At 41.5% G+C, this 52,085-nt stretch overlaps 3 protein-coding genes across 5 annotated transcripts; 2 read left to right on the top strand and 1 right to left on the bottom strand.

The window, feature by feature from the left end:
- The first annotated feature begins 15,291 nt into the window (after nucleotides 1-15,291).
- LOC139418806 (uncharacterized) lies at nucleotides 15,292-42,176 on the top strand. 2 transcript variants are annotated; one of them, XM_071168521.1, is made up of 6 exons: nucleotides 15,292-15,756; nucleotides 37,274-37,588; nucleotides 37,822-38,103; nucleotides 38,224-38,340; nucleotides 38,799-38,869; nucleotides 39,864-42,176. In XM_071168521.1, exons 1-6 carry the CDS (start codon nucleotides 15,687-15,689, stop codon nucleotides 39,891-39,893), a joined length of 885 nt encoding a protein of 294 aa, XP_071024622.1. In that variant the 5' UTR covers nucleotides 15,292-15,686; the 3' UTR covers nucleotides 39,894-42,176. The 2 variants fall into 2 exon arrangements, with proteins under 2 accessions (XP_071024622.1, XP_071024623.1); XM_071168522.1 differs by having other exon boundaries at nucleotides 15,355-15,756; nucleotides 38,224-38,344; nucleotides 39,864-42,126.
- On the top strand, nucleotides 42,170-47,309 carry LOC139418805 (protein NLRC3-like). The gene is made up of 3 exons (XM_071168520.1): nucleotides 42,170-42,290; nucleotides 44,852-45,081; nucleotides 45,345-47,309. Exons 2-3 carry the CDS (start codon nucleotides 45,003-45,005, stop codon nucleotides 47,201-47,203), a joined length of 1,938 nt encoding a protein of 645 aa, XP_071024621.1. The 5' UTR covers nucleotides 42,170-42,290; nucleotides 44,852-45,002; the 3' UTR covers nucleotides 47,204-47,309.
- A 161-nt stretch (nucleotides 47,310-47,470) lies between these two features.
- On the bottom strand, nucleotides 47,471-49,241 carry LOC139418807 (ecto-ADP-ribosyltransferase 4-like). Of its 2 annotated transcripts, none has more exons than XM_071168524.1 (3): nucleotides 48,990-49,241; nucleotides 48,635-48,727; nucleotides 47,471-48,282 (listed from the first exon to the last, which is right to left on the bottom strand). In XM_071168524.1, the coding sequence occupies exons 2-3, from the start codon at nucleotides 48,698-48,700 to the stop codon at nucleotides 47,524-47,526; spliced, it is 825 nt and encodes a 274-aa protein (XP_071024625.1). In that variant the 5' UTR covers nucleotides 48,701-48,727; nucleotides 48,990-49,241; the 3' UTR covers nucleotides 47,471-47,523. The 2 variants fall into 2 exon arrangements, with proteins under 2 accessions (XP_071024625.1, XP_071024624.1); XM_071168523.1 differs by having other exon boundaries at nucleotides 47,471-48,285; nucleotides 48,990-49,240.
- Nucleotides 49,242-52,085: the final 2,844 nt, after the last annotated feature.

Here is a 52,085-nt window from a genome sequence, read left to right as displayed (position 1 = left end):
CTGGGAACTCTGGGAAAAAAAGTTTTGAACGGTCATCCAAGTTGGGAACTTGGGCCTCTTTCTAGAGCTCCGACCTGAAGATCACTGACATCATGATTCAACCTTGTTTTTCCCCCCAGAGTTCCCAGTTGTCTTGAAAGCACCATAAATCCAGAGAACCCCAGACTTTGATGACAAAGTTTGGTGACAAAATTTGCCCATAGAAAAGGATCACTGCGCCAGTGTCCTGTTGAAGTAAGTACTGCACAAGGTGAGTCCAAATATGTATTGTATGCTGCTGCATCAAGTATGTAATATGCCAGGGAGATATGTATAGTGTAACTAATAAAGTAATACTAAGTGTATGTTGTGTAGTAAGGTGTTAGTAGCCCATGTGCCACACCCCTCATAATTTAGCCTACTGTTCTGACTTGATGGTGCACATGTAGCTTATAGCCTGTTTTAGAGAACTGTCATCATCTAATATTGTAAGAGCATTCATCGTCTGCTTATATGCCCCCTTCATTGATCCTACGGTTCTAGCTTGGTGTACCAGGAGAATACAGTAAGAGCAGCCCATGATCTGAATTCTGTCCCTGTACATTTCAAAAGTACTGAACAAATAGTTATATTGACTACGTCCGTTTTAGCTTTCTCATTAATGTCTCAATCAAAATTATGGATTACCTCTTATCTGCTCATCGTTCCCTTATGCAATAGTTTGCACAACTCAATCAGTAGAAACCATATTTGTTTAAGCAAGTCAGCCATATCAGCTATGATTTAAAAAAATTAAAAAAGTATTAAATTAGTCTGAATGAACCATTTTGCTGCCAGACAGCTTTATGTAGGCCCTAACCACTTGTGGGCACAGTTTGTAACCATTATAGTGCAATTAATGTATTGCTTAGTGTTGTGTTGTGTTGTACAGTGGCTTTGCTGGCATGCATCTGAAAAAAATGTGGGTTAGTTTGCCCCACCAAGACGTACATGCTAAAATCACTACTGTTCCTGTCACTTAAACTAAAATTCTACATCCTGTAGAGGGTGTAGGGGTGTGGTGAATGTCAACTCATGAGTTGAATGGAAGTCAATTCCAAACATCTGAATTGAGCCCAACCCTGATTCACAGCTAATAGTACAAACCTGAGATACAACAGAGGATCAGATAAACGCCATGACCTTGTTTGCACCCTTTTCATTGTAAACCTGACTCTAGGACTTGAGGGGGAGGGGGGGGGTACAGTTTAGCTCAAACCATTCGGAGTAGACAGACCATTTTGTGAAAAGTAACTTGTTGGTATCCTCGCAGGTCTGACAAACTCAGGTGCTGATAAGCACCTATCTGCCACGTGTGCGAATGGCCGATACAGGCGGAGTCAGTGCAACGCGAAGCAGCCCAAGCAAAAAAAAAAATTGAAATCTCTAGCATAAACACAAGGGGGCTTGTTCTCAATTGCATTTGTTCAACTCCTGCGTGGCGTCGGGACAGTGGGCAAAAATGTTCTTGGATTAAATGAGACGCCGTCGCACGTCATCAGGCAAATGGAATCCCAAAATAAATGTATAGAGTGAGAGAAACTAATTTAACTAGCTGTGCAAGACATTTTATACATAAAACGATGAGTAGCATAATCGTTTTAAAATGTTTGCATGATTTCTCCTTCGAGAAAACAAGCTGATTTAAATGTGGTGTGGCAGATTTCAAAACTCTTCCATAAGGACTCAGGTTGGATACACTTGTACTTCATCGCCAAAAGGCTATCAAGGTGGGGAGGACCGCCTCCTGTTTGCCTAGTAACCACTACCCAACCACTTTCCGGGTTATGGAGGAGAGAGGGCAGACCTTTGCCCAAATGAGAAAAGGCAGGTCTTTTATTTAACAAAACGTGATGACGTCACCCATGTGAGGCGAGGACATCAACAGCTAATAGTTCCTCACAGAATAACGTTTCACATCAGCCACATCTCTCTAATGTCGTCGTACCCAGTCAATTGGCCCCAAGTTTGCCTCGTTAATTCTCTTAAATTAAATACATGACTGTTTTCTAATTAGCTATGATTGTTGTTTGAAATGTCCGATACAACATAGTTTGTTGATATCGATATCAACCTACTGCTACTCTTCCTGGGGTCCAATCACGATTATGCATTTACATATAAAATAAAACAGTACATAACATATTATGACACTCTACCACAACATATCTACAATACAAAAATCAACAATACAGTAATTTAACAATATTAAAATGAACATAAATAACATACACAGGCTGATAAATGAGGCTCTCATTTTGCAACCAAATGTGATTTAAACAATTTTAGAAAAGCATCGACATGGCAAATTATACAAATGTTTTAATTTTAACTCACAATAATGTTGTAACGGTATTCGTCGTCTGAAGATGAGGAAGAGGAATCAGACCAAAGCGCAGCTTGGTAAGTGTTCATGCTTTATTTAAAACTGAACACTATAACAAAATTAACAACGAGCATAACCGAAACAGTCCTGTAAGGTACTAAACAGTAATTAACTACCCACAAAAACCATGTGGGGAAAAAGCTACCTAAGTATGGTTCCCAATCAGTGACAAAGATAGACAGCTGTCCCTGATTGAGAACCCTACCCGGCCAAAACAAAGAAATACAAAAACATAGAAAAAATAACATAGAATGCCCACCCAAATCACACCCTGACCAAACCAAAAGAGACATAAAAAGCTCTACGGTCAGGGCGTGACAAATGTTATAATAATAGTACATTGGCACAAAAATGCGTGACCACAGTCTAAGGCATAGAAAGGTTAGAGAACATTTTGGTTGCACATTATTTAAGATACACTTACACAATTCACAGTACACTGTCTCAGAGCGAAACACAGTGCATTATGTACAGTATACAAGTATACTGAAGTATAAAAACATTCAACCACTAGATGGAGGAAAAGGATTTGAAGAGAAGGCCAACATTCTTTCTAAACAACGCTTGAAATTGAACAGGATTTTTAAATAAAAAGTTAGTAATTCACTGTTTACAGTCATAATTGTTTTCAAATTTGAAATGTATAGCTGCTTGGCATGCAAAGTGACAGGACAAAAGGTCACGCACACTTAAACTCACTAAATAGAGAATCCACCAACCAATTACAGTTGTCTCTCCTATTTGACCCTAGAAGTGGGCTACATTAAAACCACAACATAGAGTTGTGTTTCTGGAGAAATGTCTCTGGAGAAATGTTACCACTCTCAAACTCATAGAGGCAGCTATGGATTCAAGGAATGAGAGTTTACTCCTTCAGTTTTGCTCCTTCATTCTGCTTCAACATCCCTGCTGGCAGCCATGCAATGTAACTGGAGTGAATCATTAACTGATGTCAGGTTAGGGTTGTCTCTACGCGACTCCAATTCTGGTATGTCTGTTCGCTCCTCTTCGGCACGGAGTGTGAGGGAGGTAGGGGAGGAAAGGACAGAGCAAGAAGGGACAGAGAGAGGGGAGATTAAAGGGGTAGGAAAGCAAAAAAAATAAAAAGTATTTTATGCTTCTTTATTAGAAACTTTGTGCCAGAAGAAGAGAACAGGACCACGGCGGATGCTCTCCTGTCTATTCTCATTGTTCTGCAGTAGGGAACTCAACAGTCAACACAAGACATCTGGAACCATTCCTAAAGGTGTTGGGAGGAACCACGAAGCCAAGCTTTAAAAGTCCACAGACTTTGCAAATACTGTAAAAGACACAGGTGATCAAAGGCATTACTATATACTATATGAGCTGTGTGGCTTCTCATTGTGAAACCAAACCATATCATATGAGCAAAACTGGTTGCAATGACATCAGGCCTGGTATCAAACTCAGGGGGTCTGTGCAACTCAATACCACATTAACCCACTGACACAGAGCTAAAGCCAACAGTTGTAGACATGAGGGCTGCTAAAGCTGCTGTATTGTCAATCAGCCAAATATTTTTACTAACCTGGTTATCTGTTTGTTTTTTAGGAGTTAGATGCATAATCAATGTCAACTTGCACTCTTTCAAATGAATCTATGAAGTCACATAGAGGAAAGTAAATATGGGCCGAATGTGAGGTGCGACTAACTGGCAGAAGCATACAAACCCTCACCCCCCTGGACAGGTTCTGTAAACACTCAGGACTCATTTGTTACTATGGGTACCTGTCTCTGTACTTGCAGACTTTTTGTCACTAGTGTCTCTGTACTTGGCATCAGATAAGCCAAGCTGTGTGTGTGTGTGTGTGTGTGTGTGTGTGTGTGTGTGTGTGTGTGTGTGTGTGTGTGTGTGTGTGTGTGTGTGTGTGTGTGTGTGTGTGTGTGTGTGTGTGTGTGTGTGTGTGTGTGTGTGTGTGTGTGTGTGTGTGTGTGTGTGTGTGCGAGTGAGAGAGAGACTGGGTAATGACACTGCCTGGAAGATAAGCCACTTTATTTGACCTGCATCCTGTGTTCAAGCAAACATTTCCTACCTTTTCCAAAACACTACATTGGTTGTAAAAAAAAAATCTAATCATGTTTTGACTTTGGGGGAGTGATCTCACACCTCTAAAACATAAATACCTGCCTTGTGAGTGTCCATTTCTACTCTTCTTTAGATAGATCAGAACATCAGAGCTTTATTCAAAGAACTTTGCAGAGTGATGTACAGAAGAGGTGTCTGTACAGTATGTTCTATACAACACATTTCTATCAGGACCACACCATGCTTACAGAAAGAGACATGCTACTCTGATCTGATAGTGGCAACAAGCGTAATACTCTTTACTCCCCCACAGTATTGAACAGATGTAGCAGCTGCCCTTTTTAGAGCATTTCCTTTTAACTGCATTTGTCTTGAAACATGAACTACCATTTACCGTTCTCTCTAATGGACATTAACACTCAGTAACCTTCACTGTAATCTACATAATACCCCTTCAGTAACCTTCACTATACTCTATATAATACCCCTTCAGTAACCTTCATGGTAATCTACATAATATCCTGGCCTGATACCCTGACCTGATACCCTGGCCTTCAGGCAGTTTTTCTTTCTGTCTAACGCATCATATTTCATAGGCTGATTGAAAATATGATGCAATAGATAAGCAGCAGGTGATGGCTTTATCAATGTGTCATAAAGAGCAGTGTTTCCCAAACTCGGTCCTGGGCCCCCTCCCCCTGGCTGCAAGTTTTGTTTTTTGCCATAGCACTACACAGCTGATTCAAATCACCAACTCATCACCAAGCTTTGACTATTTGAATCAGCTGTGTAGTGCTCGGGGAAAAACAAACCTGCCCCCAGGGGGGGCCCCAGGACTGAGCTTGGAAAACCCTGATCTAGAGATACACCAGAATAACCTGTTCAAGTGTCAAAACACCTTGATATCATATTCAATGTAAACACATCAGATCAACCACAACAACCTTCTGAATAACACTTTGAAAATAAATATTTTTTCATAGAGTCTTTCTGAAAGCAAAAACCTTTACATATTATTACACATTTTGGGATTTACCTTTCTTTACAAAAGTTCATTATACTGTATGTCAAGTCATGCTACAATGCTACTTTTATTGTATTGCAACACACACCAGGTTAACTTATGAAGGGAATGAGAGAGTCAGGTACCGATAAAGTTATATGCGAATATGATATTAATGATACATTCAGCACTGTATGTCTGATTGTGGACAGGGTCAATTATTAATTTAAACGTTAAAGCAGTTGATGAGCTCTTTGCCAAGGCAAATTTCAGCCCCCTACACAGCTTGTTTATCCCCCCCACTCATACCAAGTACAATCTTCTAGGTTTCACCAGGCTGAGTTAGCCGACACAACACACCCACACAGATATCTGGTTACCACATACGAGCCCCCAACCTTCCCACAATCTGTCTGCTCCTCCCAAACGTATTCCTGAGGCAGATGTTTTCTTTGATCAGCCACCTGCAGCCCAGCCTCAAATCAGGGAGTTTCCAAAGACTCTTCCAAGCAGCATTGTGTTACAAGTCCATTGGTTCTCAATTTCAACCTACCTACTTTCTCTCTGTAACTTTGCTCTCTGCTTTTCAAAGGATAACAGGATAGTATATTTCTCCATGCCTCTCATCTTTGTTCTGTGGTTTTGTGTTGTGTGGGGGGAAAACAAATACAATACATGAAATACAGTGCCTTCAGAACCCAAGCTTGAATGAAACCCTTGTGCATTCAGAAAGCATTCAGACCCCTTGACCTTTTCCACATTTTGTTATGTTACAGCCATATTCTAAAATTGATTCAATAGTTTTATTCCCCTCATCAATCTACACTGAATACCCCATAAAGACAAAGCAAAAACAGTTTTGTAGGCATTTTTGCAAATGTATGAGAAAAAAAAAGGAAATATCACATTTACATAAGTATTCAGACCCTTTACTCAGTACTTCGTTGGAGTGCTTTTGGTAGCGATTATAGGCTTGAGTCATCTTGGGTATGACACTTTGTCATACCCAAAGTTTGTCATGTTTGATAACATGACAATTCCCACTCTCTCTTCACCTGACTATGCTTTCAGGATACTTTTATGCTTAGTTTGGCAAAAATGAAAGCCCTAAAAAGCCTCCTCATGCTTTTGCCCAGTCTTCCCCATCAGACCACAGGATGCAAGAGGTGTTCCCAAGCCATGTCATTTGCCATTTTTTCCTCCTTCTTCCTCCATTGCCACCTGATAGGCACGTCACCTGATAGGCAAGTGCAAATCCCTAATCAGCGCTATATCCTCTTGAGGTAACTCAGCACTGTATATGCTTTCACATCAATGCATCTAACATTTTGTTTAGAGTACAATTAACCCAACATCTATAATTGTATATGATGCATTGACCAATAAAGCAGCTAACCCAAACCAACTATGGTGTTTAAAGTGGCTCCCAGACCCAACCCATCTACATGTCTACAGTGGAATCTATCTCTCTCTCTTTAGCTCCAAATCCTCTGTCATGGCGTCTTCAAGCTCACCCATTATGCAGCTGGATCTCACTTCACGTGAGAAGTGTGAACCCACTGAGGAGAGACATAATGATCTTTACAGCTGCAGGTGCTGCAAGGAATACTGTGTGTGGACCAGACCAACGCTGTCCCAACACTTTATCTTTATGTACACTCAATCTCCAGAATTCAGCCTGTGCTCTCGGGTATATCTCCTCCTCCTAATGTGCCGCTTTCCCCTTGGAATATACACACTGCTACACATGGGTCACTTCCTGACAACAGGACAACATAGACTCTCTCATTATGGCCAGATCACTAATTTGTGACATGTGAAGAACAGGCTTACTCCCATCATTCTCCCAGTTACCAGCTACCAAGCCATGTGACATGAATCCTCATAATGATATCCCAACAATGCTACTAAAGTAACCCCTGCTACTACTGACACTGCCCATGACGCATACCTCAAAATCCCTAATTTGCGCCATAGTCCAGTTACATGCTATTACTATATCCTCCTTCAATTATTGTCCCTAGAGCAGCTGCCGTGAGAATAACTACTGCATGGAATCTGTTAAGTGTTCGCTGGCTGTTATAAATGGGGCAGAGATTAATGACGTTGAAAGAATATCCAACCTAGCAAAACTCTGAGTCACAGGTTCCCTGAAAGTTGACAATAGTGTCTGAAATGCGATACCTTATCTCTGCTACTTTCACCATGATCTGGGTATGTGTAATAGTCCCGATACTGTGCACAGTTAGCTCGTAAGAGAGGGAGGACAGCTATCTCCTGTAACAATATACAGAGTGGTATCGTAGTCCCAGAGACTATCATCCCGACCTCAATTTTACGAGCCCCCACAGATCTCCACCCCAGTCACATTCCATCCCAGTTAACAGCCTTATGTAAACATTCTGACTCAAACACAGGCCTCATGTGCACCTTGCCTCCTGCTACAGATACATTTGACCACTCTTACATTCCACAACACCTAAAAACATATTGACTTGAGAGGGAAAGAGAAAAAGTACATGTTTAATAATTTCATCACCATCCATGATGCGACTAAAACTGGGGACAGAACCATCCATCCGTTCCGTTCTATGCCCATGTCATGCTGGTCTCTATGCCAGACTCCTTCATTTTCATTCTTGGGTGTTAATGCAAGACACAGACCACGAGCCTTGTATGCAATTACTTGTACCGTATCATCCAGAAATCAATATGTATTGATGCGATTTAACATAAAAATTCTGATGACATGGTAAAACAACAACAAAAATGTCATGGTTGAACCAAGCTATCATCCAGTAAGTTCTCTAATAACCTCCCTCTCGGAGGACACTTAAAGATAATGTTTCTAGAGAAAAACCCTCCCAAGGCCCAATGAAAACCCTCTCCTTTGTTTTGTTGACGTTGAGTGTGAGGTTATTTTCCTGACACCACACTCCGAGTGCCCTCACCTCCTTGTAGGCCGTCTCGTCGTTGTTGGTGATCAAGCCTACCACTGTAGTGTCATCTGCAAACTTGATGATTGAGTTGGAGGCGTGCATGGCCACACAGTCATGTGTGAACAGGGAGTACAGGAGAGGGCTGAGAACACAGCCTTGTGGGGCCCCAGTGTTGAGGATCAGTGGGGTGGAGATGTTGTTTACTACCCTCACCACCAAATGCTGAGCTGTAATTGATGAACAGCATTCTTACATAGGTATTCCTCTTGTCCAAATGGGTTAGGGCAGTGTGCAGTGTGATTGCGTCATCTGTGAACCTATTGGGGCAGTAAGCAAATTGGAGTGGGTCTAGGGTGTCAGGTAGGGTGGAGGTGATATGATTCTTGACTGGTCTCTCAAAGCACTTCATGATGACGGAAGTGAGTGCTACAAAGCGATAGTCATTTAGCTCAGATCCCTTAGCTTTCTTGGGAACAGGAACAATGGTGGCCCTCTTAAAGCATGTGGGAACAGTAGACTGGGATAGGGATTGATTGAATCTGTCCGTAAACACACCAGCCAGCTGGTCTGCACATGCTCTGAGGATGCGGCTAGGGATGCCGTCTGGGCCGGCAGCCTCGCGAGGGTTAACACTTTTAAATGTTTTACTCACATTGGCCTTGGAGAAGGATATCCCGTAGGTTTTGGTAGCGGGCCATGTCAGTGGCACTGTATTGTCCTCAAAGCGAGCAAAGAAGTTGTTTATTTTGTCTGGGAGCAAGACGTCGGTGTCCGCGACGGAGATGGTTTTCTTTTTGTAATCCGTGATTGACTGTAGACCCTGCCACATACGTCTCGTGTCTGAGCCGTTGAATTGTGACTCTACTTTGTCTCTATACTGACACTTAGCTTGTTTGATTGCCTTGCGGAGGGAATAGCTACACTGCTTGTATACTGTCATGTTTCCGGTCGCCTTGCTATGATTAAAAGCAGTGGTTATAGGCTTTCAGTTTTGCACGAATGCTGCCATCAATCCACAGTTTCTGGTTGGGGAAGATTGTAAAAGTCACTGTGGTTACAACATCACCGATACACTTGCTAATAAACTCGCTCACTGAATGAGCGTATACATCAATGTTGTTGTCTGAGGCTATCCTTAACATATCCCAGTCCACGTGATCGAAGCAATCTTGAAGCGTGGAATCAGATTGGTCGGACCAGCGTTGAACAGGCCTGAAAACTGGCGTTTCCTGTTAAGTTTATTTCTATAGAATGGAAGCAACAAAATGGAGTCGTGGTCAGATTTGCTGAAAAGAGGGTGAGGGAGGGCTTTGTATGCGTCGCGGAAGTTAGAGTAGCAATGATCCAGAATTTTGCCAGCCCGGGTCGCGCAGATTAGCCTTGTTAAAATCCCCAGCTACAATAAATGCAGCCTCAGGATGTGTGTTTTCCAGTTTAAATAGAGTCCAATGAAGTTCTTTCAGAGCTGTCGGGGTGTCTGCTTGGGGGAGGGGTATACAAGGCTGTGATTATAATCAAAGAGAATTATTTTGATAGATAATGAGGTTGGCATTTGATTGTAAGGAATTCTAGGTCAGGTGAACGAAAGGACTTAAGTTCCTGTATGTTGTTATGATCACACCACAACTCGTTAATCATAAGGCATACACCCCCGCCCTTCTTCTTACCAGAGAGATGTTTGTTTCTGTCCGCGTGATGCGTGAAGAAACCAGGTGGCTGTACCGACTCTGATAAGGTATCCCGAGTGAGCCATGTTTCCGTGAAACAGAGAATGTTACAATATCTGATGTCTCTCTGGAAGGCAACCCTTGCTCGAATTTAGTATTAGTAGTATTCCTGGTTGTAATGTTGCTAAGTTGACGTTGCTCTTACAGTGGGGCAAAAAAGTATTTAGTCAGCCACCAAATGTGCAAGTTCTCCCACTTAAAAAGATGAGAGAGGCCTGTACTTTTCATCATAGGTACACTTCAACTATGACAGACAAAATGAGGAAAACAAATCCAGAAAATCACATTGTAGGATTATGGTGGAAAATAAGTATTTGGTCAATAACAAAAGTTTATCTCAATACTTTGTTATATACCCTTTGTTGGCAATGACAGAGGTCAAACATTTTCTGTAAGTCTTCACAAGGTTTTCACACACTGTTGCTGGTATTTTGGCCCATTCCTCCATGCAGATCTCGTCTAGAGCAGTGATGTTTTGGGGCTGTTGCTGGGCAACACGGACTTTCAACTCCCTCCAAAGATTTTTTATGGGGTTGAGATCTGGAGACTGGCTAGGCCACTCCAGGACCTTAAAATGCTTCTTATGAAGCCACTCCTTCGTTTCTCGGGCGGTGTGTTTGGGATCATTGTCATGCTGAAAGACCCAGCCACGTTTCATCTTCAATGCCCTTGCTGATGGAAGGAGGTTTTCACTCAAAATCTCACAATACATGGCCCCATTCATTCTTTCCTTTACACGAATCAGTCGTCCTGGTCCCTTTGCAGAAAAACAGCCCCAAAGAATGATCTTTCCACCCCCATGCTTCACAGTAGGTATGGTGTTCTTTGGATGCAACTCAGCATTCTTTGTCCTCCAAACACGACGAGTTAAATTTTTACCAAAAAGTTATATTTTGGTTTCATCTGACCATATGACATTCTCCCAATCTTCTTCTGGATCATCCAAATGCTCTCTAGCAAACTTCAGATGGGCCTGGACATGTACTGGCTTAAGCAGGGGGACACGTCTGGCACTGCAGGATTTGAGTCCCTGGCGGCGTAGTGTGTTACTGATCATAGGCTTTGTTACTTTGGTCCCAGCTCTCTGCAGGTCATTCACTAGGTCCCCCCGTGTGGTTCTGGGATTTTTGCTCACCGTTCTTGTGATCATTTTGACCCCACGGGGTGAGATCTTACGTGGAGCCCCAGATTGAGGGAGATTATCAGTGGTCTTGTATGTCTTCCATTTCCTAATAATTGCTCCCACAGTTGATTTCTTCAAACCAAGCTGCTTACCTATTGCAGATTCAGTCTTCCCAGCCTGGTGCAGGTCTACAATTTTGTTTCTGGTGTCCTTTGACAGCTCTTTGGTCTTGGCCATAGTGGAGTTTGGAGTGTGACTGTTTGAGGTTGTGGACAGCTGTCTTTTATACTGATAACAAGTTCAAACAGGTGCCATCAATACAGGTAACGAGTGGAGGACAGAGGAGCCTCTTAAAGTAGAAGTTACAGGTCTGTGAGAGCCAGAAATCTTGCTTGTTTGTAGGTGACCAAATACTTCAATTCCACCATAATTTGCAAGTTAATTAATAAAAAATCCTACAATGTGATTTTCTGATTTTTTTTCCTCATTTTGTCTGTCATAGTTGAAGTGTACTTATGATGAATATTACAGGCTTCTCTCATCTTTTTAAGTGGGAGAACTTGCACAATTGGTGGCTGACTAAATACTTTTTTTGCCCCACTGTATATCCAATAGTTCTTCCCAGCTGTATGTAATAAGACTTCAGATTTCCTGGGGTAACAGTGTAAGAAATAATACATAAAAAAACAAAATACTGCATAGTTTCCTAAGAACGCGAAGCGAGGCGACCATCTCTGTTGGCGCCATAGTCCAAAGTTCACTATCACTGTTGTTGATAACACACATTACCAAAATAATTCACACTTGTCTTCCTATTTCCACATAATCTGTCACGGTTCACCGCACCAATAGGGCACAACCATCTCCTTATTGCTACTGCTCATATACTCTAATCATGCTATATTTTTCCTTTTCTAGCCATGGATGAGGCTCTCCACCAGACACTTTATCCATCCACTGGCACTATGCTGCCTCACAGCCACTGCAGCTGAGACTTTCACCCTCTCACTACAGGTTTAGCAGGGAACCAACTCCCGGAAGGACTTTGCAGGTATAGACTGCTCGGGTTTATCTTCCGGGACTCACCCTATTCTTATAGTACTCACAGGAACCAACCAATTCGAAAGTTACCCCCTAGGACTTACCCTCTGCAGGTACCAGCCTGCTCGGGCTTACCTTCCGGGACTTACCCTATACTTTATAGTAGTCACATTAACTAACCCACTCTGGATGTACCCCCTAGGACTTACCCTATACAGGTACCAACCTGTTTGGGATTACCTTCCGGGACCATATACCTCACCGCTGAATAAGCTCAGGCTTTATAGGTCCGTATCCAATAATTGGTTCAGACTCTATAATTGGTTCAGATCTCCCCAAGATGTCAGAATTAGTGATAACAGGTGTCAGAACTGTGCCTACCTTGTCTCTGGTGCCGGCTCCTGTTTCACTGATCCGAAATCTCTAGTTCAACTGCAAATCGTGGTGAACCCTGCTCTCAGCCCCAACTGTGAGGTTCTAAATATTAGAGCAAGAGCTTGACAGAGACTATGAAAGCTATGAAAACAAGTCACGTAATAAGTTGTATGGACTTGTTAGGTTCTAAATATTTGTGTAAGAACTCAATGGACACTATGAAAGCTTAAACCAAGTTTATTCATCCCAAAGGAACGAACAGCTGAACCGACCAAAACACATTTCCAATAGCGGTGGTATATGTACCCCAATTTGGGGTGGAATCTCCTCCTTCTCTCCAAACACTACATCTCTGTTGCCAGGCAGGAAATTAAGTGGCGCAGGCAATAAACTGATCCTTCTCCCTTAACGTGACCTGACCTCGACCCCCTTCATCACTAATCCACGGCTCTCTCCCCTTATCAGTGCTGCCACATGTGATCATTTTCCCTGCAATCAGCACATTCCAAGCTCAATTGCACCCACCATATACATTCCTCCTACAGATAAGCATTAACTTCTGGTGTAGACCCTCTAGACAATAGCACTCAATATTTCAATAGGATACCTGATAATTAACCCTATTCCAAGTTTAGAAGTTAGAACCCAGTATCCATCAGACTCTACAGTATGTGCAATAATGATGTTTAACATGATTTTTGAATCACTACCTCATCTCTCATCATACAGTCATCTGTAAGGTCCCTCAGTCGAGCAGTGAATTTCAAACACCGATTCAACCACAAAGTCCAGGGAGGTTTTCTAATAACTCACAAAGGCCACATATTGGTAGATGGGTAAAAACAACATTGCATGTATCCCTTTGAGCATGGTGAAGTTATTCATTACACTTTGGATGGTGTATCAATGCACCCAGTCACTACAAAGATACAGACGTCCGTCCTGACTCAGTTGCCAGAGAGGAAGGAAACCCCTCAGGGATTTCACCATAGGGTGAATGATGACTTTAAACAGTTACAGAATTTAATGGATCAACAACATTGTAGTTAATCCACAATATTAACCTAAATGACAAAGGAAGTCAGTACAGAATAAAAATATTCCAAAACATGAATCCTGTTTGCAATAAGGCACTAAAGTAAAATTGCAAAAAATGTGGCAAAGAAATTAACTTTATGACCTGAATGCCAAGCGTTGTGTTTGGGGCAAATCCAACACAATAAATCACTATATACCACTCTTCATATTTTCAAGCATGGTGGTGGCTACATCATGTTATGGGTATGCTTGTCATCGGCAAGGTTTTAGAAGTTTTTTTAGAATCAAATAAACGGAATAGAGCTAAGCAAAACCAAAATCCTAGAGGACAACCTTGTTTCCATCAGAATGGGAGACAAAGTCACCTTTCAACAGGAAAATAACCTAAAACAAAAGGCCAAATATACACTGGAGTTGCTTACCAAGACAACATTGAATGTTCCTGAGTGGCCTAATAACAGTTTTGACTTAAATCGGCTTGGAAATATATGGCAGGACTTGAAAAAGTCTGTCTACCAATGATCAACAACTAACTTGAAGGAGCTTGATAAATAAGAATAATGTGCAAATATTGTACAATCCAGGTCTGCAAAGCTCTTAGAGACTTACCCAGAAAGACACAGCTGTAATTGCTGCCAAATATGATTCTACAAAGTATTGACTCAGGGGTGTGAATATGTCAATAAGATATTTCTGTATTTAATTTTCAATAAATGTGTAAACATTTCTAAAAACATATTTTCACTTTGTCATTATGGGGTATTGTGTGTAGATAGATGGGTGAGAGAAAAATATATTTAATCCTTTTGTAATTTAGGCTGTAACACAACAAAATGTAGAATAAGTCAATGGATATGAATAGTTTCTGAAGGTACTGAGTGTATGAAACATTAGGGATAGCTTCCTAATATTGAGTTGCACCCGCCCTCAGAACAGCCTTAATTCGCCAGGGCATGGACTCTACAAGGTGTCGAAAGCGTTCCACAGGGATGCTGGCCCATGTCAACTCCAATGCTTTCCACAATTGTGTCAAGTTGGCTGTATGTCCTTTGCGTGTCGGACCATTCTTGAGTGATGAGTGTAAAAAAACCTAGCAACATTGCAGTTCTTGACACACTCAAAGCAGTGCACCTGGCACCCAGTGCTATACCCTGTTCAAAGGCACTTAAAATCTTTAGTCTTACCCATTCACTCTCTAAATGGAACACATACACAATCCATATCTCAATAGTCTCAAGGCTTAAAAATCCTTCTTTAACCTGTCTCCTCCCCTTCATCTACACTGATTGAAGTGGATTTAACAGGAGACCATGACATCAATAAGGGATTATAGCTTTCACCTGGATTTACCTGTTCAGTGTATGTCATGGAAAGAATAGGTTTTCCTAATGTTTTGTACACTCAGTGTATATACCTCACATAATAGAACATATAAGGTACCATACCATACAAAATTGTGCTAACAGTTCACTGTGAAATTCTAAATTTTCTCCACTAGAAGGTGCTCTTTAACAACCTATAGTACACTGGTTCATCACTACACAACAAATCTACTAACCGCTCCCCGTCTCAAGAGGAATGGGTATTATAGTCCAATGAGCTGATGGCAATAATGAATTATATGATTTCTCACACATACGTCTTCTCCAAGTCCTCCATCTTCACAGGGTGTTGTGATGTTGACTGTGATGATGTGATTACTGACAGGGTTGGCAGCTACAGCACTGCTGGTGATGAGATCAGGGGTGTAATCATTAGTCCAAACAGCTGCAACTAAAACAGCAGTTTCTATTGGATAAATTCAGGTAGGTCCCTCCCCTTTCTGTTTGCTTCTGTTTAAGAAACATTTTGCAACAGAATCGTCTTAATGAATACACCACAGAGGGCTGCTGGTCTGGTTAAGTCTATTCTCTCCTCTGTACAACGACAAGATCACATCTTTCAGGTTCTTCACAGTGCGCACCACTGAACAGCTCGAGATTAATAGCAATGAACCATTTGTTCAGATGGAGAAGGCTTGCCAGACTGATGTTCATGCTGCTATATTTTCTCATTAATGGTATGTTTCTTTTGTTGTTACTGATTTGCTGCACTAACTAAAAGTGTAAGTGGGAGATGATAGATAAGTAGCCTAAACATTATATTTTTTTAAATGTTCAATGTATTAATTAGTAACTTTGGAAAGAAAAAACATTTAGGTCTATCTTTGTATGTTTGTTGTGTATCCTGATAAGAGAGGCTAGCAGCCATAGTGCGTTGAGCACAGACAAAATGGAAATTTTCCTAATCCCCCTCCCCCTCCCCCTTATTAAATATGGTCAAATTTGTAAATGCTAAATCATTTAAACTGTGCCACATTTAAACAGTGGCATTTAGCCTATCGCTAAGACTCATTCCAAAATAACATTCCTCTCTCTATCCTCCTGTATCCTGTCCGAGCATTAGACAAATATTTACAGTACGGGATAGATACAGACAGAGACTAGTTTCTAAAAACAGAGCTCTTTCGTGGGAAGAAAGAGTTGTAGGATATAAAAGTTTGTGGTCTATACACCAACTACAGAGTATGCCAATAATTTGATTCATAGAATCATTTAGATGAGAGATTAATAATCTTTTAGAAACAACAGGCTGACAACCTTTTATAGTTCTCTGAGACTGTAGCTTGTCATTTGAAACTAATTTGCAATCTATTCAAATTTTGGCCAACTGACAGAGCTCACAGTGCCTGCCGATTGATGTCTGAAAAGTAAAACATGCAACTTCATGGTGTTGTGACTTGGGAATTCCCTCAACAATGATGAATCATTGAAGGACAATGGGCATGGCTTTATCCCCAAAATGAAGAAATCAGAAGTCAGACGAAGAAGAGAAACTGTGTTTCCAACGACGCAGTTTATTAAACAAAAACCACTGGGAAACATAACAATAATAACATGGGTAAAAAATAACCCTACGAACGCCAGAACAAATGTGCACAAACACTTACGAAAAACAATCACCGACAACATGTAATTGATGGGATTGGAACCAGGTGCGATACAAGACAAGACAAAACCAATGGAAAATGAAAAAAGGATCAGTGATGGGGTTGTTTGGTACTATAGTCCACACTCAAGGTTTCCAAACGGCCAAACATTCAATGACATCCAGGGATATGGTGCAACAAAAATGTTTATTCTTCTTACGCTCAAAACGCATAGCGCCCTGTCTGTATGGTCAACAACCGGAGAGGGACCAACTTTAACCACAATACAATGAATAGGCAAGAGAGGGGGCCAAAAACTGGAAGAATCGTGACATTATTTTACATGGAGATCAATATCTAAAGGTCATCATGGATATCAATATCTAAAGGTCAATAGGTAAAAATAATATTCAGACTCAGTGGTATTTAAGCTACATTTGAGTGGGAAATTAAACAGGAAATGTTTGTGGTTTCCTGTGATTATGTGGTCAGAGGCTGTCTGACACATGGAAGAGCGAAAGGCAGGTCATTGGAACAGGCGATGTACTTTTTTTTTAAAAGGTCATGGTCTGATCACTGGTCAGCCCACCACAAATGTGATGTTCCTCTGGTCATAGTGTGGGACAAAAAAGCTGTGTTTTTTAGGGTGTAAGTGTCTCACATGAATGTCTTAACTGAGAATGAAGACGTTCAAGAGCCACACTACATGACCAAAAGTATGTGGTTAGCTGCTCGTCAAACATCTCATTCCAAAATCATGGGCATTAATATGGAGTTGGTCCTCCCTTTGCTGCTATAACAGCCTCCCCTCCTCTGGGAAGGCTTTCCATTACATTGCTGCTGGGACTTACTCCCAGCATTAGTGAGGTTGGGCACTGATGTTGGGCGATTAGGCCTGGCTCGCAGTCGGCGCTTCTATTCATCCTCAAGGTGTTTGATGGGGTTGAGGTCAGGGCTCTGTGCAGGCTCTGTGCTTCCACACCGATCTCGACAAGCCATTTCTGTATGGGCCTCACTTTGTGCACGGGGGCATTGTCATGCTGAAACAGGAAAAGTCCTTCCCCAAACTCTTGCCACAAAGTTGGAAGCACAGAATCATCTAGAAAGTCATTGTATGCTGTAGTTTAAGATTTCTCTTCACTGGAACTAAGGGGTCTAGCTCTAACCATGAAAAACATCCCCAAACCATTATTCCTCCTCCACCAAACCTACAGTTGGCACTATGAATTCGGGAATGTAGCGTTCTCCTGGCATCTGCCAAACTCAGAATCATCCGTAGAGCTGACAGATTGTGAAGCGTGATTCATCACTCCAGAGAACGCATTTTCCACTGCTCCAATGAGTCCAATGATGGCGAAATGTACATTAATCCAGCCTACGCTTCGCATTGCGCATGGTGATCTTAGGCTTTTGTGTGGCTGCTCGGCCATGGAAACCCATTTCATGAAGCTCCCAATGAACAGTTCTTGCGTTGGCGTTGCTTCCAGAGGCAGGAACTCGGAAGTGAGTGTTGCAACCGAGGACAGACAATATTTACATGCTATAGGCCTACTATAGGCTAACATAAACTAGCTGGTCTGACACATCATTGCCAATGAAAGGAAGTTTGAACAGCTAGCAAGCATTTTAGCCAGGCAGCCTAGAACAACAAAACCTGAAAGCGTTTAGCCTACTGTATGGCCTACTGTATGACCTACTGTATGACCTACTGTATGACCGTTTCCAACATGAAAGAGGAGGATGTCATTGGCGTTTCTCTACAAGTAGTGTGAGTCAATATGTTTTGTTCAACTTGCATGCCAGCACGCAAATCCGTACCACTGACAACCACATCATATTTATTTTATTTAACCTTTATTTAACTAGGCAAGTCATGTTTTTTTATATATATATTTTAGTTGTCACTGTTTTAGACTAAGCATAGTTGATTAGATGATTCTGATGTTGAAATGGTGCTTGAATAGTGGAGGCAGCACCTGTTTTCTTTGTGACTTGTGATAACTCTGTGATTCTAAATCAACAGTTGTTTAGTAGTCCGAAAATGTCAGAAACATTAACTTGCTTGACCATGCTGTAGGTCATGTAACTGTTTGTCATAAGCATTATGTTTTGTGGACTTCACCTGACAGATATTGCTCTACGGTTTTTGATAAAATTAAGGTGTGGTTAAATGTATTCTATCATTGTGTCTTCTTAATGTCTCAGCCTTATAGGCCTGGCCTATAGAACTGGATTCAGTCTGATATGGCAACATTTTAAATGTTCATTTTTTTCTACATTGGATAAAAGTACAGACTCAGAGCTGGAAAATGGTATATCATGCAATGCAGGTGAGGAACAATGTGAAAGTAATTCTGTTTTGAATGTTGATAAACTTGTAACCCCACTTTTGAGAAAATGTACCTTGAATGTTTTGGTACACCTACTGGAGAGCTCTTCTTTGTCGAGACTTATTCAGCATTGTTCACACCCTCTTAAGCCTTAGCCCCACCTGTTGTTAGCATTGTCCTGCTGGAGGGTCATGAGGGAGGAGGATGACTTCCCTGTAACGCAAAACGTTGAGATTGCCTGCAATGACAACAAGCTCAGTCCGATGATGCTGTGACACACCGCCCCAGGCAACCTCCAAATCGATCCCGCTCCAGAATAAAGGCCTTGGTGTAACGCTCATTCCTTTGACGATAAACGCGAATCCGATCATCACCCCTGGTGAGACAAAACCGTAACTCATCAGTGAAGAGCACTTTTTGCCAGTCCTGGCTGGTCCAGCGATGGTGGGTTTGTGCCCCTAGGCGACGTTGTTGCCGGTGATGTCTGGTGAGGACCTGCCTTACAACAGGCCTACAAGCCCTCAGTCCAGCCTCTCTCAACCTATTGTGGACAGTCTGAGCACTGACGGTTGATTTGTGTATTCCTGGTGTAAATCGGCAGTTGTTGTTGCCATCCTGTACCTGTCCCGCAGGTGTGATGTCATAGTGTGGGACAAAAAAGCTGTGTTTTTTAGGGTGTAAGTGTCTCACATGAATGTCTTAACTGAGAATGAAGACGTTCAAGAGCCACACTGTATGTGGTTAGCTGCTCGTCAAACATCTCATTCCAAAATCATGGGCATTAATATGGAGTTGGTCCTCCCTTTGCTGCTATAACAGCCTCCCCTCCTCTGGGAAGGCTTTCCATTACATTGCTGCTGGGACTTACTCCCAGCATTAGTGAGGTCGGGCACTGATGTTGGGCGATTAGGCCTGGCTCGCAGTCGGCGCTTCTATTCATCCTCAAGGTGTTTGATGGGGTTGAGGTCAGGGCTCTGTGCAGGCTCTGTGCTTCCACTGTGTATTCCTGGTGTAAATCGGCAGTTGTTGTTGCCATCCTGTACCTGTCCCGCAGGTGTGATGTTCGGATGTACCGATCCTGTGCAGGTGTTGTTATAGGTGGTCTGCCACTGCGAGGACGATCAGCTTTTCGTCCTGTCTCACTGTAGCGCTGTCTTCGGCGTCTCGCAGTATGGACATTGCGATTTATTGCTCTGGCCACATCTGCAGTCCTCATACCTCCTTGCAGCATGCCTAAGGCATGTTCACGCAGATAAGCAGAGACCCTGGGCATCTTTCTTTTGGTGTTTTTCAGTCAGTAGAAAGGCCTCTTTAGTGTCCTAAGTTTTCATAACTGTGATGTTAATTTTCTATCGTCTGTAAGCTGTTAGTGTTTTAACGGCTGTTCCACAGGTGCATGGTCATTAATTGTTTATGGTTCATTGAACAAGCATGGGAAAAAGTGTTTAAACCCTTTACAATGAAGATTTGGATTTTTACGAATTATCTTTAAAAGACAGGGTCCTGAAAAAGGGACGTTCATTTTTTTCTAATTTTATGCATATGTGTGTGTGTGGATATATACACACACACACACACACACACACACACACACACACACACACAGTTGAAGTTGGAAGTTTACATACATCATTGCCAAATACATTTAAACTCAGTTTTTCACAATTCCTGACATTTAATCTGAGTAAGAATTCCCTGTTTTAGGTCAGTTAGGATCACCACTTCATTTTAAGAATGTGAAATGTCAGAATAATATTAGAGAATTATTTATTTCAGCTTTTGTTTCTTTCATCACATTCCCAGTGGGTCAGAAGTTTACATACGCTCAATTAGTATTTGGTAACATTGCCTTTAAATTGTTTAACTTGGGTGAATTGTGGCCCATTCCTCCTGACAGAGCTGGTGTAATTGATTCAGGTTTGTAGGCCTCCTTGTTCACACGTGCTTTTTCAGTTCTGCCCACAAATTTTCTATGGGATTGAGGTCAGGGCTTTGTGATGGCTTTGTAACTCCAATATCTTGACTTTGTCGTCCTTAAGCCATTTTGCCAGGGTCATTGTCCATCGGGAAGACCCATTTGCGACCAAGCTTAAACTTCTTGACTGATGTCTTGAGATGTTGCATCAATATATCCACATAATTTTCCTTCCTCATGATGTGAAGTACACCAGTCCCTCCTGCAGCAAAGCACCCCCACAACATGATGCTGCAACCCAGTGCTTCACGGTTGGGATGGTGTTTTTCAGCTTGCAAGCATCCTCCTTTTTCCTCCAAACATAACGATGGTCATTATGGCCAAACAGTTCTATTTTTGTTTCATCAGACCAGAGGACATTTCTCCAAAAAGTACGATCCTTGTCGCAATGTGCAGTTGCAAACTGTAGTCTGGCTTTTTTTTATTGCGGTTTTGGAGCAGTGGCTTCTTCCTTGCTGAGCGGCCTTTCAGGTTATGTAGATACCGGACTCATTTTAATGTGGATATAGATACCTTTGTACCTGTTTCATCCAGCATCTTCACAAGGTCCTTTGCTGTTGTTCTGGGATTGATTTGCACTTTTCGCACCAAAGTACGTTCATCTCTTGAAGACCGAATGCGTCTCCTTCCTGAGCGGTGTGATGGCTTCGTTTATACTTACTTATACATGGTGTTTATACTTGCATATTGTTGTTTGTACCTTGCATATTGTTGTTTGTACAGATGAACGTGGTACCTTTAGGTGTTTGGAAATTGCTCCCAAGGATGAACCAGACTTGTGGAGGTCTACAATTTTGAGACCTGAGATCTTGCCTGATTTATTTTATTTTCCCATGATGTCAAGCAAAGAGGCACTCAGTTTGAAGATAGGCCTTGAAATACATCCACAGGTACACCTCCAACTGACTCAAATGATGTCAGTTAGCCTATCAGAAGCTTCTAAAGCCATGACATAATTTTCTGGAATTTTCCAAGCTGTTTAAGGGCACAGTCAATTTAGTGTGTGTAAACTTCTGACCCACTGGAATTGTGATACAGTGAATTATAAGTTAAATAATCTGGCTTGTAAACAATTGTTTGAAAAATGACTTGTCTCATGCACAAAGTAGATGTCCTAACCGACTTGCCAAAACTATAGTTTGTTAACAAGATATAAGATATTGTGGAGTGGTTGAAAAATTGTATGTAAACTTCCGACTTCAACTGTATGTGTGTGTGTGTGTGTGTGTGTGTGTATGTGTGTATGTGTATAAATATTTATTTATCCCAAAAATATATGGGGGATTTGAAATGATGCAGACAATTACATTGATGGAGGCGACAATCTATCCACATTATTAAAGCTGATCCACTCCTAGAAAAATAAAATAAAAGAGAAGTAGTGAAGTGCGAAATACACCTAGCTTCTTGAAAAGGGTCACATGTCACGGTGTCAAGACATATGAACTAACAGGTTATAGAGCAAACAATGCAATTATCACAACACATAGGTTGTAATATGTCTTTTTTTCCTGGCTTGGCTTCCCCATGATTTTACCCAAGCACCCCTACTGCTGTCCTGTATGGGCTACCTGAACCTGTATGACATGAGCCGTCCTCATGATCTCTCCCAGCTTGGATAGAAAGTTGAGCGTAAAACCAGTCTATTAATGCTATATAATACAGTCAGTCCACCCTCAAAACACTAGCTTACTAGGGATTGTGTCATAGTACACTGCACAATCTAAAGCTATATACCGTATTTAGCTGCTAACTTTAATAAACATTAAACATCAAATTGGAAAAAAGTTATCGGCTTGAGGATAAATTCACCCGCTATTTAATGTTGAACTCAACAAGTTTCATCTGGATAGCACCTTACACAAATGGGCTGCAATATTCAAGGTAAATTAGATCTAATTAAATACAACTTGGTGTCGTGAAGTCCTCTATTTTTGTGTGCAAATGTTTTCACCATGGCCTGTAGAACCAGTTTGCGAGCCAGACTGTTTTCTATACTGAGTATTGCCACGCCAGACAGTCTTTCCTGAGAAATTGTGCATTATATGTCCACTGCGCAGCACACAATTTAAACTTAGTCTTACCAAGATATACCAGAGATAACGGCTGTTGATATTGCAACCACATAACTCAAATGCCGGTTCACGAGGAAATCACAAACAGCTTTTTTTGTTCAAACTCTCAAGAACTGTTTGTATCGGCTAATTTATTGGCTGTCCAGTATCTAGACGACCTGTCCCCAGGCTGGCAGTTAACTACTTAGAAAACGTTAGCTAACTTAGCTGGCTAGCTAACAATTTATTTTATGTGCTGTGTGTGGTATCAAAAATGTAATTTTTTCAATTTTTTAGCAATGTCAGTGCCTGTAGAAAGCTTGTCTTCTGTAAGCCTAACGTTAACTCTACTTTGTGGTGCATTGTTTCATGTCAGGTAGTCAAGTTTAGAGGTTGACCGATTAATTAGGGCCGATTTCATGTTTTCATAACAATCAGTAATCGGCATTTTTGGACACCGATTTTTGGCCGATTTTTTTTTTACCTTTTATTTAACTAGGCAAGTCAGTTAAGAACACATTCTTATTTTCAATGACCGCCTAGGAACGGTGGGTTAACTGCCTTGTTCAGGGGCATAACGACAGATTTTTACCTTGTCAGCTCGGGGATTCGATCTTGCAACCTTCCGGTTACTAGTCCAACACTCTAACCACCTGCCTTACATTGCACTCCATGAGGAGCCTACGTGGCAGGCTGACTACCTGTTACGCGAGTGCAGCAAGAAGCCAAGGTAAGTTGCTAGCTAGCATTAAACTTATCTTATAAAAAAACAATCAATCTTAACATACGCAATAGTTAACCACACATGGTTGATGATATTACTAGTTTATCTAGCATGTCCTGCTTGTTAATTTCTCATCTAATCACAGCCTACTTCGCCAAACGGGTGATTATTTAACAAGCGCATTCGTGAAAAGCACTGTCGTTGCACCAATGTGTACCTAACCATAAACATCAATGCCTTTCTTTAAAATCAATACACAAGTATATATTTTTAAACCTGCATATTTAGTTCATATTGCCTGCTAACATGATTTTTTTTTAACTAGGGAAATTGTCACTTCTCTTGCGTTCCGTGCAAGCAGCCAGGGTATATGCATCAGTTTGGGTCGCCTGGGTCATTGCGAACTGTGTGAAGACCATTTATTCCTAACAAAGACCGTAATTCATATCCCAGAATTGTACATAATTATGACATAACATTGAAAGTTGTACAATGTAACAGCAATATTTTGACTTAGGGATGCCACCCGTTAGATAAAATACGGAACAGTTCCGTATTTCACTGAAAGAATAAACTTTTTGTTTTCTAAATTATAATTTCCGGATTTGACCATATTAATGACCTAAGGCTCGTATTTCTGTGTGTTATTATGTTATAATTAAGTCTAGAATTTTATATTGCTGACTGAGCGGTGGTAGGCAGCAGCAGGCTCGTAAGCATTCATTCAAACAGCACTTTCGTGCGTTTGCCAGCAGCTCTTTGCTGTGCTCCAAGCCTTGAGCTGTTTATGACTTCAAGCCTATCAACTCCCGAGATTAGGCTGGTGTAACCGATGTAAAATGGCTAGCTAGTTAGCGGGGTGCTCCCTAATAGCGTTTCAATCGGTGACGTCACTCGCTCTGAGACCTTGAAGTAGTTGTTCCCCTTGCTCTGCAAGGGCCGCAGCTTTTGTGGAGTGATGGGTAACGATGCTTCGAGGGTGGCTGTTGTCGATGTGTTCCTGGTTCGATCCCAGGTAGGGGCAAGGAGAGGGAAGAAAGCTATACTGTTACATTGGAAATACTAAAGTGCCTATAAGAACATCCAATAGTCAAAAGATATATGAAATACAAATGGTATAGAGAGAGATGGTCCTATAATTCCTATAATAACTACAACCTAAAACTTCTTACCTGAGGATATTGAAGACTCCTGTTAAAAGGAACCTCCAGCTTTCATATGTTCTCATGTTCTGAGCAAAGGAACTTAAACGTTAGCTTTTTTACATGGCACATATTGCACTTTTACTTTATTCTCCAACACTTTGTTTTTGCATTATTTAAACCAAATTGAACATGTTTCATTATTTATTTGAGGCTACATTTATTTTATTGATGTATTATATTAAGTTAAAATAAGTGTTCATTCAGATTGTTGTAATTGTCATTATTACAAATAAATAAATAAAATTGTCTGATTAATCGGTATCTGCTTTTATTGGTCCTCCAATAATCGGTATCGATATCGACGTTGAATCGGTCGACCTCTAGTTAAGTTAGCTCAAACATTAGGTTTCCCACCCAGTTTGACTCTCTAGACCAGCTAGCTAGCTATATATTTTACTAAGCTAGGCCTATTTCCTGTCTCTGAGTTCATGTAACATGGTTGTAGCTAGTTGGCAAGCATATAACTCGTGCTTTTAGTGACTGATTTTTCGCCTAATCGTTTATATTAGTTAGCTGGCTAGGTAGTCTCAATCTGGATGCAGACACAGTTACTTTAGGTAGCTATAGCTAGCTACATATTAAAATGAAAGGAGTGTCTCAATTGTTCACACATTTTTAGGCTATCCATTTTGACTCTCCACTTAATGGGTTAGCTAACATTGTCTTTGTCTCCCAGATACTTAAGACGGCATGGCCCTGAGAGTGCTTCTCCAACCACCAGTGTACTGAGTGCACATATTGAAATGAAAGTAGTGTCTCAAATGTTTATCCATTTTGACTGTCCCCTAAAACCTTGTGATGTATTTGTCCCCCAGATACTAAATATGACATGATCCTAAGAGTGTTCATCCAACCACCAGTGTAACGAGTTGGAAATAATACTGCCCGTCCAAGCATTGGTGAGGCCCAAAAATCTTATTGTAGCGTAAGTTTACATGTGTAATGTTGAATACTATGTAATACTGTAAACCAGAGGTGGGAAGTAACTAATTACAAATTATCTCGTCACTGTAATTGAGTAGCTTTTCAAAGTACTTGTGCTTTTGAGTATTTTTCAGTCAGTAATTTGAATGTAATTAAAGTAACAGTACTTCTACTTGATTAAGATATTTCAGTAGCCTTTCCACCACTGATATTCATTTCTTGAAATGTTAATTGTATATTTTACATACAGATGTTCCTTTTTGCAGATCATTAAATAAATGAACCTAGTTCCTACTGTACATTCATTTCCTCTATTACCTTTTTCATTTTAATGCATGGACATATCTGTAACAAGATGTGTAACAACATTTAGATAACCTTAGCAACATTAGCTAATTGTCAAGGTCAATGTTTATGCTTTAAATGTAACTCAATTACTTTTACTCTGAGTACATTTTAAATGAGATACTTTTGACTAGTACTTGAGTATTTTTTTACACAAGTAGTTTTACTTTTACGTGACTCAAATTTAATTGAAGTAACAGTACTTCTACTTGAGTAGGATATTTCAGTACTCTTCCCACCCCTGCTGTAAACCATGCACAAAGTGGATGGACTCAACTCAGTGAAGATTAGCATCCATCACACAGGCTTGTGCAAGAGTGTGGTGAGTTCAATGTTTTATAATCCTATCCTATTCTAGGCTGGAACCAATATGGCTGAATATCTCTGTCAAGTGACCAAAAAAACAAGATGCCAAACCCTTTGTTCTGACTCTGGGGACAATCGCCTGGCTTTCATCATCATTGTTTATCTTTTGCATGACTTCATTTTATAGCTAAAATGTATATCTTAAAATTAAAATAAATTATTTATCACGTTCTGACCTTTATTCCTTTGTTTTGTCTTTATTTAGTATGGTCAGGGTGTGAGTTGGGGTGGGCAGTCTGTTAGTTTTTCTATATTTTCTATTTCTGTGTTTGGCCTGATATGGTTCTCAATCAGAGGCAGCTGTCTATCGTTGTCCCTGATTGAGAACCATATTTAGGTAGCCTGTTTTCCTTTGTGTTTTGTGGGTGGTTATTTTCAGTCTTTGTGTGTAGATAGAAATGAAAGTAGAACTGCTTCGGTTGTCACTTTGTTGTTTTGTATTTTTGAAGTGTTCAGTTGTTTATTAAAAAGATGAACACTAACCACGCTGCGCTTTGGTCCTCTCCTTCTTCCACCCAAGACAGCCGTTACATTATTTTATCTAGAATTTGTCATGATTGGCCATATGTCATTTTGAGAATGTCAGACTGCGTACAGTAGTAACGTTGTAAAATGGATTGTTATTGTTAGAAATATTTGTACATTTACAAATGAACAGATTTTGTAATAGAGAGAAGGTTAAACAAAATAACCTAGCAATAAAGTAATTAACCCACTGCTGGGTCAAAAATACATGAATAAGAATAATCCAGCAAAACAGTAAAAAGCTACCCACTGCTAGGTCAAAATAACCACATTTTTGGCGGTAAATCAAGTAAACCAACATGTTGGGTCATTCACGTAACCCAGCAGTGCTGGATTAAAATAACCCAGTGCTGGTTATGTGCTATAGTGCTCCAGCGCAGCATTTTTTAGAGTGTAGGAAGCATTAGGCGTTCGGTCTGATATGCACTTTGAACACCTGAGTAAGTAGAGGCTTAAAGTAATTAAGTAAAAATACTTTAAAGTACTACTTTCGTGTTATCCAATTGTTAGTAGTTACTGTCTCATCTCTACAACTCCTGTATGGACTTGGGAGAGGCGAAGGTCGAGAGCCATGCGTCCTCCGAAACACAACCCAACCAAGCTGCACTGCTTCTTAACACAGCGCACATCCAACCTGAAAGCCAGCCGCACCAATGTGTCGGAGGAAACAACGGTACACCTAGCGACCTGGTCAGTGTGCACTGCGCCCAGTCCGCCACAGGAGTGGCTAGTGCACGATGAGACAAGGATATCCCTGCCGGCCAAATGCTTACCGGCCAAACCCCGCAGGGAGCCCAATTGTGGGCTCGAACCCATGGTGTCTGGTGGCACAGGTAGCACTGCGATGCAGTGCCTTGGACCACTGCTGGGTCAAAAACCCGGGAGGCCCCCCCATTTTTGACTACTTTTACTTCACTACATTCCTAAATATATATTTGTTTTACTTTTTACTCCATACATTTTCAATGACACTCAAAAGTACTCATTACATTTTGAATGATTAGCAGGACAGGGAAATTGTCAAATTCACGCACTTATCAAAAGAACATCCCTGGTCATCCCTACTGCCTCTGATCTTGCAGACTCAAGATCAACTAAACACACATTCTTAGTTTGTGAAGATGTTGGAGTGTGCCCCTGGCTATCTGTAAATAAAGTATGACAATTGGGTAATTTTACCACCACTGCAATTGAGTGCAGGAAATGCAGAAATTATAAAAGTGCTGAAATTAGTTTTGGTTGAATTGAACATTATAAAACAATCAGAATGGAGAAAAACTCATTGAAATTATTTAGGATATACAGTGCCTTGCGAAAGTATTCGGCCCCCTTGAACTTTGCGACCTTTTGCCACATTTCAGGCTTCAAACATAAAGATATAAAACTGTATTTTTTTGTGAAGAATCAACAACAAGTGGGACACAATCATGAAGTGGAATGACATTTATTGGATATTTCAAACTTTTTTAACAAATCAAAAACTGAAAAATTGGGCGTGCAAAATTATTCAGCCCCCTTAAGTTAATACTTTGTAGCGCCACCTTTTGCTGCGATTACAGCTGTAAGTCGCTTGGGGTATGTCTCTATCAGTTTTGCACATTGAGAGACTGAATTTTTTTCCCATTCCTCCTTGCAAAACAGCTCGAGCTCAGTGAGGTTGGATGGACAGCATTTGTGAACAGCAGTTTTCAGTTCTTTCCACAGATTCGATTGGATTCAGGTCTGGACTTTGACTTGGCCATTCTAACACCTGGATATGTTTATTTTTGAACCATTCCATTGTAGATTTTGCTTTATGTTTTGGATCATTGTCTTGTTGGAAGACAAATCTCCGTCCCAGTCTCAGGTCTTTTGCAGACTCCATCAGGTTTTCTTCCAGAATGGTCCTGTATTTGGCTCCATCCATCTTCCCATCAATTTTAACCATCTTCCCTGTCCCTGCTGAAGAAAAGCAGGCCCAAACCATGATGCTGCCACCACCATGTTTGACAGTGGGGATGGTGTGTTCAGCTGTGTTGCTTTTACGCCAAACATAACGTTTTGCATTGTTGCCAAAAAGTTCAATTTTGGTTTCATCTGACCAGAGCACCTTCTTCCACATGTTTGGTGTGTCTCCCAGGTGGCTTGTGGCAAACTTTAAACAACACTTTTTATGGATATCTTTAAGAAATGGCTTTCTTCTTGCCACTCTTCCATAAAGGCCATATTTGTGCAAAATACGACTGATTGTTGTCCTATGGACAGAGTCTCCCACCTCAGCTGTAGATCTCTGCAGTTCATCCAGAGTGATCATGGGCCTTTTGGCTGCATCTCTGATCAGTCTTCTCCTTGTATGAGCTGAAAGTTTAGAGGGACGGCCAGGTCTTGGTAGATTTGCAGTGGTCTGATACTCCTTCCATTTCAATATTATCGCTTGCACAGTGCTCCTTGGGATGTTTAAAGCTTGGGAAATATTTTTGTATCCAAATCCGGCTTTAAACTTCTTCACAACAGTATCTCGGACCTGCCTGGTGTGTTCCTTGTTCTTCATGATGCTCTCTGCGCTTTTAACGGACCTCTGAGACTATCACAGTGCAGGTGCATTTATACGGAGACTTGATTACCCACAGGTGGATTGTATTTATCATCATTAGTCATTTAGGTCAACATTGGATCATTCAGAGATCCTCACTGAACTTCTGGAGAGAGTTTGCTGCACTGAAAGTAAAGGGGCTGAATAATTTTGCACGCCCAATTTGTCAGTTTTTGATTTGTTAAAAACGTTTGAAATATCCAATAAATGTCGTTCCACTTCATGATTGTGTCCCACTTGTTGTTGATTCTTCACAAAAAAATACAGTTTTATATCTTTATGTTTGAAGCCTGAAATGTGGCAAAAGGTCGCAAAGTTCAAGAGGGCCGAATACTTTCGCAAGGCACTGTATGTGTTGCCACCATAGGATCAATCAATACTCTTAAAGCAAATATATAACTTTTTTTTATTCAAAAACAAAAAATACCGTCGAACCGTCCAATTAAAAAAAAAATACAGTGATATTATATTTGGGCCAAATTGCCCAGCCCTAAGTCCACTACAAAGTCAGTTTTCCTTGCTTTGGCCCAGGCCTGCTTTCTCATCGGAATGAGCTTGGTTTTCTTCTGAGCTATCTTTCTTTAAAAGGGGCGTGTTTATCTGCCAGAAAAATACATCTGGAGAATACATTTTGGAGAGCCAACTCGGGGTCAGGAATGCAGGAGACAGTGGCTAAATCAGAATAGAACCCTTGAAGATAACTTTTTAAAATCTTCCTTCTCAATTAAACGATGAATTGTGTTTTGCTGTTCTGTATCTCTAATACATACTACGGGACAATGATCACTGAGACCATATGCAAATACTCCACTAGACAAATATTTATCGGGGTTATTAGTAAGAATTAAGTCAATCAATGAGGAGTTAAAAGGGTTTTTCACATTTAGCCATGTGAGTTTTGAGATCAATTGAGTCAGATTAAAATCAATGCATATACTATTGTTTATGGACACATCTACAACCAGGAACTCAAATATCTTGGGAACAGAAATACAGTATTTAAAGATTGGGATGCAATGAAATTACATAGTACATATATGGCCACCCTCCTTCCTCTTTCTGTAATCTGTCACATCTAAATACATGATAATAATTTACTTCAATGTCTTTATCAGAGACAGAACCATTTAATCATGTTTCCAAGAGAACCAGAATGTCAGGACATGAGTACTGTACCCAAATGGCAATTCTATCATCATACTTTGCACATTTAGGTGGATTAACCCAAACCCCCTATGAGAGATAAAGTCAAAGGGGTTATACAGCTCATTTCCCACCAGAGCTAACAGGCATAGGGTCATCTGCAGCTATTTGTTGAGTGACCTGAGACTTTTCCAAGGTCCCTGGCCAACCACGTGAAAGCAGAGCAGACTGAGCATTTGACAGACCTCTCTCAAGTTGTTGGATGCAAGGGCTGGGGCGGGAACTGGGAGAGCAGTGTTGGCAGAGCTCAGTCCACCTGGATAAAGCTCCTGCCGAAGAAGTGGAGCTGCTGCAGGGGACTGGAGTGGCTGCCTTAATCGACATCCACGTCTTCAGCGCCCGGGGAACAGTGGGTTAACTGCCTTGCTCAGGGGCAGAACAACATATTTTTACCTTGTCAGCTCGGGGATTCGATCCAGCAACCTTTCAGTTACTGGCCCAATGCTCTAACCACCAGAGGCCTTGGCTTGGCTCCTGTTGCAGAGTTGGGGCTGCTATTGGGGGCAGAATTGTCCTAGGCTTGTCCTGGGGATGGGAATAGGGAGGGTAACCAAAACTTGCCTGGGAGGGAGGTAGTGGGGGTAATTGAGGAGGGTGGTGTGAAGGGCAGCGTGGCTGGTGAAGCTCAACTCAGCATCTGAGGGCTGATGATGAGAATAATACATGGTGTGGACTGCATCTTGTGGTGCACTACCCTCAATAGAGTTTTTCCAGAGCCTAGGGTAGTGGTTGGTGATGTGTAGAGCTGGGCTGAGTTGAGGTGTGCCGGGTCTGGTTGTGCTCTGCTGTGATGGGCCGGGCCTGGTTGAGCTGTGCTGAGGCTGGCCCGGGTCTGATAGAACAGTGCTGAGGTGGGCCAGGTCTGGATGAGCAGTGCTGTTATGGTCCGGGTCTGCTTGAGCTGTGCTGAGGCGGGCCAGGGTCTGGTTGTCTCTCCGATTGCTGAATGGTCTATAAGTCTCTTACCAGAGCCTGCCTCTGCATATGTGGACTGGCAATGAGGCTGATGTATGGTCTGGTGTACCCTCCTGTTGGTCACTATTTGTCCTACCCCTAGAGTACAGTCCAGTGCTGTGGGCTGAGCTGAGCTGTGTCCGTCACTGTTGAGTTGAGCTGGGCTGGTTCTGGCACCGCTGGGCTGAGCTGTGTTGGTTCTGGCGCCGCTTGGCTCGGACATGTTGGTAGGTGCTGGTGATGTCTGTGTCTGGCTCAATTGAGATGAGATTGGCCTTCTCTTTCTACTTGGATTGTGGGGAGGTGGGGGGGGGGGACTCGGTTGCTGGGCTGGTATAATTGTGGAACTTTGCCTAACATGGCCTTCAGGTCCTTGGCAAAGATTCTGACTCCCTCATGGTCCAGGTGTACATGGTCGTACAGGTGCTCACATATCAGGGTGTGGTGGTGAGAGATGCTGACAAATCGTAGTGAGGAGCAGTCTATGGTGATTGTTTTGTTGACATTTTGAATCATTTGCCATGGGAGAACTTTCCTTGGTAGAAGGATGGATATAATAATGTTTGTCCGTGGGAACAGGGTGTGTGATTTCTCTGCCACCTTTCTCACTTCCTCAGCCACTCTTTCTCCTTTTGTGCTCAGGTCCTTTGTCCGAGTATGTATGACAAGGATGTCAGGTTTTTCCCGCTTGACTTGATAGAGCAGTTGAAGTGCACTTTCAGTAGTGGGCCAACATCTTTTAGATGTATGGCGTCTCGGAAATAGTCTCCTATCTTATCAGATACTTTCCATTAGAGTCTATCAGAACTGCAGTTTTGGGAGGTATCCTGGGTTGAACTGGATCCTGTCCTCTGGAGGTGTGTCCGGCTGAATATGGTCAGACTGCTGGGAGGTTGGCAAGGCAGTGTAGGATGTGGCAGGCTGGGAGGTTGGCAGGTCAGGGTGGACCCTAAGAGACTGTCAGGATGTGATGCAGATGTGTTGAAGGATGCACTGGGCTCAGGCATATGGGGCTGCTCTGTTGGTGGCGTAGTCATTTGCTGCTGACGGAGGTAATCGATGTCTCTCTCTCTCTCTCTGCTGCAGCTCCACCTTTACCACACACAGCTCCTCTTGGAGGGCATCACTGTGTCGTGTTAAGTGTTCTGTCTCAACTTCTGTCTTAACTGTTCTATTGAAACACGGCTCTCCTCCTGGAAATGCCTCAACTCTTCCATCAGCGTCTGGACAGTGTCACATTCTTGTTGTTTGCTCTCCCTGAATTAAGTAATCTCTACTTCAAGTAGGGGAGGCAGTTCTGGATTTGTTTCATGAATAATATATATTTGTTTTGTGCACACAGCTGCTACAGGTGAGGGAGGGAGTGATGTACTGTGGGCCTCCTATTTTGAAGCCCAGGTTTTGGGATTTGTAGGCGCTGTTAGTGGAGACATGTCAGTTTTTACTTCATCGTCCACTAGAGGTTTTTTGTCGAACTCTTCTTCAAACAGCTCTAGACTGGCCTCAGAGCCTTGGATCGTTACTGTTCTGTTATTATCGATATTGCATTTCGGGGATTGTGTCCACATACAATTGTCTCGGGGTCTTGTTTCCAGACATTTTAAGATGTTTGATTGCCATGCGCATATCTGCATGCCAAGCATTTGGACGTTCAGTGAAAAAGAGACGATCCACCTTGATTTCTTTGTATTTTTTGTTGTATAAATTCTGCTTTTTGGGTCTCTGCATGCTCTTTGTTTCTATTTTTTCCTCCCTGCTTCACTGGCAATAGGTTCTGCATATTGGATTGCAAGGTTTCTGAGTTTGGGGTTTGTAAATGTATACATCTTAGTTTATTACAGCTGGATGCAGTATGTGTTACAGCTGGTTTGCACTTGGCTAGATGTAGCTAGATGTTTTTTTATGAAAACAAAGCCTACCTCACTTGTTATCTGTCTGAATTGTTTTCTCTTGCTTGTGTAAGTTTAGGTACTAGTTTTCCTGTGTATTATCCTGTCCTTTGTCCTTTTTGTTAGCCAGTAGGCAGGTAGCGTAGTGGTTAGAGCGTTAGGCCAGTAACCGAAAGGTTGCTGGATTGAATCCCTGAGCTGACAATGTAAAAATCTGTCATTTTGCCCCTGAGCAAGGCATTGTTCCCTGGGCACTGATTATGGCAGCCCCCCGCACCTCTCTCTAATTCAGAGGGGTTGGGTTAAATGCGGAAGACATATTTCAGTTGAATGCATTCAGTTGTACAGCTGACTAGGTATCTCCCTTTCCAAGTAGCTAGAAACTCTTAGCAACTCCATAGAAACATGTAAACAACTGTTAGCTTGTTAGCCAATGCTTTGTTATTACAGTTTTACTGTTACAGTAGCCAGCTGCAGAAATTGCCCCTCAACTGTTGCCAACATGTTTTACAATTGTTTTTCTTATCACAAGTCGCTGTCTGTGTGTTGTCGATCCTCTGTTACAATATGTATGTTTATTCTAAATGAGCAGGACTTTGGTATGGGTGGGTGAGACATAAACACAGAAAGATATTAGGCTTATACCGTCTGCATACTTTATTATCATGTGTCTGGAGTATGTAAGCTGGAGGCTAGCTTCCTTGTGCTGAAGAACATGCAACATTAGGGAGGCTATCACCACAATGTTCATCGTCTCATCACCAATTTGCATAGTTAATTTGCTTAGAGAATGTGAAAACAATGTTGTACAAAAGTACTGTAGTTACACTCCTAGGCCTTACCCACCCATGTAAAATAGCCTTCCTTTTCCCAGTGCAATTTCACTTTCATTTTTAGAAATCCAAACACCCCTATCAGGTATACATTGATCTGACAACTGAAATAATTATAGGAGTCACAGGTTGACCTTTAGCATTACTGAGAACTATTCTGTTCGCTGCGGTGAAAAGTATTAATTGCAGCGGAAACGTATTTCCCCACGTAGGCCTGTGTGTGAGATGGGACTCCTGTACACAGGGAAGACTGCGTGGGGCTGCTTCTCAGTGTGGTCAAACCACTAACGTGACAGAAAAAGGCGGACCACACGATGTGACAGACTGATGGGAATGGAAACAAAACACAGTCACATATTCAGATAGACTATGTATACAGCTCGCTTTTGGAAGACAAATACATTATGTTCGTAGGGTGTGCATGAGTTTTCACTCTATCCACCTGTAGAACTAATACTGAAAAGTTGTTAGGCCTATGAGCCAAGAACCAGATTATTAAGCTAATGGCCTAATTGAGCCCACCTGCTGCCTACATTAAGACTATGTCTCCACAGAGGATGTGACACTGAAACATTTGTTCTACCTTACTCAACACCTAAAACCATAGTTGTGGGAAGTAGAGGTGCTGAGTATGCTGCAGCACACTCTGAAAAATCTGAAATATATTTTTTTCCTTCACAATAGCAGTGGAGTAAAACTGGGCCTGTATTAGCGGACCGATATAGCCATCTCTAGCGCGGGCAAAAAAAAGCATCTCACCCCCCCATCTACAAAAAGATTCGCAGCTCGCCCACCCCCAAACTACTTCCTGTGGCTATGCCTAAAACTTTCAAATATTTTGCAGTTATACATTTTTTTATTTTCCTAATTTAAAAAGTGCTATCATTGACAGTGTTGTGAAGTACTTAAGTAAATAATATTTTAAAGTACTACTTAAGGAGTTTTTGGGGTATCTGTACTTTACTTTACTAATTATATTTTTGACAGCTTTTACTTTTACTCCACTACATTCCTAAAGAAAATAAAATACTTTTTTCTCCATACATTTTCCCTGACACCCAAAAGTGCTCATTACATTTTGAATGCTTAGCAGGACAAAATAATAAAATAATTCACACACTTATCAAGAGAACATGACTGGTCATCCGTACTGCCTCTGATCTGGCAGACTCACTAAATATAAATGCTTCGTTTGTAAATGATGTCTGAGTGTTGGAGTGTGCCACAGGCTATCCGTAAATGTTTAAAAAACAACAAGAAAATCGTGTGGTCTGGTTTGTTTAATATAAAGAATTTGAAATGATTTATACTTTTACTTTTGATACTTAAGTATAATTTAGCAGTTACATTTACTTTTGATACTAAAGTAGATTTTAAACCAAATACTTTTACACTTTTACTCAAGTAGTATTTTACTGGGTGACTTTCACTTTCACTTTTAATTTTTATTATAGTAACTTTACTTTTATTCAAGTATGACAATTGGATACTTTTTCCACTGCTGATTTTTTGATATACATTACTTCTAGCTAGATAATTACATTTGAGTAATTTAGCAGAAACATTTCTACAGGCTACAGCTGTAGACATTTTCTACAGGCTACAGTGTCCATTTGTGCAGAATTCCTGCCTCTTTCCTACTGCTAGTAGGACAACCATCATGCCCCTGATCCCTGTTTCTGTATTGTCAACACAAAGCCTTGTTTCAACAAATAACACATACTGTAGGCTAACGCCTATAACAGTCATCTATCATGCTGCAATGTTCCTCTGACCCTGAAATTCAAAGGATGCAATCTAGGCTGTTTAAGCTGTAGTGGAAAATTATGTTAGGTGGTAATGAAATATCTCTGTAAAGTCATGTGCTTTTACAGTAATATCCTTGACTTTTATTTTGGCGAAAAAACAACAGTCAATTGGGGAAGAACTTTCCTCACTCAGAGAATGCATTTCCATGTTAACTTAATTTCTGACAAAATATACAAATACTAGTCCTAACAATTATTTCCTGACCCCAACCATCACAGGCCTGTAAATATCTAAGAAGGACTGGGATGGGGCCTCCTGAGTGGTGCAGTGGTCTAAGGCACTGCATCGCAGTTGCTAGCTGTGCCACTAGAGATCCTGGTTCGAGTCCAGGCTCTGTCGCAGCCATGTCGTCCGGGTTAGGTTAGGGTTTGGCCGGCAGGGTTGTCCTTGTCCCATCGCGTTCTACTGACTCCTGTGGCAGGCCAGGTTCATGCACGCTGCCGCAGTCGCCAGGTGTATGTGTTTCCTCCGACACATTGGTGTGGCTGGATTCCAGGTTAAGCAGGCATTATGTCAAGATGCAGTGTGGCTTGGTTGAGTCATGTTTCGGGGGACGCACGGCTCTCGACCTTCGGCTCTCCTGAGTCCGTACGGGAGTTGAGGCGATGAGACAAGACACTAACTACCAATTGAATACCACAAAATTGGGGAGAAAAGGGGGAAAAAGTAAAAAATAAATAAATAAAGGACTGTGATACTCAAGTCAGATGTGTCATTCCAGACGACTACATTGCAAACATGCAGCGAAAATTAACTAATGATTGAATGTCATTGTCATCTTCAGTGTCATTGTCATATTCAGTGCAGACTGACATCAGATCACAATATGATATCCAGGTATTGTGAGATTTAGTGTGCAACTACAGTCCTTGTGTTGATATTGAGTCTCTCTTTCCACAGTTCTATGTGCTTCCCAGAAAACAGTCCAGTCTGAGATTCAGCAGGTGAAAGGCATCGTGGGACAGTCTTTCTCTTTTCAAGAGAGGGTGATCAAGTCTGGCAATTTACTTTATGGAGAACTTGGCAGTATTGCAAATGTGTACCCTGGTAAACGAGGCAAAATCACCCTTGAGAAGAGATTTGAAAACCGCCTCCACTTGAACAATGTTACAAGATACTTCACTCTGTCAGACCTTCAGATAGACGATGCTGGGGTTTATACTGTGGAGAATACAGATGAAGGGAAAAAAACTAAAATTCAGCTCACTGTATACAGTAAGTGTGTGTGTGTGTGTGTGTGTGTGTGTGTGTGTGTGTGTGTGTGTGTGTGTGTGTGTGTGTGTGTGTGTGTGTGTGTGTGTGTGTGTGTGTGTGTGTGTGTGTGTGTGTGTGTGTGTGTGTGTGTGTGTGTGTGTGTGTGTGTTTGTATCTGTGTGTGTGTGTTCTGTATATCACAAACACATTTAATATAGGTTCCAATTTCAATTTATTCATATTTTTTCTTCCAGATGTTGTTTCCAAACCTCAGGTGACAGAGTGTGACAGCAGCTCCTGTAGTGTGGTGTGTTCTGTGGACAATGAAAAAGAGGTGACCTTGACCTTGTACAGGGGAGAGGAAATACTAAACCAGACCAGCAGTCCTGATCTCATCACTGATCTCTCTCTCCACTTGGAGGTAGAGGGAAAGAACTACAACTCCACCTACAGCTGTGTGGCTTCCAACCCTGTCAGCAATGAGACAGTTCTTGTCCCAAAATGTTGCAGTGAACATGGTCATGCTAATGATGCAGGTAAGAGACATTTTGAATTAATTCCATCCAGAAAATAGCAACTACCAAGTGAAAGTGAAGTGTACTTGAGCTCATTCAAAACGTATTTTACAAAAATAATTTCCTTGTGTTTTATTTCAGACAGTGGCGAGAGGACTCGGGGTGTGCTTATTTTTGCTGTAATATGCGTCTTGGTTGCCTCAGGGCTGGTTGGAATTGCAATCTATCGAAAGAAGAGTAGAAATGGACACTCACAAGGCAGGTATTTATCTTTTAGAGGTGTGAGGTCACTCCCCAAAGTCAAAACATGATTAGCCTTCTTTTTTTTCTTCTTTTTTTAACAATCAAGGGTAGTTTTTTTGGAAAAGGAGGGAAATGTTTGCTTGAACACAGGATGCAGGTCAAATAAAGTGTCATATTTTTCACACTTCCTCTGCTGTTCTCAAACAGTGTCATTATCCCAGATAAGTTCTCTAAATGTTGAAAAAGCAGAAGACACACACACACAGAGACACACAAACGCTCTCTCTCTCTCTCTGATAATGATTACTTGAATAGCTTGGCTTATCTGACACCTCAGAGACAGTACGCATAGTAACAAATGAGTCCTGAGTGTTTACAGAACCTGTCCAGGGGGCTGATCGTTTGTATGCCTCTATCAGTTATTCACACCTCACCTTCGGCCCATATTTCCTTTCCTTTATTTGTTTTCACAGATTCATCCGAAAGAGTGCAAGTTGACATTGATTATGCATCGATAACTCCTAAAAAACGAAGAGATAATCAGGTTAGTAAAAAATCTACAGGCTGATTGACAATACAGCAGCTTTATCAGCCCTCATGTCTACAACTGTAGGCTTTAGCTCTGTGTCAGTGGGTTAATGTGGTCTTGAGTTGCACAGACCACCTGAGTTTGATACCAGGCCTGATGTCATTGGAACCAGTTTTGCCCATATGATATGGTTTGGTTTCACAATGAGAAGCCACACAGCACATACTGGAGTGCCAGTTCTAGGTCCAAAAGACTACTTAACAGCTTCTACCCCCAAGCCATGAGACTTCTGAACAGCTAATCAAATGGCTACCCATACAATTTGCATACCCCCCCCCCCCCAACACACTTTTACGCAGCTGCTACTCTCTGTTTATTTTCTATGCATAGTCTCTTTAACTCTACCTACATGTACATATTACCTCAATTACCTCGACTAACCAGTGCCCCCGCACGTTGACTCTGTACTGGTACCCCCTGTATATAGCCTCGCAATTGTTATTTTACTGCTGCTCTTTAATTATTTGTTACTTATATTTTTTACTTATCAATGTTTTTACACTTGTTTTTCTTAAACCGGCATTGTTGGTTAAGTGCTTGTTAGTAAGCATTTCACTGTAAGGTCTACTACACCTGTTGTATTCGGTGCATGTGACAAATAACATTTGATTTGTTTAGTAATGCCTTCGATCTTCATATAGTCTTTTACAGTATTTGCAAAGTCTGTGGACTTTTAAAGTTAGGCTTAGTGGTTCCTTCCAATACCTTTAGGAAAGGTTCCAGATGTGTTGTGTTGACTGTTGAGTTCCCTACTGCAGAACAATGAGAGTAGACAAGAGATCGTCAGGCTTGTCCTGTTTCCTTCCTCTGGCACAAAGTTTATAATAAAGAAGCATAAAATCCTCTTTTATTTTTGTTGTTTTTCCACCCCTTTTATCTCTCCTCTCTCTGCCCCTGCTTCCCTGTCCCTCTATGTCCTTCCCTCCCCTACTTCCTTCTCCCTGCCTAGGAGGAGCGAACAGATATACCAGAATTGTAGTCGCATAGAGACAACCCTACTCTGACATCAGTTTATGATACACTCCTGTTGCATCGCATGGCTGCCAGCGAGGATGTTGACACAGCATGAAGGAGAAAAACAGGAAGTCAATGGGAGGCCAAAATGATAACTCACATTCTGTAGAGGACAGTATTTCATAAAGAGGACGTTGAAACAAAATGAAAGTTAAAAAATATTCATTCTAACAGCCTTTTAGAGGCACTGTTGTTATGGGAGAAAAATCCCCTGGAACTGTTGTGCTGATATTATAATTTCAGGCTTCATTTGTAGGTCATTCTCACAGACCTTCTGTCAAATAGGGGCCTTGGTTACATCCACTGATACTGAGCAATTCAATAACTATGCATTGAGTTGTTAGCATGATCAGGATAATCCGTCTTTTTAAATGCCTTTTGTCCCAAATCCCAATGTATAAGTTAAAACAAATGGAACATATATTTTAATACAATTCACTAGTGTGTTTGCTATGCTACTGCTGTGCCAAAGCTTCCTTTCAGTACTGTCTATTCTGTTGTTTAAATGTAGGTTCTTCCCCTGTATCTTTTTATAGCTGGTCATTGTTTAGCTTGCCAGTGGATAGCAGCTGTGTACATCATATAAAAAGAGCAGGCGTTTGAGATAAAGCCACCTGCTCCTTAGAAGCAAAGGCTGTTGGGCTGCTTTAGAAACAAAAGGTCCATAGATAATGTTTTCCTTTCACCGTGTATGTTGTATTGAAACATTTCTGAGGGGCAGATCTTGATTTAATTCAATTGTAGCTCTTAATTAGCTTGTTTAGTTTATTATGATGGACCATTTATTGGTTGTCCCTATCTATGAAGCACATCCTCCCTTAACAATACAATCACTCCCTCCTGCAGACTCTGCAGACTCTGTAGACTCTCCTTCTATCAGAGCATGTTGTGCTCCACCTACATTATTGCAGCCTTTGTATATATCTGTGCGAGCACAGGTTACTGTGACCCGAAAATACCAAATCTGTTGATACCATAGTGAGATGTTGCACTGTAGGCGTTGTTATACTTCTCTATTTCAGAGTAGTTACTGAGACTGAATATAAATATGTAATTCACTTTTCACTATTTTAAAATAATCTATTGACTTATTCAAACAGATTAAAAATTAACATGTTGTACTGAGCTTCAATATGTCAAATCAAAGACTTACCCATACATTTCATTTATAGTCATAAAATGTGTATATTTCCTGATGTTTAACAGTCATCAATAAATCAATGCCCATGCTTGAAATATGTTAATGTTTTACATACTCTAGCACAACTCAAAATATGATGGTAGATTACTCCATTCCCCATTTATGTTTTTGTTGTCATTTAAATTGTTGAAACAAATCATGTATTGCTTCAGAATACCTGTGTAAACTGTCATTCCTTGAATCCATAGCTGCTTCTATGAGTTTGATAGTGGAAACATTTCTCCAGAAACACAACTCCAGATTGTGGTTTTAATGTAGCCTACTTCTAGGGTCAAATAGGAGAGACAACTGTAATTGGTTGGTGGATTCTCTATTTAGTGAGTTTAAGTGTGTGACCTTTTGTCCTGTCACTTTTCATGCCAGACAGCTGTACATTTCAAATGTAAAAACAATTATGACTGTAAACAGTGAATTACTAACTTTTTATTTAAGTCCTATAATATTTCCAACTTTGTTTTGAGAAAACGTTGGCCTTTTCTTCCAATCCTTTTCTCCCATCTAGTGGTTGAATGTCTTTATACTTCAGCATACTGTATACTGTACACAATGCAGTATTTCGCTCTGAGACAGTGTACTGTAAATTGTGTAAGTGTATCTTAAATCATGTGGAACCAATATGTTCTCTAACAACATTTCTGTGCTTTAGACTGTAGTCACGCATTTTTGTGCCAATGTGCCATTATTATAACATTATTGTGAGTAAAAATTAAAACATTTGTCAAATATGCCATGTCAATGCTATTTCGTAGCAAAACATGAGAGCCTCATTTATCATTCTGTGTATTTATGTTATTTATCTTTATTTTAATATTGTAATATTACTGTATTCTTGTGTTTGTATTATTTATATGTTGTGGTAGAGTATAATAATATGTTGTTATGTACTGTTTTATTGTGTATGTAATTGCGTAATCGTGATTGGATCCCAGGAAGAGTATTTAATATGGACCTGGAATAAATACAAATAGAAACGTTATGTAATATAACACGAATTTCAGATTGCGCAATATTGTAATTTGTTCAACTCCAATGTTTCGTTACAGGAAATGAGTAACCTTCCTACAGTGGTTCCTCCTTTACAAATTGCGAGTTTACACCGCTGGATTTAGAGCTATAAAAAACACACATTCGTTTTCAGTCTGTATCAGCATGGGCAACGTGGTGAGTACCTTTACACTTTTAATTTGATTCCTGATCTATAGCATAACTCCATGAAGTTACGTTTTGAACTGAAATCATGGACGTGGGGTACGGAAGCCCGTGGGGTACGGAAGCAATCCATGTGTGATTTCAAGCAATACCGACACTGAATTATAGCTCCCGTTATAACTGATTATAGCTCCCGTCCGCCCACTCTAAATTGATGAAAACGCGCTTTTGTAATGAAATGTAACTTCCTTATGTTATAATATACATTTGACCAAGTCAAATATGATTATTCATGTTCTGAGTCGTTCAGTGGGGGTCTTTCTCTAACATATAATTAACATTATATAAAGAAAAATTGGATTTAAACACCGAACTCTGTTGACAGAGCGGTAGTGCTTTCTCGCAGTAAGTTTTCAGGGTTTTGTGTTGGTCCTCTGTGAAATTGATTGTGAGAAATATTCGAAAAATAACAGGAATTTTTGTATAAAAGACGTACAGTATAATAAAATATGAAAATACTACATGACATGTTTTTATGTCCTCCAGATTCGAGAAGAAAAATAATGAGGTCAACAGTGAGCCTGTCAATTAGCCTAATTCTCTCACAGCATTCAGCCCAAGCTGACACAGTGCTATTTTCCCGATGTTTTACCGCTTTCATTCATTTTCATTCCAAACATGGGTTTGGACCATTGGTTTTCTTAGAGGAGTATCTACACAATTAACATACTATTTTACCCATTGGTCAAAATATGTGTTTTTGATTGGACACCCTAATGACATATATTCATGTAATAGTCCACTCTATTACACTCAAAAGCTATTTAAATTTCAACCAGTGAATGCTAACGATGGCTAGCTATGCTAGCTATTCTACCAGTCTCTCTTAAGAGTGTTAGCAAACTAACAGCACACCCTGCATTCACATTTATTTTGAAGGGATCTGCGGTAGGTTGATAACGATATCACCAAAGTATGTTGTGTCATGAGTAAACAGTCATGGTATTTAATGTTCGAGAATGAACAAGATTTAACAAGGCAACCTTGAGGCTAATTTGACTGTGTGCAATGCAGTAGAGAGGTGTGGCTGCTGTGAAACGTGAATCCATGAGGAACTAACAGAGGCCCGACGTTGGTGACGTCACCACGTTTTATTAAATAAAACCCTTGACTAATCATTTGGTAAAAAGTATTTCCTCCGTGACCCGGAAAACCGATGTGGTCAAGTGGAGTCTCAATTCGTTAGTAGGCAAACGGAACATGGTCCTCCCCTCCTTGATATCCTCCTTTTGGCGAGGATGCACAAAAGAATCCTACCGGTTCTCTAAAGAGTTTTGAAATCTGCCACACCCCATTTGAATCAGCTGTTGTTTTCTTGAAGGAGAAAACCATGAAAACATTTAAACACGATATGCTACTTATCCTTTTATGTATAAAATGTCTTGAACATCTAGCTAGATTCATTGTTATTACATTCAAGCGTACTCTCGTCCACTGTCATTTGAGAAAAGCCCCCCTTGTGTTTACGGTAGAGACTTTTTTATTTGCACGGGCTGCGTCGCATTCCACTGAATCTGCCTTTATCGGCAATTCTCATTCAAATATTTTAATTATTTTATTTAACCTTTATTTAACAAGGCAAGACAGTTAAGAACAAATTCTTATTAACAATGACGGCCTATCCCGGCCAAACCCGGACGACGCTGAGCCAATTGTGCACCACCCTATGGGATTCCCAACCACAGCCAGATGTGATACCGCCTGGAATCAAACCAGGGCCTGTAGTAACTCCTCTTCCACTGAGATGCAGTGCCTTAGACTGCTGCGCCACTCGGGAGCATCTTTGTATCTGTGCCATTATAGCATCTGTAACCGCATGGGCAGCACCACTAATGCTGTCTCTATTTTAAAGTAGTCTGTTTCCTTCTTCTTCATTGGCTTGATTGCTTCCATCTCATAGGAATCCTCACCCAGTTGACTACTTTAAAGTGGTTGAAGCCCTCAATGGCAATGTCCATGCTAAAACAGGTTATATCAATGATGACTCCTCTATCTATCTCTATGACAACAGGCACAACTCAGTTAAAGTCTTTTTTTTTTTAAGTTGCCAAAATGCCACGTGTCCACTTATGTGCATTCATAACAACCTAACCATTACAACATTTCTGTTCAATCAAATAAGTCTCACGTAGCAAATGAGCAATTACATTTTTGTTGACCAAATTCGACACCCTCATTGACCTCAATACAAAATATTCTCACTTCGTGGGCTTATTTTTGTGGACAGAATATAGAATAGAAGAGGCATTTTTATTTCACCGAGTTCAATTCTATTTCCTTTAATTCAATTCCATATCCTGTTTACTACTTCGATTGGAATTATATTAAAATTCTATTATATTAAATTCAATTCAATTCTGAATTGAGCCCAACCCTGTTTCCTATGGAAGATTGACAGTATCATTTAATTTAACTGATATTCCCATTCGGGTCAGCATTCTCTGATGTGACCCTCCAACCATCTTTTGAGGTACCATTTGAAAGTTGACATTTCTATTGTGTTCTCATTTTAGTACATTTAACAGCCAAAACATGACTCCCACCCTGTATTCAAGAGCATGCTGAATTGAGCCCAACCCTGCTGTGAATCTCTTCCGGGAGGAAATCACAAGTGTACCCCAGTCCAACCCCACAGATTGTGACGTCAGCCTGGCTCAGACTGCGATGGAGGATTCTGGCCAACAGGGGGTGACCTTGCCACACACCGAGGGAGAACGTACAGCCGTTACTCAGAGGAGCAAGTGTAAGTAATTTATCATGATTTTCATATGCCTGGAATTATATACTGAATCTACTTCCTATTGACATTTCTTCTGTAGCTCATCACACTGTGCACACAACATTTAGAGCTAAGTTCACTGGAGAAAATAATATATTTAGTTTCATTCAGAATGTTTCTCTCTTGTAGGCATATATAATTGTACACCTGCAAAAATTCCTAAACAATCTCATCTGAATTCCCTGTGTCTCTCTATCTCTCACTGTGTGTGTGTGTGTGTGTCCCAGCAGTAGGAGGAGTCAGAGAGAGGCTCCAATCAGAGCTGAGAGGGAGATACACGTCATTGTGTGATGGAACCCCAGCAGGACAAGAGGTGCGGAGCCACTCCCTCACACACTCCTACGTTGAACTCCTCATCACCGAGGGCAACGTCCAATGGCACAACGACAGGCATGCTGCCACGCGACCCGTAAGACCACCATCAGATATGCCCACTGCTAATGAGGAAGTAATGATCAAGCTTGACGATATCTTGAAACCACCGCTATCTCCGGATCGCCCTCAAGTAAAAACCGTCCTGACGAAGGGACCCGCAGGCTCAGGAAAGACAGTGAGTGTCCAGAAGTTTGTTTTGAACTGGGCCGAGGACAGAGCCAATCAGGATGTCGACTTCTTGTTTGTCTTTCCCTTCAGTGAACTCAATTGGCTGATAGGACGGAGCTTCAGTCTGAGTGGCCTCATCAGCCTCTTCCATTCGTCCATGACATCGGAGAGCGAGAACCCCGGGCTGGATCTGAGTCAGTCTAAGGTGGTATTCATTTTGGACGGTTTGGACCAATTTAACCTTCCCCTGGACTTTGAAAGCATATCAGTAGAGTCTGACATCAATAAGGAGATGCCTTTGCCCATCCTCCTAGCGAACCTCATCTGGTGTCAGCTGCTTCTTCCCTCCGCCTACGTCTGGGTGATCACCAGGCCTGCGGCTGCCAATTTCATCCCCATCGACTTCCTCCCCCAACAACAGTGCTTGACGGAGATACGGGGCTTCGACGACACCCAGAAGAGGGAGTTCTTTAGAAAGAGGTTTGGCGATCAGAGTCTTGTGCACAAAGCTATCGCCCTAGTCATGAAAGCTATTGCCCTAGAGTCATCACGGAACCTCTGTGTCCTGTGCCAAACACCGTGGTGCTGTGAGATGTTGGCGGCCATTTTAGAAAACACTGAGGCGGGAGAGTGTGTCGAGATAGACACTCTGACGCAACTGTACACTCACTTTTTGCTTGTTCGGATTGGTTTGAAGAACGATCGAAATGGTGAACACTCAGAATCAATCAGAGAGGTCGTTCGTAAGCTTGGGAAGCTGGCTTTTCGACAACAGGAAAGAGGAAGCCTCATATTCAGTGAGAGCGATGTGAAGGAATGCGGAATCGACGTCTCTAAAAGTTCCACATTCCACAGGTTGTGTAGGCCGCTCTTCACAGGGTGTGAGATGTACCTGGAGGAAATGTACTGCTTTGCGTACACAGGCATTCAAGACTACCTAGCTGCCCTGCACGTGTTTCTCACCTACACAAATAAAAGGAGAAACCTACTACTCCAACCTACTACACTCTTTGATCGATTGAAAGGGACGTTCAGGAGAGCAACCCTTTTAGACCTCCACAGATGCTCCGTGGACAGGGTTTTACGGAACACGCACGGAACTTATGACCTCTTCCTCTGCTTCATCCTTGGCCTCTCAACAACACCCAACCAGACTCTCTTAGATCTAGCATGTCTAGGGAAAGGTTTAAAGGTCACAGGCTCTAAGGTGATCACAGAGATCACAGCAGAATACATTAAGCAGGCGATCAAGTCTGAGCCTTACCCTCAGACCACATTGGCGCTTTTCCGCAGTCTGCGGGAGCTAGGGGACACCTCGCTGGGCAGGGAGGTCCGACGCTACCTGACCTCCGAGTCCCGGTGGGGGTTCCTGCTGGAGCCCGACCAATGCTGGGAGCTGGCGGACATGCTTTGGGCAGGCAGGGAGATGGAGAGGGAAGTGTTTAGGGAGATGGAACGTTTGAGTTGGATGCACCGAATGAGCATGTGGGGCTTTTGGAGGATGCAGACTGTACTGGGGGACAGACACTGGCAGGTCTACTAGAAAGACATCATTGCTGTATGAATGGTCTACTAGGGAGACATTGCCACAGATTGTACTGCCACATCTACTAAATTGCCACTGCAGAGACTGTTGAGGAATTTCAAGGTTAGAGGTATAGGTACATATATACTTACATTAGGAAGGTAGGTTTGAGTGGTGTTTTTTTTGTCGAGAGAAAAAGTGATGATTGCAATCCATGTTTATGGATCTGAGTAGTGGGTAGTAGTGTCCACTGAAAAATCTTAAAATCAATCAATTAATCGATTCTTCAAACAAACAAACTTTATTTGCTTAAAGCTTTGTACAAACTGACTTGCCGTTCACATGGCAGAAGTCATAGCGCAGTTGAGTTTGGTCATAGTGCCAATAGACTCCAGGTAGAAGTGCCATGTCAGAGCCCTTCTCCATTTGTTAGGTACCTTCTTTACCGCCACCACCCTGAACAGCTCATAGGGTGGCACCAGCACATTGAGGCCTGAAGAAGAGCGGCAGTGACGTGAGTGCGAGCGGGGCAGCAGGTGCCCGTGGCACGTCCGGATGGTCAGGTCAAAGCTGGAGCTGTACCGCCGCGTGGATGCCAGGACAAAGTGCCCAGTGCGCACCTGATCCCCCACCTCCCCTCGCAAGTTGTCCCCACGCCTGCTGTTAGCATACACCAGCAGGCAGCCCTTCCCATCCTGCTCCGCCTCTGCCTCCGCCTCCTCCCGCCCTATCAGGAGCCGCAGGGCATCGGTCAGCAGGAAGTGGAGGGACTTGAACAGGAAGTACCGGCGGTAAACATTGGCGTCGGGGCCCATAGATCTAGCTTCCACGTCAAAGATCAAAGGGAAGGTGCGGTTGTATGTGTTTGTGTAGAGGGTCAGCGCTGTGACATGGAGGTCGGTGAGGTTCGCCACCGTCACATTGCAGCGTTCAGCTTGCGACCAGGCGGTGGAAAAAGAAGGGCTGGCCTGGCGTTCCCTGGTCAGCAGGTCACCTTCGGTGATGTTCCCCATCATCTCTTCCCTGCACGTCGGGTAGCGGTCGTCCACGGAGCTCAGTTCCGTGTTCAACCGCTCCTCATCACTACGACACTGGCACTGCTGAGGACAGCTATACAGCATTACAATCATTGTGGCACTGCTGAGGACAGCTATACAGCATTACAATCATTCTGGCACTACTGAGGACAGCTATACAGTGTTAGAAGCATTCTGGCACTACTGAGGACAGCTATACAGCATTACAATCATTCTGGCACTGCTGAGGACAGCTATACAGCATTACAATAATTCTGGCACTACTGAGGACAGCTATATAAGGTAAAAATCTGTCGTTCTGCTCCTGAACAAGGCAGTTAACCCACCGTTCCTAGGACGTTATTGTCAATAAGAATTTGTTCTTAACTGACTTGCCTAGTTAAATAAATAAAATAAAACTGGGGTCCCCCACCTCTGCACTGTTGACTGTAGTGAACATTGTTGCCAAGAGCAACAGGACTCCTGCCAAGTATTTCATAGTAATGCAGGTTGACAGCAAAACAACCTGTTGATAGAAGTTTGGAAAATAATCACTAATTTCCTAATACTGGTAACTTTACAATGAAACAACATGACGGATGAATCTTGGTTAGTCAGTCATAACTGCTAGAACCTGAAGTTGATCATCTAATGTGGAGTTGAAACACAAACTAATGTGTATATAATTCAATGACTTTCAAATTAACTTTAAAACAGATCATTGAAAAATATTGTGTTTTCTGATTATTATGGTGTGTGTGTGAGTGCCAGCAAGTGTGTGTCCTTACCGGATCTCTGTCCTCTCTTTGTCCAGTCCCAGATAGTTTTAGCTGACACTTGAAGTCTATCCTGTTAAGCAGTTCTGTTTTTTACCCACATTAATTCAGATTAAGGAAAGGAAACTATTGAGATTCAACTACTGTTTGACCCAGCGTGCACTGACCCTTAACGCCCACACATGAATTGGCCAATATCACCCACACTCACTCTCTCCCAATCCATGTGAGGTTGTTTCCCAAAGGCCAGAAATAAAGTGTACTAATAGTGTACTTGCCATAACTTATTAGTATAACTTTTGAAATCGTGGGTGTGTTTGATGTGGTGACAGACTTACAAATACGTATATATGCAACCCCCCCAAAAAAATTGCAGGAGCTAATTAACAATAAATGCATTCATTTTCAGAATGCTGGATACAATAATGCTCGAACGCAAGAAAAACCAGGCAGCGTTGCACACATGTACAATCCATGTCTCAAGTCTTCAAAATCCTTCTTTAACCCGTCTCCTCCACTTCATCGACACTGATTGAAATGGATTTAACAGGTGACATCAATAAGGGATCATAGCTTTCACCTGGATTCACCTGGTCAGTCTAAGTCATGGAAAGAGCAGGTGTTCCTAATGTTTTGTACACTCAGTGTATGTGTGTAATATTATCACATCTGACATTAACATAATTACTGTTTAACTTGTTGATACTACATTAGCTATAAAAAAAAAAAAAATACACTACTAATTGCCATTCTTTTAAATCAATGAAACCATAATTAAATGTACTGAATGTCGATTATTATGTTATTATTCAAATTAGATTTTAGTCATGAATCTAGGCTAAAGCTATTGCTAACTCTAAAGGACATCACATTCTATGTTTGTATAGTGAAAGGATGTTATCGTACATTATGACATGTTCGCTGTGCTCTCGCATAACCCATTGATTAGTCTGTGAGCAGGGCTTGTGACTGAATAGATCCAAAGTAGGTTGAATTATTGAAACTGTTAAATACCACACAATCCTCACTACCCAGATGAATATCTGGCTGTCCTTGTCTCCAGAACCTACGAACCAGCAAGTTAAGAGGAAGATTATATTAAGTCTTCAGCATTTAGTACAAGATCCAAGTATCTAAACGATCCATTTGTATTTTACTCACTGTGTTGTAATTGGAGTTGTTCCGTCTACCCATTTCCAGGTGCCTTCCTTCATTGCCTCAGTCAGACCAATCCAGAACACGTTTATTGTTTTTGTATTCAGTTGTGTTCATGTTGAGTATTTCTTATTAAAAGAACCATGGACACTTACCACGTCGCATATTGGTCCTCCGATCCTTCTCGCCTCTCCTCTTCAGACGAAGAGGAGGGAAACCTTTACAATATCGGGCAATACAGTCATATAACTTCAATATATCATAATACTTTTTTCACATCATGTCACGTTCTGACCTTTATTTCCTTTGTTTTGTCATTATTTAGTATGGTCAGGGCGTGAGTTGGGGTGGGCAGTCTATGTTTGTTTTTCTATGATTTGGGTATTTCTATGTTTCGGCCTAGTATGGTTCTCAATCAGAGGCAGGTGTCATTAGTTGTCTCTGATTGAGAATCATACTTAGGTAGCCTGGGTTTCACTGTGTGTTTGTGGATGTTTGTTTCCGTGTCTGTGTTTTTCACCACACGGTACTGTTTTGGGTTTCGTTCATTCCACGTTTTTGTATTCAGTTGTTTATGTGTACACTTTCGTATTAAAAGAACCATGGACACTTACCACGCCGCATATTGGTCCTCTGATCCTTTTCGCCTCTCCTCCTCAGAAGAAGAGGAGGAAATCCCTTACACATCAACTCAAATTCACACTTATTTGCACAATGTACATACTCACCCAGTTCTTCTGAGATCTTTCTTTCCTAGCTCTGCCATTGTCCTTTGTAACTGGTATTTCCCTTCAGCCAAGGTGTTAAAACGGGCCTGTAACTGGTCTCTGTCTTTATTCAAGACGTTGACAGAAGTCTCCAGCTGGTCTCTCTCCTTAGTCAGGTTTTCGTAACTAGTTCTTCCTTCTCTGAAGTATGGTTGGCAGTTAGAAGAGAAAGACTTCTGGACAGTTGATTGTTTGTCATCGTCATCTGTGATGGAACAGAGAACAAATTGATAATTTTATGTTTCGTTACACACACACAAACACCTGTGATTGTTTGGCAGCATGAGTGAAGGATGCTTTGTTGCGAAATAGGAAGCCAATTCTAGATTTAATTTTGGATTGGAGATGCTTAATGTCTGGAATGAGAGCTTACCTAGGTATTTGTAGTTGTCCACATATTCTAAGTCAGAACCGTCCAGACTAGTGATGCTAGTCGGGCGGGCAGGTGTGAGCAGCGATCGGTTGAAGAGCATGCATTTAGTTTTACTTGCATTTCAGAGCAGTTGGAGGCCACGGAAGGAGATTTGTATGGCATTGAAGCTCGTCTGTAGGTTAGTTAACGCAGTGTCCAAAGAAGGGCCAGAAGTATACAGAATGGTGTCGTCTGCTTAGAGGTGGATCAGAGACTTACCAGCAGCAAGAGCGACATCATTGATATATACAGAGAAGAGAGTCGGCCATAGAATTGAAACCTGTGGCACCATCATGGAGACTGCCAGAGGTCTGGACAACAGGCCCTCCGATTTGACACACTGAACTCTGTCTGAGAAATAGTTGGTGAACCAGACGAGGCAGTCCTTTGAGAGACCAAGGCTGTTGAGTCTGCCGATAAGAATCTTAGTCTTATGACCGGTCAGCAAGAGAACACACAGCAGTCCCAGAGAAACTGATGCCAGTCTGTAAGGCTGACAGTTCTGATTCCCAAGTTTCAGCCCTGCAGGTGTTGAGAAACAAACATAATATACACCTGACTTGGTCTCACCGTATCTATCTTAGTCTTTCCAGCTGACTAGTTTCTCCCTCATAAACCAATGCTGTTCTGATACCAAGAGGAACTGATGCTGTGGCCTTCAACCACACACAGACAGACAGTAACAGCAATTCTGTCCTCCTCTTCTACCATTTCCAGGAAATAAGTTGGTTCCAATTCAAAAGGAATTTGTTTCGTGTGAAATGTTGCATTACT

The sequence above is a fragment of the Oncorhynchus clarkii genome, chromosome 10 (assembly GCF_045791955.1).
Source record: "Oncorhynchus clarkii lewisi isolate Uvic-CL-2024 chromosome 10, UVic_Ocla_1.0, whole genome shotgun sequence".
Taxonomy (NCBI): Eukaryota; Metazoa; Chordata; class Actinopteri; order Salmoniformes; family Salmonidae; genus Oncorhynchus; species Oncorhynchus clarkii.
Note: the sequence above shows the minus strand (reverse complement) of the source record. Positions and strands in the feature narration are given on the sequence as shown.

Coding starts and splice junctions, on each gene's coding strand:
- LOC139418806 (XM_071168521.1), top strand. CDS start 15,687: ATGAACCATTTGTTCAGATGGAGAAGGCTTGCCAGACTGATGTTCATG. Junction 15,757..37,273: donor GCTATATTTTCTCATTAATG/GTATGTTTCTTT, acceptor CTCTTTCCACAG/TTCTATGTGCTTCCCAGAAA. Junction 38,870..39,863: donor AAAAACGAAGAGATAATCAG/GTTAGTAAAAAA, acceptor CTCCCTGCCTAG/GAGGAGCGAACAGATATACC.
- LOC139418805 (XM_071168520.1), top strand. CDS start 45,003: ATGGAGGATTCTGGCCAACAGGGGGTGACCTTGCCACACACCGAGGGA. Junction 45,082..45,344: donor CGTTACTCAGAGGAGCAAGT/GTAAGTAATTTA, acceptor TGTGTGTCCCAG/CAGTAGGAGGAGTCAGAGAG.
- LOC139418807 (XM_071168523.1), bottom strand. CDS start 48,700: ATGAAATACTTGGCAGGAGTCCTGTTGCTCTTGGCAACAATGTTCACT. Junction 48,286..48,634: donor CTACAGTCAACAGTGCAGAG/GTGGGGGACCCC, acceptor AGCTGTCCTCAG/CAGTGCCAGTGTCGTAGTGA.